Raw genomic sequence first — 72,089 nt, 5'->3', positions numbered from 1 at the left:
TGTTTTTTGTCAGTATAGTATTATGACTCTTGAGAAAGGAACCGGTGCGGTTCCGAAACGCGTTGAGTCTCCTAAATAAAACATTTTTATTCCTACTGTGCCTCGATCTCAAGTTGGACCTGTTTCCCACAATCCGTGTAGTTTGGAGTTGGAGGTTTCTGTTTCGTTGTTTCCGTGTGGATATCGGGAGTGGCTGCGGTCCTTGATCTACATGTTTAAGAGTGTTGTGCCTCCCTACTTGCACAACCATACCAGGTGAGGGTTGCTTTGCACCCCTAACCCCTTTGCATCTTGTCCTTCTGATCCTCGCTATGGAGCGCTGTCGCCCTTTGTTTTGTCTACTGCATCAGAATGTCACCTGTAATATACACCATCCCCATCCTGTTACAGACCGTATATTAACAATATACCGTCAGAAACACAGATCAATGGCACGTTGTTTAGTTCCCCCATTTAATCCCTCATTTTCTGGAGGACCCAACACCCTGTAGCACTCCATTGACAGCCAATTGATTTTGATAGGCCCCTTGCAATACTACATTTGGCCTGCGGAGGCACTGCAGGGCAATGCAACACTTCAGATCGCTGTGATCTAGAGGAGCATCTTGAAATTTGCTTATAATTGGTTACTTCTCCGGGTGCATCCATGTGTAACCGATAATATACCGTGTAGTTTAGTCCTAGCTGGCAGTAAGGAAGCGTGAGATGTAGATATTGCTCATTGCACACATATGACAGGTGCATATTATTAGCACACATCCGAATCCATGTATTCCGCCTCTTATGTAATCTGCGGTCAGAATACATAACATAGTGCGGTGTGTGGGGGTATGTGAATGTTCCTGTGTACCCAGCAGGCGAGGAGTAATTATAGATAACCAATCAAGCCTGCAGTGTTATTAAAGTCAGCTCAGCAGTGTTAATATTGTTGCAGGATTGTGTGGGAGCCACTCTGCTCTCTCTCTATTGTATTCTCACAGGTTCAGATGTTTTTCGCGCTCGCTCTAGTGAAAGGTGAAATTATAGAAAGGACAGGTCAGAACAGAGTGTGGGAGGAAGCATTTCAGTAAAGGTCGCTGGTCGCATGGCCAAAGCTTATTTCCAGGTGATGATATGCATGGCCACAATAATATGCCTTAAAGGAACTGTCCACCCTGGGAGAAGATTTAAAATTTTTAATAAAAAAAAATTAGTTAATAGCCAAATGTATATTTCTAATCCAAATTTCCTTCATAGACTTTTAATAAAGAAAAAGAACATTCTGTCTGCCTGCAGCAGCCACTAGGTGGAGCTTAGGAGCCTCATGTATACAGTCATTGTATTGAGTTGAATTTATGACAGTATGCAATAAGTGGTGGTGGCTGAAGACAGTCAAGGAGGCTACAGGTTTAGGCCTGTTGAGATGTGCGTACCTCGAGCGCGCTCGTGTTCATTCAAAAGCCCAAACTCTCGGCATTTAATTGCCAGTGGCTGAAGAAGTTGGCTGCAACCCTAGGGAGTCCTGGAAAACATGGATGCAGCCTGTATCTTGTATATAGACCCCATACCATGCCTCCATGTTTACAGTACTTAGTCCAGTCCCATTTATATATGAAGGAGGAAGTAACTTCTCAGTCTATTGAGCCTTCATAAAATATCAGTATAGCAAGGAGTCCAGAATTTCAGCACCTAGCTTTCCCTTATCCCATCAGCTATGACTTTTTCTTTTCATGGTCACGGAAACTGTGAGCTAAAAAAGACTTCCCAAACCACCGGTACATCGCCTTTGTGATTTTTATATGGATGTCCTGCAGGAAGTGGTGTATTCTTCCCAGTCTTCCCTCTCTGCTGCCACCTCTGTCCATGTCAGGAACTGTCCAGAGCAGCAGCAAATCCTCATAGAAAACCTCTCCTGCTCCTCCGACTGGAAAGAATACTTCAGATTTTTTAACAGAAGTAAATTAGAAATCAATCTAACTTTCTGGCACTAGTTAATTTGAAAGAAAAAAAATATTTGGTGAAAAACCCTTTTAAAATGCCGTGCCGTTTTTCTTTTTTTTTTTTGTGCCAGCAGCCAGGAGGTCAATGCAAGCTTATGATTTATCTTACACACATCGGGGGACATTTATTAAGTCCGGCGTTTTCTGCGACGGACCTAAAATGTCACTGCAGCTCCGACAGAACACGCGCTACAGAACTATTTTTTAGCAAAACAAATGATGAATAGAGCGGACTCTGAGTCCGCGCCCCACATTCCGCCCCCTTGTATACTGGGCGGAAAGTGGCCAAATGTAAATATTTTTTTCACAAAACGGCCATTTGTGAATAAATTTTTTTGCATTTGTCCCCTTTCTGCCGAAAAATACGCATTTTTTGCTTAATAAATGTCCCCCATGGTGTTTTTGGGGGTGGCGTTTTTCTCTCCTCTCTGGCATTTTTGAGGCTTTTTCCAAGCAGCACGCTTTGGGTATTGCAGGTTTTCTGTTTTTTTTTTGCAAACTGTGGCATTTTCCTCCCATAGAATTCAATGATATTGTTCTGATTGTTTAAAAAACACCATTGCTGTGTGTATGGTGTTTTTGTTTGTTTTTTTTCCTTATGTTTTGTTGTGGTCCAGCAACTAGGTCATATGAGTGCAGAGACAAAAAAAAAGTACAGCACACAAGAACGCATAAACCACAAAAAAAAGATCATTTACACATAAAGTAAAAAACGCAAATGCATGAAAAAATAAAATGTTACAACTGGGAGGCCATTTTGGTTTAGTGTGAACCTAATGACACCTGGTGCCCTGTATACTAATAAGGCCGTGGTCACACCAAAAAAAGAAACTACAATTAACGATCTGCAAGCTGCTCTGGCAATCCATTGGCACCTTACAATTGTGTCATGATTGGTGTGAGAGATAGCGCTCCCTTCTTCTGTAAACCACTTAGATACCATGGTTAGAATCTGGTTAACATCCATAACCTCTAAGGGACCACATGGCTGGGATCTGTGTTATCTCTAAATCCAGTGGTTGTGTGAGACAGAGGCCCAATTGTATGGTAGCTGTACAAGTGGCAGTGCCATAAATACATGGGCAGTGGTGCAAAGGGTTAAAGATGGAAGTATACATTAAAAAAAAGAGAACTTAAAAAAAGATGAAAAACCCATCAAGCTACCATTTAGCACATCTGGAACCTCATTGGATACAGCACTCTTTTTGCACCAGACCCCCCCCCCCCCCCATCTCTTACATGTCCTCCTGAGAATAGGGGACAAGTAAGTTTTAATTGGGAAACCCCTTTAATGGTAGTCTAAGAAATGGGCCAATCTGGAGATAGCTCGGGGGGGCACAATGCCCCCACCCACCTCCTACTTATCCCCCATCCTGTTTTGACAGGGAGCAAGGAAGTTTTAGTCAGAGAATCCCTTTAATAACCCTATTGATAGAATGCCAAGACATCTAAGTGCATCTATATCTGCAGGTGGTGCTCATGCATTTTCTATCATTTGCATATCATTAACTTGTCTACCAATCCTGTGATTTCCATAATTCGACCACTTTTTCTTCTTGGTGTTGCAGCATCAATGTTGACCACAAGGGCCACTTCATAGGAAGCCAATTAACCCACCAGTCTATCCTTGCAACTTCCTTGTGTTTGTAAGCCATCGGCATTGGGCAACCTGTGGCAACCCTTTCAGCATAAACCGTAGCTGAAACCGCGCAGGTCAAGTGGCCCTAAGGCTGGCCCCGCTGCCCTGGCCCCAGGCTCTATGTAATCCATAGAGTCTGATGAGCTGTTCCAGGTGAAGAGGACACGTTTCTATGAGGCCGTCCTGATCCATGAAGCTTCTTGCATTAGTTGCTGGGGCAGAAGTCAGTAAAACATTTATCAGATTTCAGCTCTTTGCGTTGTAATCCTTGCGGGATTGTTCTAGAATTGTGCTTACGGAGCAATAACTACAGACATGAGCTCCTCAAAGGTTTCATTTTGCCCTTTTAGCTTGTGACACCTCCGGTATGAATCACTACATCTCCTGCGAGTCTGATGACTTCATTCCCATGTAGGTTCTGTATTGACATCTAGTGGATGGGGAACGATCCTGGGATTCTTGTTTTATAACCTAAGAAATGTGATTATATGTTGGATAGGGCAGAGATGCTTTACGGGAAATAAACTGGGATAGGATCCAGAATTGTCCTCCATCCTTTCAACTGATATACAGATAGCAGACATGCCCACTGCAAGTGCTAAGTATAAGTCTGAGGATGGTGGACAAAGTAGTCAAGAGAATAACATTATGGATAGATAGATAGATAGATAGATAGATAGATAGATAGATAGATAGATAGATAGATAGATAGATAGACAGTATATATATATATATATATATATATATATATATATATATACAGTATATATTATCAGTGTCCGACTGGGGATATCTGGGGCCCACCAGAGGAAATGATCCTGGGGGCCCACCAATGAAGAACCAATGACAAATAACATGTCAGTCGATGTAAGTGCAGGTTCTAAAGCTGGCTGCCCACCGGAGGCTTCTCTGGTCCTCCGGTGAGCCAGTCCGAGACTGTTTATTACATCCTTATTAGGCTCTGTTCACACTTCTGCGTTTGGAGAATTCACCAACAGAACATAGACATAGGCTCCTATTTACCAATGTACATAAAGGGGGAGATTTATCAAACATGGTGTAAAGTGAAACTGGCTCAGTTGCCCCTAGCAACCAATCAGATTCCATCTTTCATTTTCCAAAGAGTCTGTGAGGAAAGAAAAATGGAATCTGATTGGTTGCTAGGGGCAACTGAGCCAGTTTCACTTTACACCATGTTTGATAAATCTCCCCCAAAGTGTCCTTTTTATACTGCTATGTACCTGTATATTGCAAAAAAGATGCATATTGAGCGTTATAGGGTTTTTCGCTATGATACTCTGTGGATGGTGAGTACCATTGTGTTCCATGTACTTTGAATGTAGCAGAGTAGAGCAGCATTGGGCAGGTATAGTCAGGACTGTGTTGTCTTAAAGGGAATCTGTCACCATAAAAATGCAACCTAAGCTATCGGCATCATGTTATAGAGCAGAAGGAGCTGAGCAGATTGATATATATCTTTACGTAAAAAGATTTAGTATGACCTGTAATTTATTGATTGAAATCTCTGATGTTTCCATGCTAAAGAGTCCAGTCCACTGAGTGACACCACCCACTGGACTCCTTAAAGGGGAACTATCAGCAGGTTAGACGAATCTAACCTGCTGATAGGCCTTTATAGCACCCGGGATGCTGAGGAGTGCGGGTCCCATGCTGTTAGTTGGAGTAATCTTCGCTCTGGTGCACTGTTAGGAGCATTGCCAATTCATCCGGCCCCCTCCGTTGAGCGGGCCGATAACGAGACAGTGTACTGGTGCAAAGATTACACCGACTAACAGCTTGGGACCGCAGCCGAAGAGGAGGGTAAAACACATACCTTCCTCCTCAGCATCCCAGCTCTATGAGAGGGTATCAGCAGGATAGATTTGTCTAACCTGCTGATAGTTTAACACAGAATGAGCAGAGATTTCAATCAGCAAATTACAAGCTATCCACAATTTTTCCCATAAAGATATATATCAATCTGCTCAGTTCTTTCTGTTCTAAAACATAATGCCAATATATTAGATAGTATTGTCTTAGTGACAGGTTCCCTTTCAGTTAAGTAAGCAGATCAGGTTACATGCTGCCCATAGAAGTCTATGGAAATGGAAAGGAAAGTTAGTTGTAGCAAAGAGAGACAGAGAAGCTGCTGAAAAATCTAGTAAGTGTTATCTCTCACAACTTACACTGCTGAGTACTGCTTTATAACGTCCCCCATGATGCTGCTGCTTCTTCTGATGGTGTGCTAGAGTGATAAAGGGGAGACATCATAGAGGCTTGTCTCCACCCATTAGCTCATGGTTGTGAAGAACCTATGGAAGTTATAGAATAGGCAGGAAGACTGCTTTTTGTTCATCTACACACAGCATGATTTTTTTCTTATTGAAAAGTAAGAAGAAAAAAAAAAAGATCTATAGGGTATTTATGCTCTCTGTTCTTGTTTTACTAGAAGGTTATTAGGCATGTTAGATGTCATAGCCGATTCTTTACAGCGGCAAAGCCTCAATGGCGCTATCTCCAGGTATCACTGACATATTCACATACTAGCCAAATAAAAATATCATACCGTGACATTTCAGATGGAAAGAAACAGTCTCTACAGACTTTCTATTCTTTTGGGTGAATGTATAAACCTATTGAGAAGTCAGCGAGATGTCGGGAGTGACAGTTCAGCCGTTCAGCTCCTAAGCAAATTAATAGAGACAGAATCTTTTTTTTTTCGGGTTGTGAAAATTTTTGGCTTGAGCAAAAAGAGCAAGTGTGAAATTGTGCATGTGACCCTATAGGAGGCGGAGTAAAGCAGGTAAATTATAATAAGTGACGCCATCATTATAGTACAGATGGCAATTTTTGTTGATGCCTTATGTAAATGCAGCTCCGGTTATAATCTGTATCTATGGAAACAAATGATTCAAAATCTCATAGGTTTTGACAATAGATTCATGAATGGGGTTATCCAGCTCGGAAAATAGAGGACCTATCCTTAATTTGGTCATTAATGGTGGGAGTGTGACGGACTTTTGGAATCCCTGTCGATTCTCGGTTCCAAATGGCCATCGTACGTGGGTGAGAGCTATGGTCTTCACATTTTCGCACCACCATCATGGTCTCTTTACGTAGTGTGAACATAGCCTAAAAGAGCATGTAAATAATAAACAGGCTGACGAAACTTGTACATGCACAAAGGTCCCTTCACACAGATGATCGGTGGGGGTGCCAAATAGAGATGATCCAACCAGGCCAAGGTTCGGGTTCGTACGAACCCGAACCATGGGTATTTGAATCCCGCTGTCTTCCCGTTCAATGGGGAAGGTGGAGACAACCCGAGTCCTGTCTGGAAGGTAGGGATACAGCCTATGATCTAGGCTGTCTCCACCTTCCCCACAAATACCAATGGTTTGGGTTCCTACGAACCAGAATCTTGGCCTGGTTTGCTCATCTCTATTGCCAAGACTTAGACCCCTCCCCATGATGCCAACTTTCTATTTTGCTGTGGTTTTCAACATGGTTTTAGTCCTATTTATCCCCATCCAGGCTGATGAATGTTGTTTAGAAATGACAATTATTACCGCTAATGATTAGTTATTATTACTAATGTTGTAAGTGGGTGCACACCCCAAAAGTTAGCAGTGGGTTGAACAAATCTAACCCAATCAGGCCTCCAATAAGGGACATTTTATTCCCATCTTGAGCACTGCTAAGATTCTGAAAAGTTTGTGCCTTGCTATCCAATAGAGGTGCAGTCATCTGGAGATGGTATATAACCTCACATATAGACACAGTGGGGCCTATTGGAACATTATAACTGAGCTGTGCAAATTAACCATTTAACAGATCTGTTTAATGGGAGGAAAAAAAAAACAGATGGAAAAACGGATGTATTTGTGTGCATCCGTTTTTCCATTAAATTCCTTTACAAAAAAAAAAATATAAAAAGCTGATCAAAACACATCTTTTTATTAGCACACACAATAATGTGGTTGGCCACGTTTTTGTGTGTGCTAAAAAAATGGATGTGTTTTGATTTTTTTTATGATGGAGAGAGAAGAGAGCACAGGCTGGAAAGAAAACATTTCCTGCAGGACATACAGCAGCTGATAAGTATGGGAAGACTTGAGATTTTTAAATAGAAGTAAATTACAAATCTATATAACTTTCGGACACCAGTTGATTTGAAGGAAAAAGATTTTCACTGGATTACCCCGCTCAAGATCCATAAACTCAAACACCTTGAAAGAGTGTAGTCCAGTATAAAGACCCAACAGAAGCAGCCTATGTTTCCAGGACCCCTGTGGGTATGACTTAGGTGTAGAAGAATGATCTGGAATAACTGCAGTAAAAACATGTTTTTTTTGAACTCTTATGGATCACATGACACTAAGGTGTTGATGTTGTGTGTTTTCTATTATACAGCAATTTAATTTTTTTGTTTCACAAATGCTAAATCTAATCCATGACAGAAGCTATAAATACCAACAAATACCCATAAATGCAATTATATTTTCTACTTACCCAAAGCCAGGGGCACAGCTATAGGGGGTGCAGAGCTAGCAGTCACACCAGGGTCTTAATGCCTGAAGGGCCCTTATAGACCCATCTCCCATATGAGAAATCACCAGGATTATGAATGGTAGAAGGTAAGTGGGGACCAGGATCCTCTCCTCTGATCCCGGCTCCGATACACTCAGGTGCCATCAGAAACAGCAAGAAAATATAGAAAATAAGGCGCAAATACCTGAATAAACTGGGGGGATTCTTGGTAAATGTGTGAATTTTTAGCAGCTATAAATTATATGCAATTATGCGTGACTATTCGCCTATTGTCAGACAATGTGTAATCCTGTTTGTCCCATAATTCACCAGGTCTATAGTGAATTCCCTCGGAAAAAAAAAACACAATTTTACACCACCAAAAGTAATATGGAGAATCACCCAATATAACTTGTAACATGGGTGATGAATTATTCCCAGCATGGGGTAAATATGGCAGCGCCCCCTGTACTGCCCCCCATTGGCCTGTATGTATCCTCTGTTGCCCATAGCAACCAACCACAGCTCCGCTTTTATTTCACCAGAGCTTATTAATATTTGACAGCTGAGCTGTGATTGGTTGTTATGGGCAACAAGGAATATTCTTAATGTAAGGTTATGTGTCTGGTAGAGTGACCCCTTCTATTAGATACAGTAGTAAGGGGTCCATGTCCATCCCCAAGATTTATACAGATATAATATGTGTTGTACATAACATTGTGTATAAATAGAGAAAACAAAAAACGCAGCATGTCAGTCACATGAACTAGCAGCATCATTAGATTTGAAAATAAACAACAACAACACGTTGCTAGGCAACAAACTTCCTGCGACAGACAGCCCCCGCTGATCTTTTGCGCGTTTTGGATAGTGATTTTTCGGACTCTGACTTTTTGGATTTTGACCTTTTTGGATTACGATTTTACGGATTTAGATTTTTTGGATTGCGATTTTTTGGCCATGGATTTTTTGGACGTACATCGCCGGAACATGGATGCCACACCGGAGGAGTACTGGAGAATGGCCGGCGCCCGCGCCTTTCTGCAGGTAAGTGAATTTATGGCTCTTACTAAGCCCCTGATGTCCCAGTATGGGGGAGGGACCCGGAAAGCAGAGGCCCCAGTACAGCTGCTAATGGGAGGAGAGCAGGAACCAGTCATAGGGAACCCCCATCATCACCAGGGCCCCAATCCCCCAGTTACTGAGCGCCATGGTGTCATTACCACCATGTATTGCCATATGTAGGGGGATAATACTGGTTTTCTTTAGATGATGGTCGCCCCCCTGCCCATAGGACCCCTATATAGCTGCACAGGTTACACATATGATACGTCCTCCCTTATTCCTGCTATAGGACAGTTTACATTCACTGTATTGTCTTCTCTTTAGAGCTTCTATCAGCGCCTCTGCATGTTTTATGGAGCCTACACCGCTGCCGGTAAGATATTTCAGGGCTGTAGCTGGGAAGGGGGAGGCTGGTGGGACATGTGCCCTGGGTACTAGGTGCCAGGATGGCATCAACAAGCCCTGTTGGCCAGGAGACTTGGTGTGTCAGGGGGGCCAGGAGCCCCTCTTCCACATGTGGCCTTGTTGTGGGGATTGCCTGTATACAGTATATTGTTGTATATTTATGACTGATCATATTATCTGCTTTCCTTCCGTGTTTAGTCGATCCCAAGCCCACGGAGGAGAACAAGACTCTGGCCTACTGTGCAAAGTTCCTGCCGTCTCCCATCTTCAACACGGACGTAAGTTACCACACTGTCTACTATGATCCGTTACAGACAAATCCATTTTATAGAAAGTTTCATAAGAATTTTTGATTCTATCACTGACTTTTTTTTGTTTGTTTTAGCGTCTGATGATGACCAACGCGGACGCCCAGAGGAAGTACAGACCAGCTCCAAAGACCGAGGAGAGGCCCCAGCCCAGAACATCTGAGAGGGCAAGACTGCTGTGCGCCTGCATGGACGAAGACATCATCATCCGTCCCTCTCCGAAGAGGTTCAGCCTGAAGAGGATCGCCAGCACTAAGGGAGAAGAAGGCACCAGCAAGAAGCGACGACAGTAGGAACACCGGGAGGAGGACCATCATCATCTGGTAATGTATAACATCTGCACCTACATCTACACTACATTACATTACACCCACCACTACACTACACTACATTACATAACACCTACATGACACCGCATAACACCCAACGGTACACAGCATACGTCACCTGCCACTACACCGCATAACACCCGCTCCTATACTACATTACATAACACCTTCCCCTACACTACATTACATTATACCCACCACTACACTACATTACATAACACCTGCCCCTACACCGCATACATCACCTGCCACTACACTACAGGACCCCTGCCCCTACATTGCATGTCACCTACCCCTACACCACATGACCCCCGCCCCTGCACTACTATCAGCCCCTACACCGCATTACACCTGCCCTTACACTACTATCAGCCCCCCAGTTAGTTACACACATTAGCAGCCTTGATCCAGGGTCCTCAGACCGATCGTCGCTATTTGGGGTCAAGAAGGAATTTTCCCCCTGTGACACAAATTGACCCCGGTGTCCAGAGGTTTTCGCCTTCTTCTGGATCAACAGCTTAGGGATCCCATAACAACAACATAAATTCAGAAATAAAATTCTATATTATAACCATATATTGTGTGTCGTCTTTTTTTTCTGATGAAACAAAAATTATTTAATTTGCAGGCACTGAGGTATTTTCTATAGAGATATGGGAATTATTAAAGGGGCAGTACAGGATTAGAAAAAATGGCTGCTTTCTCCCACCTGTCTGTATATTGTGTATTGCACCTTGGCCTCATTTACTTTAATACCGATTACAACCCATAGCCAGGGGTGGGGGTGGGGGGGGTGTTATTTCTGGAAGAAAGCCGCCATGTCTTATAATCCTGTACAGCCCCTTTAACAATTCACATTTGTGTCTATGGGATCCATTGGAGTTTCTAATATTTTTGATGGTAACATCAGCACAATGTTCGGCTCTATTCTTTCCATCAAAAATACTAAAACCCCAAATATTGGCCATGATTCTTCCTGTAGGGTGTGAGCCACTTGTTCTCTGGACCCTACTGAAATAATCCTGGATGTATATGGTGGAGCTGGGGGAAGTATCAGGTGAATGAGCGGTGACCGACATTTACATGAAGTGTGCGGCTTAAAGGGGTATTCCCATCTCAGCTTGTTGTCCTTTATCCATAGGATTGGGGATAACAAGCTGATCACTGGGGACCCCAAGAATGGGGACACAATCATCCCTGCAATGAATGGAGCGCTCCCTATGGGTTATCGAACACTTCAAAGCACTGAATTCAGAAGCGTCCAGCGCCCCTCATAGAGCATGGGTCTCCAAACTGCGGCCCTGCAGCTGTTGCAATACTACATTTCCTATCATGCCTGGACAGCCAAATCCAAAGCTTTAGCTGCCTGGACATGATGGGAATTATGGTTTTGCAACAGCTGGAGGGCCGCAGTTTGGAGAGCAATGCCATAATGAATGGAGTGCAGAGTAGTCATCAGGACGGTCCTCAGCTGCTGACTAGTCTCAGCTGCCGATCGGGCCGTATAAGTAATGTTCATAGTGATTACTTATAGTAGTATGGTAGTTGTGTGGGGGGCTGTAGTTGTGTGGGGGGCTGGGGGTGGAAGTTGTGTGAATGGCTGGGTGATGGGTGTTGTCTGGAGGGGTGGGAGGCTGAAGGAGCTTTATCTTACCTTAGGTGGGTGGGCGCCGCAAAAAAAGTTTTGCACAGGGGCGCCATTTACCCTAAGGACGGCCCTGTTACTTAAATGCCTGGACACAGTGCTCGGGGCCATATAGTAATGTAGTAATTTATAGCTGCAGGGGTCATTTTATAATGATATGTTCCCTTTAAGAATATTCTGTTGCCCATAGCAACCAATTACAGCTCCACTTTCATTTTACCAGAGCTCATAAATGTATGAAATCTGAGCTTTGATTGGCTTCTATGGGCAACACAGGACACTGACACTATAATACTGCTTATTACATTTCCCCCTGTGTCCTGCAGTCAGTGGTGGCGGCTTATTTCTCCCAAAACAAAAGAGTAAAAATTCATTGCAGCTGAACCCATAAAAGGTGTATGGGGAACTCCTGAATCTTCATTGATTAGAGATGAAGTCCAGCATGCTCCAGTCCCATCATTTAGCGTTTGACTACCAGCGGCTGAAGAAGTTGGATGCAGCCCTAGTGAGTCTGGGAAAACATGGATACATCCCTGTTTTCCAAGCAGCCTTAGGGCCACATCCAAAGTCTTCAGCCACTGGTATTCAGTATGCTCAAGTTGCGCTCCACTCTACCACAGATCATGTCAGGAGTCCCCCCATACTCCTTACACAGTTGGCTGAATCCACAGCTAGCTGACTTTAGTATTAGGCCCCGTTCCCACTGAGCAAAACTAGCGGAATTCCACGGCGGAATTGTCTGCCGTGGAATGCCGTTAGCCTCCCGCTCATAATGGGAGTCTATGGGAGGCGCGCGCTCCTGCCCTGTCCGCGCTGAAGAATGAACATGTTAATACTTCAGCGCGCACCTCCCATAGACTCCCATTATGAGTGAGAGGCTAACGGCATTCCGCTAGTTTTGCTCAGTGGGAACGGGGTCTAAGGTCTATGGGCGCCTTGAGACAAAAAACAGATACAATTTTGTCCTAAACAGATTGGGCCAGACACAGCACATCTCCTATCATCAGTTTGGATGTGGGTTTTGCAGCTCAGTTCCATTGAAGTGAATAGAGATGAATTGTAATACCACACACAATCTGAGGACAAGGGAGGCGCTGTTTTTGCAAGAAAGTAGCTCAGAAACCTGGATAAATCAATATACTATCTATTAGGCCCCATGCACATGTCAGGAAAAGTTATCCAGAATTTTTTCAGACCAGGAAATCCCAATAAATTTCATGACCCATAGGCTTGTATTGGGCACGGACATCCTTCAGGATTTTTCCGGAAGAGTGCCCGTTCCAGAAAAAAAGGCCTATAAAATTTAGGACAGGTCCTATTTTTGTCGGGAAATCCGGCACAGATGCCCCATAGAAGTCTATGGGGCATCCGGAATTCCAGACTGCTCCAGGTGTGCAACCGGGTGAAATTTCAGATGCACTGCCAGCCAGGGCCAACTTCATCACAAGGGCAAGTACCGCCAGGTGCTGCACCTGGCCTTTTAACTGTATGCACTTCTAATCAGGAGCGCATAAAGTTAAATGCGGCCCAATGCTTGACAGGGAGAGGAGCCATTGGCTCCCAGCTCTGTCAATCTCTCTTCTGGCCAGAGGCAGCATTATACCTCCAGCCACAAGACAAAGCTCTCCCATCTGCCCTCCACCCTCAGTGCTGCGGCGTACCAGTGACGTCACCCATACGCTAACAGTGCAGGAAGGGAGAAGCTGGAGGACGACATCGCTGCAGCCATTTTTTGTTGTTTCAGTTATTACTGCCAGGAAATCCTGATGGTTTCCTGAATGGAAAGAACTCTTAGTCAATGGAAAATTTGCCAGCAGTGCACACACCATATAGGATAACGTCCCTAGCCTAATAGTTACACCAAATAGTGGATTTTCAACGTGAATTCAAATAAAGAAGCGGCTACCCTGGTAGGAGACAGTAACAGAAGGTTTATATTACAATCCTCATTTAGTAATATACAGTAATAAGCTTACATAGGCAGTACATCATTGTAGGCAATTATTATAGACTTGTGAATCACCACATCACATGGGTTCTGTATCCGACCTTTGTTTCTACATAACCCACCCTGTAGTTACAGACACTACAGCAGCAATTGATTGACATTGGTACATACAGTATTTAAAAGAAAAAGCAGAAGAGGTAGACCAATAAATTATAAGCCTGCACTATAATCTCATGATAAAATCCCTATAGTAAGAAATAAATATCCTAAAAATTACTTGTAGTTACCCTACATGACCTGGCTCCTAGGACTTATCCAGAATAAGAATTAACACATCTACTTTATTGCAAGAATAGCGCCCCCCTGTCCTCAGGTTGTGTGTGGTATTGCAATTTAGCTCTATTCACTTCAATGGAATGGAGCTGTAAAACCCAACCAAGTGGTGCTGTTTCTGGAAGAAAGCGGAAATGTTTTTCTAAGCCTGGAAAACCCAGGATGAGGAATTAGGATGAGTGAACTTGCCAAATGTTTGGGTTTGGCAACGTTCATCCAAAACTTGACTCTCAGTGGGCGAAAAAGTTGGATGCTGCCCTACAGAGTCCTGAGAAACATAGACACAGCCATAGGTATCCATGTTCGCCACCAGGAAAACACCAGGAGTCAAAGCCAAGTGTTCGAATTCGGATAAACGTTGCCGAATCTGAAGGTTTGGCAAATTCACTCATTACTACTTCTGAACCTCTAATCCATCCCCGCCTCTGCTCAGTGCCAATTAATGGCAGCTTAAGTCCTTCAAACCAATAGTTAGGGATAAGGTAGTGGACAACCCATTATAGTTGCTAGGCAGCTTTTTGCATAGCAACCAGGCCTGATGTATACCTCAACCTAAACTTATAAACTAATTTGACAGTGTTTGAGAAGATGATGTCAGTTTTCTCGCCCTATCAGTCCTGAGTTCCGTACAAATTTGTTCTTTAGTTGAGTAATCAGATACAGACTTGTTACTATGGAGAAACTGTCTCTAGCAACCAGCCTGTCTCGCAATGCTGAATGCTGATTACACAATGCTAATTTGGTTTTGTGCTGATAAGGGAATGCATTAATGGAGTCAAGTCATCCAATTCCCACCTGCACTATGGAATGGCCCTCAAAAACAATGGCCATTGTATTAATTGTGTCAAACATAGTCCTTTGTTGCATTGGAAATTGCATTGAAATCAATTCACAATGGCCAGAAATAATTGATACCTTGTCTGAACGACGGCCAGTGTTTGCATTTACTTCACATTAACACATTTGACTATGAAAATAACAGCTGTTGTTTTAATTGAAAACAGTGTCTGTTCTTGTCATCAAATGTATGTTGTGTGAACATAGCCTTAATCTTTTAAAAGGGGTTAGCCAGGATTAGAAAAAACACAGCTACTTTTTTGCAAAAACAGTGCCATCCCTGTCCTCAGGATGTGTGTGGTATTACAATTCAGCTTTGTTCACTTCAATGAAACCGGGCCGCAAAACCCCCACACCCAAACCGAGGACAGTAGGGGTGCTGTTTCTGGAAGAAAGCGGCCATGTTTTTGTAACCCCTTTAAACCACTATATATATATATATATATATATATATATATATATATATATATATATACAAAGAAATAGTAAGTAGTATAAATATTCTATTCAAGGTCACCTTGGCCAAGTACAATAAAGAAGCAATGGTACCAAAGGCTTTAAAGGAGCATCACGAAAGGCTGTAGAAGGCATAAAACAACATTTTATACTGCGATCAGTAACACAGTATAATAAAAATAGCATATACTGAACTAATTACTACACCTACGATCCTCGCTCATACCATATAACCCAGGCTTTTTGGCTAAATTTACTATATCATGGCCGTCAGCGCATTTAGGCTGTACGGTGTAGATGATGGATCCACAGTACCATATAGAAATAATAAATGGGCACTGTCGTTTAGTATGTCATAGAGACATCAGAAGTTTCCATTGTTGGGGTCTGAGGGAACGGGGAGAAGGACCTTAACCGATTAAACTTTTTGATGTCCCTAGTTATACTTAAAGGATTACTTTAAATAAAAGGCAAGTTTATTAATATGTAGTACTAAAACACCTACATAATGGAGGAGATTTATCAAACATGGTGTAAAGTGAAACTGGCTCAGTTGCCCCTAGCAACCAATCAGATTCCACCTTTCATTTTCCAAAGAGTCTGTGAGGAATGTAAAGTGGAATCTGATTGGTTGCTAGGGGCAGTCTCACCAGGACAAGTTGTGCCCTATTTACAGTATACATATAATAACCTAAGTGAGTGCCCACCCGATGGGATCCCCCACAAGGGCCCAAAATGTCCGCTAAATGGAGCAGCAGGTCGGCAGCCACTCCATTTATTCTCTATAATAGCTCCATAGAGAATGAATCATGCGGTGGTGCGCATGCATGGCCCGCCACTTGGATTTCAGAGTCCCCGTTCTCAAGATTGTACGGAAACAACCCAGTAGTCAGACCTCTCGTCATCTGTTAGTTATGCGTATCCCGTGGATACTGTGGATAGGGCACGACTTGCTTAGATAAGAATACCCCTTTAAAAGGTACCTGTAAAGTTCAAGCTTGGCCTGTTTTATATTAAAGGAGAAGTCCGGCGAAAATCTTTATTTAAGTATTGTATTGCCCCCCAAAAGTTATACAAATCACCAATATACACTTATTATGGGAAATACATATAAAGTCCTTTTTTCCCTGCACTTACTACTGCATCAAAGCTTCACTTCATGGATAACATGGTGATGTCACTTCCTGGATAAAATGGTGATGTCACTTCCTGGATAAAATGGTGATGTCACGACCCGATTCCCAGAGCTGTGCGGGCTGTGGCTGCTGGAGAGGATGATGGCAGGGGGACACTGAGGGACACAGGGCACTGGAGGGACACTGAGCATCCCTCTGCCATCATCCTCTCCAGCAGCCACAGCCCGCACAGCTCTGGGAGTCAGGTCGTGACATCACCATGTTATCCAGGAAGTGACATCACCATGTTATCCAGGAAGTGACATCACCATGTTATCCAGGAAGTGACATCACCATGTTATCCAGGAAGTGAAGCCTTGATGCAATAGTAAGTGCAGGGAAAAAAGGACCTTATATGTATTTCCCGTAATAAGTGTATATTGGTGATAACTTTTGGGAGACAATACAATACTTTAATAAAAATTTTCACCGGACTTCACCTTTAAGACACAGCCAGGAACTTACTGAGTGCTGTCTGGTTGCCTCGAGAACTTGACTGCTTAATGTAGACCTGTGTCTATCTGCAACGACCTGAAGAAGAGGCAGGAGTTCAGCTTACAGGAACTCTTTAAGGCTATGTTCACACTACGTATATTTGAGGCTGTATAGCAACCAAAACAAGGAGTGGATTGAAAACACAGAAAGGATCTGTTCACATAATGTTGTAACTGAGTGGATGGCCGTCATTTAATGGCAAATATTTGCTGTTATTTTAAAACGGCTGTTGTATTGAAATAATGGCCGTTATTTACTGTTATATGGCGGCCATCCACTCAATTTCAACATTGTGTGGACAGAGCCTTACTGTGTTTTTAATCCACTCCTGGTTTTGGTTGCTATGAGGACCTGACATGAGGACCAAATACAGCCTCAAATATACATAGTGTGAACCCAGCCTAAGGGTACATGTCGTTGGCTTTTTTACTTTTCAAAAACATACTTTTTTTTTTTTTTTTTTTTCAGAAAAACAATGGCTGCAGCCTGCAAACTAAATAAAGTGCAAGAGTGCCTGCTGGACACTACTGCAGGGAAATGGTAACAGCTCTGTTTTTTCCATAGTAGCGCCAAGCTTCACAAGAGTCCATTCCCTTCTCCTAAGCAAAGTCTTATAGAGGAGCTAAAAATAAATAAAGAACATCAGGAGTACTAAAAGACGGTGAACACCTTTGCAATAATTTTCTTTTAATCTTTTATTTTTTGTTTACTTTCTAACTTTCCTACCACTTTGCTACTTTAGAGTCTGCATAACCCCTTCACTTAGGAGGCTGCCCTGCTGATTTTGACAGATTTGACAGCTCTGTTAGCTCTTCTCCTCCCTTCTCTCAGTGTTCACGATAGCAGCAGAGAGGAGAAGGGTGAAAAGCATCAATTTCTTTAGGGAAGGCAAATCACACAGACTGTAGATAGAGAGGTAAGCATATATAAGGCAGTTTTGCATGAAGTGAAGGCAGGAATCACATAGGGGTTCTACAATCGTAAAGAGAGAAGAGAGCACCCATGACAAACTGCAAGAGGAGCATCATCAGTGTCTATAAGCACAAGGGAGAGGAGATCTTACATGGCCTGTAGAAGGGTATTCAGTACAGGAATGAAGCCGATACAACGTCCTGAGCAACAGATCTCACATCCGGTATATGTTAGTAGACGGTATACCCCCACTGGAGAAAAGTCTAAAACTAGGAGCAGGTTGCAAACTACATATTGGCAGAACTGAAGATAGGGGGTGGCAATTTTTTTTTAACTCTAAGAAATCATTAACTATGGAAAATATTTTTTTCCCCATTAACAAAGGTGTCCAAAGCCTTTACATCAAACAAAAGGCAGCTCAAAAGTATAGTACAATCATCCTGCAAAAGTTTGGCCACTGATTTGTAGGCAATAAGAGAATAAAACGGCCACTACTAGTCCGGGGGCCTTGTGCCACTTGAAAATCAAAAAATTGCAAGGTTGAAAAAAAAAAAAAAATCTATATTTTCTGATGATGATGTTGAAGAGATATCGTCAGGTCTGCAGACACCTTAAATGATGTCTTCTTTATATTGTTCTTGAATCCAGTCCAGTAATGACCACTGGTATTGCACGGCGGAAAGCACCATATCCCTTATTTTATACATCGGACGGAGGCGCGCATCTTAGAAACTCCATGAAAGGACCATGATAAAAGATTTCTAAGACCTGTTCTGGAGGAACACAGATAGGATGTGCTTCAAGTGTAAAAGCCTTTCTTTTAATGATGTCATGGAGAGAATCAGCATCTGGTACGTTGGATCCAATGGTAACACGGACAAGAGCCACCAACACCAGTTAGGACCATCAGGAGATGCCTGCAAAAGAGACAAACACAACATGAAGTGTGAAAAAAAATATATATATAAACACAACTATCCTGTAAAAAAAAAAAAAAAAAATGAAGTCTTCCAGTACTAACCAGATGCTGCATGCCCAGCAGGAAATGGTGTATTCTCTCCAGTCTGACACAATGCTCTCTGCTGCCACCTCTGTCCATGTCAGGAACTGTCCTGAGTAGGTTTTCTCAAGGTTCCTTTTAGGCTATGTTCACACTACGTATATGTCCGGCCGTAGTTCGTACGTGGCCGGACATGTGCGGCTGAAACTACGGCCGTGGGAAAAATAGACATGCGGCCGGATTGCCAACATGCGGGCGAACCGCGAACATACGCCCTCAGTACAGTTATGCTTCCTAGCTTGTTTCGAAGCGATCTGAGGCAGGTCATTTACTTGGAAATCTTCGCCCAGCCCAATAAAACACACAGAGCCTTTTGGATCTAAAAATCAAGTTCAATTTGGCTGAAATAAGTACTCCGAACGGGACCGCATTGCAATCCACGGCCGTGAGTTGGAACACTTCCGGCCGCAAACAATGGTCTTGTTCATTTTTCACGGCGCCGTATACGATCCGGCTCATAGGTAGTGTGCACTGTGCGGGCGTATATCGTATACTTTCAAGTGTACGCATCAACCTCAAAACTACGGGCGTATATTTGCGGTTTGCACTACGGCCGGAAATATACGTAGTGTGAACATAGCCTTAAGATGTTTTCTATGGGGATTTGCTACTGTTCTGGACAGTTCCTGACATGGACAGAGGCAGCAGCAGAGAGCACTGTGTCAGACTGGAAAGAATACACCAATTCTTACAGGGCATACAGCAGCTGATAAGCACTGGAAGACTTGAGTTGTTTTTTTTTTTGTTTTTTTTTAAAGAAGTAATTAGAAGTAGAAGTAATAACAGAAGTAATTTACAACTTAAAATATTTTTTTCCCCTCTGGAGTATCCCTTTAAGGATTTTCTATCAACCATTTTTTTTAAACTAAACAAACCAGTCTCTATTTCATCCAATGTTACTAATCAGCTTTTTCTAAAAAAAATACATTTATCACCTCTTTAATAAAAAGAAATGCACAGGGTACCAGGTAACACCGCCAGAAAACCTTGACCGACCCAATATACAATGTAGATCAGAAGCACCATCAAAAAGCAATAAAATAACAGAAAATAAAGATGACTGTCTGGATCATGTTCCAGCCCGTGAGCCTACGCTCCACTTTGTCATATCTATTCCCGATTCCAGAATATTGAGTAAAGTAAAAAAAAGACACTAAAACAGTCATTTATAATCCCGTTCGGGTGGAAGGGTCTGTGTGGTCACATGACAGCAGTGGGGGAAGAGGGGGGCGATCAGCCTGGACCAATCAGGAAGTCAGAATCAGAGCTGTGCAGGAGGACAGTGACAGAAACTTTTCTATACAGCAGTGTGTATAGCTGAAAGTGAGTGCAGTAATATTATAGCAGCAGTGTATAGCAGAGTGTGAGTACAGACATATTATAGCAGCAGTGTGTAAAGCTGAGTTTGAGTGCAGGCACATTATAGCAGTGTGTAAAGCTGAGTGTGAGTGCAGGCACATTAAAGTAGCAGCATGTATATACAATGTAGCTCAGAAGCACCATCAAAAAGCAAATAAATAACAGAAACTAAAGATGACTGTCTGGATCATGCTCCAGCTGTCTACGCTCTACTTTGGCATGTCTATTCCGATTCCAGAATATTGAGGAAATGAAAGTAAAGAGAAGACAATAAAACAGTCATTTATAATCCCCTGTTTGGGTGAAAGGGTCTGTGTGGTCACATGACAGCAGTGGGGAAAGAGGGGGGCGATCAGCCTGGACCAATCAGGAAGTGAGAATCAGAGCTGTGCAGGAGGACAGTGACAGAAACTTTTCTATACAGCAGTGTGTATAGCTGAGTGTAAGTGCAGGCACATTACAGCAGCAGTGTGTATAGCCGAGTGTGAGTGCCAGCACATTATAGCAGCAGTGTGTATAGCCGAGTGTGAGTGCCAGCACATTATAGCAGCAGTGTGTATAGCTGAGTGTGAGTGTAGGCACATTATAGCAGCAGTATGTATAGCTGAGTGTGAGTGCAGGCATATTATAGCAGCAGTGTGTATAGCTGAGTGTATGTGCAGGCACATTATAGCAGCAGTGTGTATAGTAGAGTGTCAGTGCCGGCACATTATAGCAGCAGTATGTATAGCTGAGTGTGAGTGTAGGCATATTATAGCAGCAGTGTGTATATACAATGTAGATCAGAAGCACCATCAAAAAGCAATAAAATAACAGAAAATAAAGATGACTGTCTGGATCGAGCTCCAGCCCGTGAGCCTAGCCTCTACTTTGGCATGTCTATTCTGATTCCAGAATATTGAGGAAATGAAAGTAAAGAGAAGACACTAAAACAGTCATTTATAATCCCCTGTTTGGGTGGAAGGGTCCCCTCGGAGTCTTTAAGTATGCTATTTTGGTTTGGAGAACATTTTCCAGTCATTTGCTTGCAAGCACCTGGCGGCTTTTTAATGGACAGCAGCATCAATCTCGCTTTCAGAAGCAGACAGTGTGGGCAAGGAGAAGGACTGCAGGGTGCGAGCAGGGGGAACAACTCTACACTGAGTCCGCTAACGTCTGTCTTTAACCTATTCCAAGCCACCTTATAGAGTGTATGATAATACTTAATAGGTCCATGTAATCATATTACAGTAGTGCCTTGGATTACGAGCATAATTCGTTCCGGGACTGTGCTTGTAATCCAAATCCACTCTTAAACCAAAGCAAATTTTCCCACAAGATATCACTAATATGCAGACAATTGGTTTCAGACCCTAAAAATAATCATGTTAAACGATAAAACAATGAGAAACAGCTGAATATGTGATATTATACGTTACTGTACAGTATAGCAATCATCATGTGGTGTATAATGTATAGTAACTGCATAAACCTGATAACACAGCAGCAGTTTGTAGATACAGGATGGACCTGCAGATCCCTATAATGCAGTAGCGTAGTACAACAGGCTAGAATAGAGAAGCAGGGCTGCTGTCAGAGGTCTGTATGGTCACATGACAACAATGGGGAAGGGGTGTGTGTTCAGCCTGGCCCAATCAGGAAGTGAGAATCAGAGCTATGCAGGAGGACAGTGACAGAAACTTTTCTATACAGCAGTGTGTATAGCTGAGTGTAAGTGCAGGCACATTATAGCAGCAGTGTGTATAGCCGAGTGTAAGTGCCGACACATTATAGCAGCAGTGTGTATAGCTGAGTTTAAGTGCAGGCACATTATAGCAGCAGTGTGTATAGCTGAGTGTGAGTGCAGGCACATTATAGCAGTGTGTAAAGCTGAGTGTGAGTGCAGGCACATTAAAGTAGCAGTGTGTATAGCTGAGTGTAAGTGCAGGCACATTATAGCAAGAATGGAGAGGATGGGAAACACAAGGGCTGACAGAGAATGCAGGGAGCATGAAGGAATGAGCAGGGCAGATGTGGGCACATCAATGCAGCACTCTCTTCCCAGGGAGACTATGAAGAGATTACCTCCACAGTCCTGTCCTCTGATGTAAGCCCCAGCCTGAAGTGGATCTGCTATGATTTGGAAGGTGAGGGAGACTTCCTGGGTCAGAGTACAGGGCTGTAGACCACCCTATGCAGACCATGCCCCTCCCCCTCCCACCCAGTACAGGGAGCTCTTAAACCAAACCAATGTTCTTAAACCAAGTCACAATTTTGAAAAACTGCGAGTTACTCTTAAACCAAGGTACCACTGTATTTCCATTTTTCAAGGGCAGCGCCACCTGAAGAAGAACTTCATACTTTGATATTGTACCTCTAGCTTTTATATACAGGGGTTCATGATGTGTTCACCAGTTGATCATATATGGTACCGCAAGTCCCTAGGGAGGACTCCTGGTTGAATAGCCCTTTGTCCGGGATTATCACAGGTTCATTGGTAGCTTAGTGATGGCTGCGGGGACTTGTCTTTGTCTCTGATGTCTGTATAGTAGTGAGTGTGTTCTTGTGGATAGGGTAAAATGTGTCAAGATAGGAAAACCCAATAAAAAGGTACTCCGTCAAAAATCTTTTCCTTTCAAATTAAATGGTTTTAAGAAATTATATAGATTTGTAATTTACTTCTATCTTTTCAGTCTGACACAGTGCTCTCTACTGCCACCCCTGTCCAAGACAGGAACTGTCCAGAGCAGTAGTAAATCCCTATAGAAAACCTCTCCTGCTCTGGACCGTTCCTGTCTCGGACAGAGATGGCAGTAGAGAGCACTGTGTCAGATTGGAAAGAATACACCACTTCCTGCAGGACATTCTGATAGGTACTGGAAGACTTGGGATTTTTAAATAGAAGTAAATTACAAATCTATATAACTTTCTGAAACCAACTGAATTGAAATAATTTTTTACCCCTTTAAATGAACCACTCACCACCCCTTTTCCTGCAGTGTTTTCTGTTTCATCCCTGCTCAGCTGTATCTACACATTTCATTACTGCAGCTGGGTCATGTGACCTCTTCTTATCATCCACCCTCTTGACTTGTACTCTGTATCTGTATCATCCACCCTCTTGACTTGTACTCTGTATCATCCACCCTCTTGGCTTGATTTCAAACTGTATTCTCTCCCTTTCAAATCTGCTAGCAACCCCATGATGCATCAGCACAGAATCACGTGGACAACTAGAGACAGTACCATCTCTGTCTGCTGGGAGGACATTCAGCCCTTACTATGATTATAAGTCTATAGTAAGGAATGCATAATGAATAAAAGGAGTCTTCTCTAAGGGCCCTATTACAGGGAAAGATTATCGTGCGAAAAATCGTTATATTGTTTGAATGTAAAGTGTCACTGTCGGTTTTTTTTTTTTTTTTTTTTTGCAGAAATCAATAGTCCAGGCGATTTTAAGAAACTTTGTAATTGGGTTTATTAGGCAAATATGCCATTATCTGCATTCAATAAGACTTTTCCCAGGCCCCCCCCCTCTCTCTCATTCACTGCTCATTATCAGGAAATCCCGACTATTTTACATCAGACGAGCCCTGTGTAACCTATAGAGAGGAGAGGGGGGAGGAGGGAGATTAGTCGGTAGTAGAGAGCAGAGAACAAAAGGATTACACAGCTGGAGCTGTGTAAAAGCCGGTATTCAGAGGTCAAAGAGGTCAGTGCTGACTTCAGAGGAGATAGCCCGGTGATGTAGCTGTAAATTAACTCTTTGTTGTCCTGTTTTGGTGCCTCATCTCCCTCAACCCCTCTCCTTTCCATAAGAGAACTATGAAGACAGGGGGGAGAGCTTCAAACTGCCTTTTCATGATAAAAAATGTATTTTTCGGCTAATAATCCCAATTACAAAGTTTCTTAAAATCACCTGTACTATTGATTGCTGAAAAAAAAAAAAAATTAAACGACAGAGAGACTTTAAGCAATAATCTTTTCACATGTATGCAGGCAATGATCAAAGGACTAACGAAAAATTGCATCTGACCATGACATCATCACCATCGTAAATATGGTGAACAATCGTAAATCGGAGAAAAAGAGAAAGCGCTTGGTCTAATAGGCCCCTTAGTGGAGCCAGTTTAATACAGAAGTATACACACACTATAATACTGACATATCCACGTACAGTGACATGTCCCGTTGCAGAATTTTTAATGATATTGCCTTCCGTGGATTATTTACAGGTCACACCATCACAGTGGTAAAATGACAAATTAAGGTAAAGTGATATATTTCCTCTATGTAACCCCTTGGCTTGGCTTGTTAAAACAACCGTATATCAAAGCACAGAGAGCAATTATCTGACCGCGTGACTGTGTCTTTCCTGAGGAGATAGGTAATCTGCCAGCTTTGTATCATGTTCAGAGCAGATATGGAGATAAAATAAAGGATATCTGTCTCTTATGGCTGTTTGCATAATTATAAAATCATGTTTTCCTCCTAAGAATAAGAATTATAGCGGTCGACTGAGCTGCAGCATGCACACCACCTCTCTACCCTGCCCCTTCCTGTCCTGCATGATTGATATAAAAGGTTCAGGCCTGGAAACAAAACCCCTAACTTCAATCATGGAAGAGATGAATGCTGCTGCTCAGCTGGCCTCTATTACTATCGTGCTTAGAAGGAAAACATGATTTTATACCCTTGTAAGCAGTCATGAGCTAAGAGACGGATATCATTTGTTTTATTTTCCTATTTCCATGCACAGCCACTGCAAAATGTATGGTGCTGTGACTGGTAATAAAGAGACTGCAGCACCTCCCCTTAAAGGGGTTATTTAGCATTACAAAGACATGACCCCTTTCTCCCAGAGACAGCACCACTCCTGTCTCCAGTTTGGGTGCAGGTTTTGTAACTCAGTTCTATTAAAGTGAATGGAGCTTAATTGTAAGAGTGGTGATGTCTCTGGAAGAAAGTGGCCATGTTTTTGTATTGCTGGATAACCCCTTTAAAGGGTTCATCCGGACCTAGATAAAAATGTCTGCTTTCTTCCAGAAACAGCGCCACTCTACTCCCTATTTTGGTTGTGGTTTTGCAGTTCCGTTGAAGTGAATGGGGCTAATCCCGGATAACCCCTTTAAATCAGTTGTTTCAGGAGTAAGACTAGGCCATTAATCTCAGATTGGGGTCTAAGTCCTGGAAACCCCCTTTAGATACATATTGGGGGGAGATCAAACATGGTGTATAGTGAAACTGGCTCAGTTGCCCCTAGCAACCAATCAGATTCCACCTTTCATTTTCCAAAGAGCCTGTGAGAAATGAAAGGTGGAATCTGATTGGTTGCTAGGGGCAACTGAGCCAGTTTCACTTTGCACCAGGTTTAATAAATCTCCCCCATTATTCCTAACACTTTAGGAACTACTCTAAGCATAAGGGTTCAGTGATTTTTTTTTTCTGGAATGTTCTTGTAAGCTAGCCATAGGATACTAAAAGAGTTGTCTTTACTTCTCCAAAGAAATGTGTGGCAGCTAGCTGCAGTGTAGCTGAAATCTCAGGCGATCATCTGGTATCTCTAAAGGAAACTACTGGAGGCCACTAGAGGTGGTATGTGGTATTACATGATGACAATTCGGCGTAAATCTTTTTCTATCAGATCAACTGGTGTCAGAAAGTTATATAAATTTATTTACTTCTATTTAAAAACCTCAAGTCTTCTAGTACTTATCAGCTGCTGTATGTCCTGCAGGAAGTGGTGTATTATTTCCAGTCTGACACAGTGCTCTCTGCTGCCACCTCTGTCCATGTCAGGAACTGTCCAAATCAGTAGCAAATCCCCATAGAACGCCTCTCCTGCTCTGGACAGAGGTGGCAGCAGAGAGCATAGTGTCAGACTGGAAAGAATACACCACTTCCTACAGGACATACAGCAGCTGATAAGTACTGGACGACCAGAGATTTTTAAATAGAAGTAAATAACAAATCTGTAAGACTTTCTGACACCGATCACAGGAGTACCCCTTTAAATTGTTTTACAGAAGCCCTGGCTAAAAGAGAGGGGGGTAGTCTCTCCTGCACAAGTCCCACCTCTATGACAGTGAAATATACAAGGGGTTACAGCCAATCGGACCAATGGCCAGCGTGGTCACTCACGTCCCATCGTGACTAATATGTATAAGCAGCTCCAGTATTCATTGTACAGTGCGATGGCTCTGACGTGATGACAATCCCATTACGGCCTCTGCTCATTACCATTGTAATTTAATAAGATCAGTCTGTAGCAATATTGACACCGCTCACAACGACTGTGTGTTTTCTGCTTGCGAGGAGCTCAATTCCAGAATAAATGAGGCTTGTATTTTTTGGAAAGTGACAAGAATTGTATTTTTTTTTTTACAGCCGCTACAGCGGGACAAGATTAAGGCGCAGTGGCGATGCTGCGTGCGGCTTAACGCTCATTGCCGTTACCTGCGGAGAACATGTGGGGCGGTAATAAAAATGTGGGGTGAGAACAGTGTGTGATTAACAAAGGCTGAGAGAAAAGCGGGATGAGGGAACGCGAATGTGTATGCGGCGGCATGAGGCGGCAGCGGGTCGGATTCCACCAGGTCTCATCCAATTTTATATGGAGTCAGAATATGACTGTTACTGTATGAAGAGGAGTGGGAAGGAAAGAAGCTTATTTATGGTAGCACAGGCAACGTTAAGTAGAACTCCGGGCTGGGGTGATGGAGGGGGAGGATGAAAGAAGTAACATGCTCTCTTCTCCCCCGCTCCAGCGATGGTGCCGGTATCCCGCAGCTCCGGTCCACAGCGGGGTCCCGCCTCGGCCACTGACTTACTGAGCAGGTCTAAGGGTACTATTACACGGGCCGATGGGGGCCCGAAAATAACTGTAAACGAGCGCTGATCTGCTAGATCGGTGCTCGTTTATTGGGCCTCTTACACGGCCCGATAATCGTTTAACAAGGGCTGCATAGACATCATTACCGATGTCTTCACAGCCCTTGCTTAAACTCTATACATTACCTATCCATGCTGCAGGGCTCCTCTTGCGCTCTGCTACTCCCCGGGTCCCACACGCTGCAGCTCAAGAGCGGCTTGTCTGAGCTGACAGGCCGCTCAGCCAATGACTGGCTGCGGCGGTCCCGGCCTGTGATTGGCTGAGCGGCCTGTCAGCTGAGACAGGCCGCTCTGAAGCTGGAGCGCGCGGGACCCGGGAAGAAGCAGAGCGCAAGAGGAGCCCTGCAGCATGGATAGGTAATGTATAGAGTTTAGAAATCGTCAGCCGTCCGCCGCACATCGCTATTACACGTAGCAATGCACGGTCGGCGCCCAACAATTATAGGTCCAAACCTATATCAACAATATATATCGTTGTGTTTATTACACGGAGCAATAATCGGCCGGATAGGGCCGATACGGCCGATTATCGTTCTCTGTAACAGGGTCCTAACACGTCACGTCCCAGGTCTCCACTCAGACCTTGAAGCTGCGGGATACCGGCACCAGCATGTTACTTTTTCATCCTTCCCAGCACTCTGCTAAAATCACCCCAGCCTGGAGTTTTCCTCCATTCCATTTCCAAATAATTTTCCATTTTTATATCTATATATTAAAATAATCCTGGGATCTTGCAGTTCTCAATCACACCACTGGGGCTAAAACTAAGCTGAGACTTCCTGTTGTGTCCGTGGTGATAAGAGGAGGCAGCTGTAAAGTCATCTGTACAGCATTACAGCGTCAGGTGACGCCAGTAGACAGAGGAGACAATAGCAGCTCCCTGTGGGATGACCTCTTCAAAGGTCACAGAGTAATGTTTCACATTCATATCAAGAAGACAGAGTTTGTTTATTGTTGTCTATGTCCATGAGGCTTGCTGTAAATCATAGAACTAAATGCTGTTACAAAAAAAGGCAGGGTGGCAGCCTCCATAACAATGTACAAAAAGTCAAATTCCAAAAAAAAAAAAAAAGCCAGAAAACAGAAACAGATTAGGAAGAACAACTCTTAGTATCTGACTCAGTAAAAAAAATCTAGGTGATAAATTCCCTTTAAAGTGTCATTGTCACTTAAAAAATATTTGACATGTTAACAGTTTTGATTGGTCAGGGTCTGGCTATTCAGCATGCTAGAAGGATAGGGGAAGTGCATAGCAAGGCCCTTCTCTCCCTGTCTCTCTGAACGCTTCAGGTGAGCAGTAAACCTCTGCAGCCCAATATTTGCAGTGAGATGGGGAGAGAAGCGCTTAGCCGAACTCTTCTCCTGCCTTGTTCTAGCAAGACACCCAGACCCTGACTAATTAAAACTGTTGATGTGTCAAGTTTTTTAAAGTGACAGTGACACTTTAAAGGAGTTTTCTGGAAAAATCCAGTGACATTTACCCACAAACTACTAATAAAGTTAAGAAAACTTTGTATTATTCTCACCTAAGAAATCAAGCTCTGATCATCCACCATTCTGGAGTTTAAGGATCACCATCCTCAAGTCATCTTACTGCAGCAACCATTCGCTGACTTTTTAGCAATAAAAACATGAGGTTCAGAGGCAGTGAGGCTGTCGTGGTCACGTGACAGAGGTGGTGTCTCCATCTTAGCTTGGTATACCCGAACCATAGGATAAGGGATAGCTAAATGATTGTTGGGGGTCCACCCGGACCCTCAAAAGTTCCAGAGATTTGTAATTTACTTCAATTAAAAAATCTTCCAGTACTTATCAGCTGCTATATGTCCTGCAGGAAGTGGTGTATTCTCTCTAGTCTGACACAGTGCTCTCTGCTGCCACTTCTGTCCATGTTAGGAACTGTCCAGATCAGTAGCAAATCCCCATAGAAAACCTCTTCTGCTCTCTAGACTGGAAAGAATACACCACTTCCTGCAGGACATACAGCAGTTGATAAGTACTGGAAGACTTGAGATTTTTTTTTTTTATAGTAAATAAGTAAATTACAAATTTTTGCCACTTTCTGCCACCAGTTGATTTCAAATAATTTTATTTGGGTGAACTACTTCTTTTAAGATGAGAGCAGATGAAACCTGTTTAAGGGTATGTTCACACGTACCAGATCCGCAGCGGATTTCACGCTGCGAGTTAGCAGCACTGATTGGCTGATGGGGAGTGAGGGGAGCCGGAAGCTTCACTGCAGCTGCGGTGCTAATCAGGTAATGTATGCTCCGGGCCGGGGCAGCGGGCGGCAGGGGGGGTTAAAGGGGCCAGGTCCCATACAGGCAGCGAATCCGCTACAGGATCTGCAGCAGATTTCGTTGCTAACTCGCAGAGTGAAATCCGCTGCGGATCCGGTACGTGTTAACGTGCCCTAAAAGGGAAATTCCATCTATAAAAATCAGTACAAAATGAGACTTGTTGAAGTCTGTGATCTCACGCCTCCATAGCTTTACAGAGTATTATAACACTGCATTATAGCGTTTTCTATAGTATCAGGGCTGCCTACCATACTTTCTCTCCCGCCATCACTGACCTGTATGTCGTCCTCCTTGGGGGGTGGGCTGGTATGATGCATGAAGATACGTCGGGATAGGCTCCCTCTGTGCTGGGTGAAGCAATCCTCCAGCTGCTGATACACCGCGTCGTGTAGTCTCTGGACTTCCTGCAATTCCTCCTCCTCCAGCCTCTTGTCCACCAGGTATTCTATCTCCGCTATGTGGTAGCCGTCCAACAAGCCCCTCTGAAGTACCCGGAAACGTCTTCTACCCATCGTTTCCACCAGTGACCGACCGTCCGGGAGATAGTCCAAATGCTGGATCTCCAGCATACACCCGTAGTCTGCAAAGCTGCGCAAATCAACAATCATAGAGGTGTAAGCGTTAAGAGTGATAGAGACAGACATGGGGGTGGGGGAGATTTATCAAACATAGTGTAAGGTGAACCTGGCTCAGTTACCCCTAGCAACCAATCAGATTCCACTTTTCATTCCTCACAGACGCTTTGGAAAATGAAAGGTGGAATCTGATTGGTTGCTAGGGGCAACTCAGCCAGTTTCACTTTACACCATGTTTGATAAATCTCCCCCATGGTCTGTATAATGGGTTGTGACTAAAAGGACTAAAAAACGGACTAAATCTAACTCCAGATGAGGTCAGCTCAACCCTTTCCCTAAACTTTGACAACCCCTTTTAAAAGGTACACTATGCTTTGAAAAATCCTTCGGGTCCTATTACACGGCCCGATCAATCTGCTAGATCAGCGCTTGTTTACTGTTTATTAGACAGCCTGATAATCGAGCAGTAAGGACTGCATGGACTTCATTAGTGAAGTCCATGCAGCCCTTGCCCGAACACTTAATACCTTACCTCTACCCGCTCCTGGTCTTCTCTCCAGCTTCCTGGCACTGGCGGCAGCAGCAGCTTCTGAACGGCCTGTCAGCTGACAAGCCACTCAACCAATCACAGGCCGTGCCGGGACCGGGAAGCTGTGGAGCACAGGAGAGAAGACCGGGAGCGGGGAGAGGTAAGGTATTAGATGTTTGGAAATCCTCAGCCGTCGCCCGTGTATTACTATTACACATAGCGATGCACGGTCGGCACCTGACGATTTTAGGTCCAAACCTAAAGCAACGATCAGCTGAGGATCGTTTTATTGCCTGATTGTTGTCTCGATTATTGGCCAAGTAGGCCAGATTCGGCCGATTACCGCTCCGAGAAATAGGGCCCTTACTTAAGGGTATAACAAGATCACAAGGTGTCCCCCTGCTGGGATGGGCAATGATCAGCTGTATTCTATGGGGAAACCTGCAAGTAACTGTTCAATTTCCTTATGGCGCCACCACAGGAGACATTAGGCATTGCATAGTCTCAATTAAAATCTGTGGGTCATCAGTGTAATGTAGGACAAGAAAGGTCCTCCAAAAAAAGAGACACTCTTTGTAACTGCTCTCCACTCCGGACAAGGGGTGAAAACTGGGACCCTGACTGATCAAATTTTTTTTTAAAGAGACAGTGCCCAATATTAGAGAATATTTGGCCTAATTACTATACTACGTTCACTGTGACTCTAGCAGACCTCAGAGTAGAACATCACGCACCACCCTACTTGTTCTATGCCAATTGTCTATAAGTCTGTTTTTTTTTTCATCCGTTTTTGCATTGACTTTCATTATAAAAAAAGGATCAAAACAAATCCTTTTTTTTAACGTACACAAAAATAAGGTCAAGTACGTTTTTTTCTGTACATAAAAAAAACTGATGCATTTTGATCCTTTTTTTAATAATCGAAATCAATGGAAAAAGGATCAAAATGGATGCACTCAAATGTATCAGTTTTTTCATCTGTTTTTTGCAAAAACGGATGAAAAAAAAACAAAACAAGATTGCAAAAACGTAGTGTGAACCCAGCCTTAGGCTGAATTCACACTACGTTTTTGCAATCTGTTTTTTATTTTTACATTTTGTATTTTTTATTTTATTTATATTATTATTTTATATATATTAATTATGTATTTCTTTTGTATTTTTTACAGTCCTAGTTATTTGCTGTAAGGCTGGGTTCACACTATGATTTTGTAATCGGTTTTTTATTCACCCGTTTTTCAATAGATTTCCAATATTAAAAAAAAAAAAAAACACAAACGGATCAAAACGCAACCATTTTTTTAATGTACACAAAAACATAGTTGACAGAATTTTGGGCGATTTTGATCCTTTTTTTAATAAAAGAAGTCAAGGGAAAAACGGATCAAAGTGAATGCACACAAATGTATCAGTTTTTTGTAAAAACAGATAAAAAAAACGGATTGCAAAAACTTTGCCTTACAGCAAATAACTAGGACTGTTCTATTGGAAGTTCTTCGGAATAAACAAGATGGGAAGGGGCACCAAATGTACTATAAAAGACTATAAAGAAGAGCCATGTGATCAGTACCTCTTGCCGCTCTCGTATAAACACATCCCAAAGCTCTTGGTTCCAGTTTCAAGGCAGCGACGCATCATGAGACGGTAACGTGGCTCAAACACGTGGAGAGGACAGGCCACTCCGGGGAAGGCCACCGTGCACACAAAGATTGGCACATTTCTTATCAGGCTGGAAAAAAAAAGTGTAATGTTAAGAGCTCAGTCACTTTTACATAGCGTTTGACATAGGAGACATCTACCTTGATAAACTAAGATGGCTCATCATTCATGTCACTCACTCATGTTAGTCATCCAATAGACACTCTTTGTCGCATCTTTTTACACCCAGATTACTGTAATGCGATTTTAGATCGGTGCTCTGCTAGTAGAGTCTGCCATGGACAGACTGTACCAGCAGAGCAGTCAAGGCAGACACCAAGGACCAGCAACTGGTCAGCATCCATGATCCATAGTGAGGATGCTGTTTGGGTCACTGTGCCGCCAATGTCACCTGTCAAAACTGTTTAGATGCCGTGATCACTACTGATCAGAGTGATCGCCTATGTCAATCATTACAGATGGGGGGGTCGGCTGTAGGTAGTGAGATGGGTCGTATTACAGGGGGGCGATTATCAGGCAGAATCGGGCTCATATCACCCCGTGTAACGAAGACAACGATCAGCCGAGGGGCCGATCATTGACTAACCGTTGTCTTTTAGCACGTTAAAAATCGCTCTGTGTAACAGGTGTGCGGTTTGCAGCTGATGAGTATATAGAAAAAATTAAGATGTATACTTACCTGTTCACGCTCTCCAGCCACTGAAGCTACTACACTGGTCTCTGAAGTGACAGGCCACTCAGCCAAACACTGGCCACAGTATCGGTAAGAGATTGGTTGAGTGGCCTGTAATTTCAGAGACCAGTGTAGAAGCTTCAGAGGTGGCTCCAGTCAGCATGGAACTGTCAGGAGGACACCAGGGAGCGTGGAGAGGTAGGTATAAAACTTTATTTTCTATAAAAACCAAAGGCTGAACAGACATTGTAAATGATGCAGCCCTTGCCGCACAATAATCGGGCCTTATAATAGGCTCTGTAAGCCAGCGCCAATCTAGCAATTTGGCCCTCGCTTACCTGCCACATCGGACCATCTAATACGGACCGTACTCCCTCACATATGATGTAAATGTACCTTCTAGATCAGGAAGGGATTAAATCTTAGTCCTCCTGAGAGCTGTGTAACGTCTCCACAGATCCCATATCACACACTATGGCCTATAACCCACCCCCATGATGAACAAGCTGAGTCAGCTTCCAGTCCATCAATACCCCCTGCTGAAAACGCCCTCTAAGACCTCAAGCTTACTGACACTTCTCGAATGGCCAGGCCTCGGGCCTAACAGTTTAAAAAGCCAATGCTAGGTACCTGACATCCTACAGAGACTACAGTTCCTCCCTGTTGTTCCTATAAGCCCTTAAGAGCGTCACAATGCATGCACCCACATCCATATCTTCTTGGGCGCCCCATCCAAGAACCCGCCATTCTCACTGGCAGCTACCATGATGGCATGGCAGCAGCACTGTATACCACGGCCTGTGACAGCAGTAAAGAGATTAAGTTTCTTGCTAGGGATCGACTTAAAGGGGTTAGAAAAACATGACCGCTTTCCGCCAGCAACACCACCCACTAGTTTTGCAGCACAGTTGCATTGAAGTGAATGGAGCTGAACTGTAATACCCCACACAACCTGAAGACAGGGGTGGCGCTGTTTTTACAACAAAGTAATTGTGCTTTTTCTAATCCTTTAAATGCAGATTCTAGAAGACAACACTGTCCTATTGCTGATGATTAGCCTCTCATAGACTCCAGTTTACATCAATCACCTTGCCCTGGAGAGAGATAGATGTATATTCTTCATAGGTTGCAGCGATGGTAAATCATTCCTAGTCTGCAGCTGCAGCATGGTATAGATCTGCGAGCATGTGATTAGACCAAATAGCAGACATCAGAGCAAAGTCAATTACATACAGGTATACAGATTCTCATTTTCAGGCCCAGAAGTCGGCAGAAGGTCAGGACAGGCACATTAATTATGGCAGAATTTCTAAGGGCAAATTTGTAATTCCACCTGCTGCGGTTCCTTATCAGCGGAGTCATTACTGAGGGGCCACAATTAGTGATCTCTGTTCTCCCGCTCGCCGCCTCGCGCTACAGTAATTATCTCTTCTTCGCTATGAACGTCTTGAGCCCATTGCATTCATTCTACAGGAGGGAGGTGCTTTACATTCAGCCGCTATAGATTCTAAATTCTGCACATTTATAGTGTCACTGCCGTTTAAATTTTTTGCAAAAATCAATAGTACAGGCGATTTTACGAAACTTTGTAAATGGGTTTATTAGCCAAAAAATGCATTTTTATCATGAAAAAGCAGTTTAAAGCTTTCCCCCCTGTCTTCATGGTTTTCTATGGAGAGGGGAGGTGTGGAGGGAGATGAGGCACCAAACAGGACAACAAAGAGTTAATTTACAGATATATCACTGGGCTATCTCCTCTGAAGTCAGCACTGACCTCTGAATAGCAGCTTTCACAGAGGTCCCGCTGTGTAATCCTTTGTTTTCTGCTCTCTGCTGGCGACTAATCTCCCTCCTCCCCCCTCCTCTCTCCATAGGTTAGACAGGGCTCACTGATGTAAAAGAGTCGAGATTTCCTGATAATGAGCAGTGAAGGAGAGAGGGGGGGACATGGGGAAAAGCTTTATGAATGCAGATAATGGCATATTTGCCTAATAAACCCAATTACAAAGTTTCTTAAAATTGTCTGTACTATTGATTTCTGCAAAAAAAACACAACAGTGACACTTAAAAAACATATATTCTTGTATATTTCAGATAGACTCTGGTTTACAGTAATAATCTAAAAACTTGACCGATTTTATAGACTAAGGTGCAGTGTTTTATCTTGAGGAGATCACCAGCTGGCATGGGTCTCTGGGAGAAAAGGTATGCAAATTATCTCTACTCCACAGAGGTTTTCTACTGCCACCTATTGGAGTCATTATGCCTGATCATGTTTTAAAGGCGTAGTTCACAAAAAAAAAAAATTCTTTCAAAAAACAACTGGTGCGAGAAAATGCCAGAGATTTGTAATTTACCTCTTCCATTACTTATCAGCTGCTGTATGTCCTGCAGGAAGAGGTGTATTCTTTCCAGTCTGACACAGTCATCTCTGCTGCCTTCTCTGTCCAAGACAGGAATTGTCCAGAGAAGTAGCAAATCCCCATTGAAAACCTTTGCTGCTCTGGACAGTTTCTGACATGGACAGAGGTGGCAGCAGAGAGCACTGTGTCAGACTGGAAAGAAAACAACACTTCCTGCAGGACATACAGCAGCTGATAAGCACTGGTCGACTTTAGATTTTTAAACGTAAGTAATTTACCATATCTGATAACCTTCTGACATCAGTACGGTTGCAGCACCTGCTGCATTTACTCCCTGTCTGCTCTTTCTGAAGAATCATTCGGCACAAGGAACACTCCTCACTCTCATAAAATGTCCTGATAAAGACATCACACTGGGGGTTGGGCTACAGCTGAGAGACAACAACCAGCCAAGCCTCCTGTAAAACCATAAGATAATGTGTTGTCTCGGGAGAAAGGGAGGAGCTGGAGACAATACACCCTTTGTAGTTTTTCTTCTTTTTATTTCCATTTAGGGGTGAAGCATGTAAAACCACGCTGAAGACAAAACTATTAGTGAAAATGGTAAGGAACTAAGGAAAGTTGTAGAAGGTTTTGGAAGATGGAAACGTTCATGAGCTATTGACTTACTTGGACATCTCAGCAATTTCAGTAAGATGGACCTGCTTTCTGTCCGCCATCTCCGAAGGAAATATGGTCACCATGAGATCCTGCACTACGGCAGTGATGGCATAAGACCCCACCCTCAGGTACTGAAAGGAGAGGACCATGAAAGCATTAGCTGGTAGTATAATGTGGACGGGACATACTGAACATTGCGGTGATTGTCCAGGTTACCTCTCGTAAGCACTGCTTGCATAGTGGGCAGTACGGCTGGTGGTCCATACAACGTTCCAGGCATTCCCTGCAGAAGGTGTGTCCACACGGGGTGGTGATCGGATCCAAAAACATTCTGTATTGTCAAGATGAAGAAGCAATAAAAAAAATATATATATATTTATTAAATTTATAAAAAAAAATATTTAAAGTGTCACTGTCGTGAAAATTTTTTTTGCAGAAATCAATAGTCCAGGCGATTTTAAGAAACTTTGTAATTGGGTTTATTATCCGAAAAATGCATTTTTATCATGAAAAAGCAGTTTGAAGCTCTCCCCCCTGTCTTCATTGTTCTCCTATGGAGAGAGCTAAAGAGAAGACCAAAACAGGACAACAAAGAGTTAATCTACAAATCCTTCACCCGTTATCTGTTCTGACCATCACCAGTGACCTGTCTGAGCTCGGATTACAGCTGTCACCCAGCTCCGTGCCTGTAATCCTCTGTTATCTGCTTTCTGCTGCCGGCTAACTCCCTCCTTCCTCCTCCCCCCTCCCCCCTCCCTAGAGCAGACAGGGGACGTCTCCTGCAACAAGTCACAATTTTCAGATTTTTCAGAGTGGATGAAAAAGAGGAAGGAGGGGGGGACCTGGGAAAAGGCTTTTTACATGCAGATAATGGCAGATTTGGCTAATAAACCCAATTACAAAGTTTCTTAAAATCGCCTGGACTATTGATTTCTGCAAAAAAAAAAAATACGACAGTGACTCTTTAAAAGATTTCCCTTTGACCCATGTTGATAGCCCACTCACTAGCCAGCCAACACCCTGCTCTGCACCGAAGAGGGGCAACAACCCGAAACAGCTGTCTGCAGATGGAAAGTCTTTCCTTTTGGAGAGATTGTTTGGCTAGGCATATATCCCCAATACACCAATGTTCTAAGACTCCTGGATAGAGTGAAATACAGACTTGAAGGAGCACTACTTTGCCTAAGTGGTGTACAAGCTATCTGTCAGAATTCCCAGTGGAGCAGGAATGGCCTTTAAGTCTCCACACGTCTTCAGGCTGGACTCTACTTAAAGGGGTAGTGCGGCGCTAAGCAATTATTCGCAAAATAACACACATTATACAACTTTGTAATGTGTGTTATGTATGTGAATGACCCCCTTCCCCGTGTTTCCCCCCACCCAAGCCAGACCCGGAAGTGTGGTGCATTATACTCACCTGATTCGTGTCGACCCCCGTCCGCCATCTTGCGACAATGATGTAATCTTCGGGAGGCCAGCCGAACCGCTGCAGCCGTCCCTCATGCCGCCCCCCCTCTGCCGCGTCATCAGCTGCTCAGCCGCGATTGGCTGAGCATAACTAAGGTCAGCCAATCGCGGCTGAGCAGCTAATGACGCGGCAGAGGGGGGCCGGCATGAGGGACGCGTCATCAGCTGCTCAACCGCGATTGGCTGAGCTTAGTTATGCTCAGCCATTGGCGGCTGAGCAGCTAATGATGTGGCAGAGGGGGTCGGCAAGAAGGAGGGCTGGTGCTGTCCGGCGGCCTTCTGAAGACAACGTCATTATCCCCAAGATGGCGTCCGGCGTCGTCACGAATCAGGTATGTATAGTGCACTACACTTCCAGGGGTGGGGGGAACAAGGAGAAGGGGGGCATTCACTAACATAACATACATTACAAAGTTGTATAACCCTTTTAAGGAGAACTAGTATCCCTTTGACCCACGACTTCCTATAGAGTCATACAATGTCTATGCAACCCCACCATGCCCTTGGATACACAGCTCTCAATCACTTGTCAAGTGACAAGATTACTAGAACCTTCAGGGCAGTATATGCTGTATACTGATCCCTAATCCTCACTAGAGGCTTTAGTGCTGTATACTGATCCCTAATCCTCACTAGAGGCTTCAGTGCTGTATACTGATCCCTAATCCTCACTAGAGGCTTCAGTGCTTTATACTGATCCCTAATCCTCACTAGAGGCTTCAGGACAGTATATTCTATATACTGATCCCTAATCCTCACTAGAGGCTTCAGTGCTCTATATGCTGTATACTGATCCCTAATCCTCACTAGAGGCTTCAGGGCTGTATAAGCTGTATACTGATCCCTAATCCTCACTAGGGGCTTCAGGGCTGTATACTGATCCCTAATCCTCACTAGGGGCTTCAGGGCTGTATACTGATCCCTAATCCTCACTAGAGGCTTCAGGGCTGTATAAGCTGTATACTGATCCCTAATCCTCACTAGGGGCTTCAGGGCTGTATACTGATCCCTAATCCTCACTAGGGGCTTCAGGGCTGTATACTGATCCCTAATCCTCACTAGAGGCTTCAGGGCTGTATAAGCTGTATACTGATCCCTAATCCTCACTAGGGGCTTCAGGGCTGTATACTGATACCTAATCCTCACTAGAGGCTTCAGTGCTGTATATGCTGTATACTGATCCCTAATCCTCACTAGGGGCTTCAGGGCCGTATACTGATCCCTAATCCTCACTAGAGGCTTCAGTGCTGTATACTGATCCCTAATCCTCACTAGAGGCTTCAGTGCTGTATACTGATCCCTAATCCTCACTAGAGGCTTCAGTGCTGTATACTGATCCCTAACCCTCACTAGAGGCTTCAGGACAGTATATTCTATATACTGATCCCTAATCCTCACTAGAGGCTTCAGTGCTATATATGCTGTATACTGATCCCTAATCCTCACTAGGGGCTTCAGGGCTGCATAAGCTGTATACTGATCCCTAATCCTCACTAGAGGCTTCAGTGCTCTATATGCTGTATACTGATCCCTAATCCTCACTAGAGGCTTTAGTGCTGTATACTGATCCCTAATCCTCACTAGAGGCTTCAGTGCTGTATACTGATCCCTAATCCTCACTAGAGGCTTCAGTGCTTTATACTGATCCCTAATCCTCACTAGAGGCTTCAGGACAGTATATTCTATATACTGATCCCTAATCCTAACTAGAGGCTTCAGTGCTATATATGCTGTATACTGATCCCTAATCCTCACTAGGGGCTTCAGGGCTGTATAAGCTGTATACTGATCCTTAATCCTCACTAGGGGCTTCCGGGCTGTATAAGCTGTATACTGATCCCTAATCCTCACTAGAGGCTTCAGTGCTCTATATGCTGTATACTGATCCCTAATCCTCACTAGAGGCTTCAGGGCTGTATAAGCTGTATACTGATCCCTAATCCTCACTAGGGGCTTCAGGGCTGTATACTGATCCCTAATCCTCACTAGAGGCTTCAGGGCTGTATAAGCTGTATACTGATCCCTAATCCTCACTAGGGGCTTCAGGGCTGTATACTGATCCCTAATCCTCACTAGGGGCTTCAGGGCTGTATACTGATCCCTAATCCTCACTAGAGGCTTCAGGGCTGTATAAACTGTATACTGATCCCTAATCCTCACTAGGGGCTTCAGGGCTGTATACTGATCCCTAATCCTCACTAGGGGCTTCAGGGCTGTATACTGATCCCTAATCCTCACTAGAGGCTTCAGGGCTGTATAAGCTGTATACTGATCTCTAATCCTCACTAGGGGCTTCAGGGCTGTATACTGATACCTAATCCTCACTAGAGGCTTCAGTGCTGTATATGCTGTATACTGATCCCTAATCCTCACTAGGGGCTTCAGGGCTGTATACTGATCCCTAATCCTCACTAGAGGCTTCAGTGCTGTATATGCTGTATACTGATCCCTAATCCTCACTAGGGGCTTTAGGGTTGCAGAGCATCTTATAAACGATACTATTATAAGTTCCTATAAGCGAATGAAATGTTCCCGGTGACACACCTTCAGCATTGTATTGTAGAATCCATCTGTGACATGTATCCCCCATAGTACCCGCTGTACCCTATGTGCACAAGGCTCCTGCCAGAGGAGACAGACATCTCTCCGGTGCATTAGCCGTTCCGCCCGCTCCATTCTACAAGGACACGGTCTCTGCGGTTTTGGCTTTTTGCATTGATTCCAGCTGTGTTTTTTGCAACAATGAAACTCCTTTCTGCATACAGTTTCCAGGGAAACATGCCAGCCTCTCCAAATCCCTCTAAATGCGCCTCTAAATAGACTGGAGGACTGTCATGCTGCTCTGTAGAGACGGCAGAGAACATCGTGTAGAGGTGACGGGAAGGAACTTAAAGGGGTAGTGCACCAAAAATGTTTTTCTTTCAAATCAACTGCTGCCATGAAGTGCCAGAGATTTGTAATTTACTTCTATTAAAAAATGTCAAGCCTTCCAGTACTTATCAGCTGCTGTATGCCCAGCAGGAAGTGGTATTATTTCCAGTCTGGAGAGCAGGAGAGGTTTTCTATGGGGATTTGCTCCTTCTCTGGACAGTTCCTGACATGGACAGAGGAGGCAACAGAGAGCACTGTGTCAGACAGGAAAGAAACACCACTTCCTGCTGGGCATACAACAGCTGATAAGTACTGGAAGGCTTGAGATTTTTTAATAGAAGTAAATTACAAATCTCTGGCACTTCATGGCAGCAGTTGATTTGAAAGAAATTTTTTTTGGGTGCACTACCCCTTTAAAGATTTCACTCCATTAACCATAGATACCCTCATTTATTTGCCACTGGTTATATAGCGGCGCTGTACAAAATCCTAATCGCTCACATCAGCCCTTGTTTCCGCATTAGGGGGTCAATATCTAAGGGCCTGTACCCATCTTGTTTTTACCCTATATTTGGTGTATACAAAGGGTAACATACATTAGCTCCCACCAAGTTGGGGTCACATGAAGATTCAATTACCCCATTACTAAGTTTAGGGGGGGGCAGAAGAAAACCATGCAAGTAGAGGGAGATGTGACCCCACAAAGTATGTAATAGAACTTGGTGAATATACAAACCTATTGTGGTGCTTTCACATGGGTCAGATGTAATTTACAACATTTAAAGGGATCTGAGAATGAATAGAGCAGCAGTGCTGACCCGCTGCTGCATTAGGAGTCGGGAAGCCGTTCTAAAGATTCCCTAGGGGCCCAGAGGTCACCGAAATCTCTTACTTTACCCATATGGTGTGAAGAGGGGACAAGTAAAACTAACTTACTCCCTTTAAGCCATTTTAATTTATTTTTTTTTTCAATGTACTTTATTAGTTACATTGGTCCCCTTATGTGTGACAAATTGCTCTAAACTGGTGCCCCTCCCCCCACCCACTTCCGAATCCCTAAACTGTAGTTGTTATTTTCTGTCTGTACATAGTACCTATATGGGGGCAGTAGTTGTTTCGTGTGCTCCCTGCTCCCAGGGCTCCTCCTCTATATCACTTTACCTGATGCAAGAGGCAGCATAGAGTCAACCAGGAACAGTCTGCTACTGCCCGCACTCAGCTGTGTACCTAGGGGAGCAGGCAATGGCAGAGTCGCACCTGCACTGCGCACTCCTGCACAGCTTTTCTGGGCGCTGTCTATCTCTTAACAGCGTTACCTGATGCTGTACCCAGTGCTCTCTTTCTCTACAATCAGAGATAGTGAGCATGGAAAGTGCAGCTCTGCTACTGTATATGGAGAAGGTCTAGCAATGACAGATTAGAAATGGGGGGGGGGGGGGGGGGCAGTTTAACACTAACTTTCACACACAATGGAGGAGATTTATCAAACATGGTGTAAAGTGAAACTGTCTCAGTTGCCCCTAGCAACCAATCAGATTCCACCTTTCATTATCCAAGGAGTCTGTGAGGAATGAGAAGTGGAATCTGATTGGTTGCTAGGGGCAACTGAGCCAGTTTCACTTTACACCATGTTTGATAAATCTCCTCCAATGTGACTAATAAAGTATATTGGAAGAAATTATTTAATAGTTTCTTTTTATTTATTAAAAATACAATGAAAAATGCCACTTAGCCACGTCCACATAGCCAATGTTGGCCCCTCCCCTCCGTGACATCATAAACGTCAGCCCTTTTCAATGGCCGTCGAGGGGGCGGGACTTAGACTGCAATGATGTAACAGAGGGGTGGGGCCTACGGCACCAATGTAGGCTGGTCCAAGCAGCGATGCGGACATGAAGCCCCGCCCAAGTGGCACAAATCACCAACGATAAAAAGCATTTTTCACTGGACCATGCACCAAGAAATCCACAGTAAAGTAAGGTATGAAAACTGCAGAATTTTAGGCTTTACAGCTGCATAGAGAAGTTCTCACACAGAAACAGGGTGACAGTGTCACTTAAAAATCTCAAGTCCTCCAGTACTTATCAGCTGCTGTATGTCCAGCAGGAAGTGGTGTATTCTTTCCAGTCTGACACCGTGCTGTCTGCTGCCACCTCTGTCCATGGCAGGAACTGTCCAGTGCAGTAACAAAACCCCATAGAAAGCTTCTCCTGCTTTGCACAGTTCCTGACACGGACAGAAGTGGCAGCAGAGAGCACGGTCTCAGACTGGAAAGAATCCACCACTTCCTGCAGGACATGCAGCAGCTAATCTGCATCTGTGTGAAAGTACAATACAACCCATATATAAATCATATATACATTTGTGACTTCCACAGTCTATGGGGATAAGATTTTTATGATTTTTCTAGAACACCACATAGGACTTTCTTTCATCACTTTGCTCTCTCTCTGTAACTCACCGAATACACAGGGAACATTCTACATCCGAGAGGCTTAAGATATCTTTTAGCGACAGATCAGGCGGGAGACAATCCTTGTGATTCTCCTCGTCTTCCCGAGAGTCTGCAAAACATATTAGAGGACGTGACATCTTCTATATTTATCGGTGCTCTCTCATTTGCAGGGTTAGAACTGCGGCACTAGTATAAAGGGGAGACATCCTTTACTAAGCTGTGAAGATCAGGATACGTGATGCCACTTCTGGGTGTCAGAAAATAAATACGGGGACATCAAAAGTTGTAAAAAAAAAAGTCTTTTAAGTTGAAATAAAACTAATGGGGTGATGTTTCTCCTTGAGGAGAGCACAAAAAAAGGAGGCGGCTTATAGGCCATTTGTGCTCCACTGGGAATCCTGGGAAGAAGAATATGCAAATTAGCTCCCTGGTGCCACCTTAATAGAGAAAGTCACCGATTAAAATTTTAATTAAAATAACCTGGAGTTGTGAGGGTGTTGTGAATGACTCTGTTATGGGGGCACTGTCAGGCTGTAATGTGAATGACTCTGTTATGGGGCACTGTGGCAGGCTGTGATTTGGGAGAATAACCTATAGCAGTACTGTATTAGGCTGTGATATGAATGACTTTGTTTTGGGGCACTGTACTAGGCTGCGATGTGAATGACTCTGTTATGAAGGCACTGTATTAGGCTGTGTTGTAAATGACTGTTATGGGGGCACTGTACTAGGCTGTGATGTGAATGACTCTGTTATGAAGGCACTGTATTAGGCTGTGTTGTAAATGACTGTTATGGGGGCACTGTACTAGGCTGTGATGTGAATGACGTATGAAGGTACTGTGAAAGGCTGTGATGTGGTAGAATAACCTAAAGCAGTACTGTGGCAGGCTGCAATGTGAATGACTTATGTAGGGTACTGTGTCTGGCTTTAATGGGTAGTCTTGTGAATAACCCTTATGGGGGCACTATGGCATGGTGTGTTGTGGAGTGTTCTGAATAAATTATGGTACAATATAGGGGCACTGTGGTTAGCACTGTAATGACAAGCCACTTAAGTAAGCTGCTCATTTTAGGGGGGGGGGTATCTATCCTTATAATAAGCCATCAATATCAGATTGATGGTTGTCTGGCTCCTTCAATGATCTGCTGTACTGTGTCCACTTCAGTGTTTACCAGGCACAGTGCCATACCTTTAGTAGTGGCTGCACTTGGTACTGCAGCTCAATGCCTTTCAAGTAAATTAGACATTGCTGCACATCCATTACAGAATGTACAGACCTTTGCCTAATACATAAAAATAGACCCTGTACCCTTCAATCGGGTGGTTAGTGGCGGTCCAAAAGTCAGATCATCACCAATGTAATATTAAAGGGGTCATCCAGCACTTTAAAAACATGGCCACTTTTTTCCAGAGACTCTTGTCTCCAGTTTGGATTCAGGTTTTGCAACTTAGTCCCATTGAAGTAAATAGAGCTTAATTGTAAACCACACCTGAACTGGAGACAAAAGTAATGTTGTCTCTGAGAGAAAGTGGCCATGTTTTTGCAGTGCTGGATAACCCCTTTAAGTGCTAGTAGGCCCCTTTAATACTCAATTTATCAATGTAAAAACAAATTATAAAATACTGCAGTTTCTACAATGCCCACTAGATGTCAGTACATACAAATTAAAAACAAACAAAAGTCTTGTTTTACAGCCTACCGTAAAATAAAATTCTATTTTCTCAGTAACACTAGAGAATGAGAGAAAGACATGGCCTATTGCAGGGATATCCATAGTGGTAGAGATCAGACCACTGCAATGCCTGCCATTTGCTCAAAGCAGGGCTGTGGAGTCGGAGTCGTGGAGTCAGAGTCGGTGCTAGTTTTGGCTGGAGTCGGAGTCAGAGTTGGAGTCGGAGCTAGTTTTGGCTGGAGTCGGAGTTGGACTTGGAGCCGGGAAAAAAAACTACCGACTCCAACTCCAGTTTTAAAAAAATCTTTAAACAATTTAGAATTGAGTTTTGATTTGAATTTTATAAGTTTTGCTCATCAATATATTTTATGAGCAACATTCTAATAGATCACTGGCTCTATTACATAAGGGTGGTCGGGGAAAAGTTGTAAGCCACTATTTGGCAGTTTGTTTCTGAGCTGGAAGAATCCATTGTGTGGGGGAAGATCTGTGCTTTTCTCTTCCTGGATGGTGGATGATTGTATTTCAGCAGTAGTGTAATATGAAGATATCCTGTGTAATATAGAGGAGGAGGAGGAGAAGGCATAAGTAGTGTAGCAGTAACCTCAGTCCTCAGTGTGGTGTTTTCTCTCTGGTAGAAAATTGTGTGGTTTTCTTCAGTGTTCTATGACAGCAGCTGTCTGTGTGTGTGTGCGCTATGGCTGCAGCAGGCTGTGTGTGTGGGTGGGTGGGTGTGTTTGTGTGTATGTGCATATGTATGTATGTATGTATGTGTGCTATGGCTGCAGCATGCTGTGTGTGTGTGTATTTGCTATGGCTGCAGCAGGCTGTGTGTGTGCGTGCTATGGCTGCAGCAGGCTGTATGTGTGTGTGTGCGCTATGGCTGCAGCTGTGTGTGTGTGCTATGGCTGCAGCAGGCTGTGTGTGTGTGCTATGGCTGCAGCAGGCTGTGTGTGTGTGTGCTATGGCTGCAGCAGGCTGTGTGTGTGTGTGTGCTATGGCTGCAGCAGGCTCTGTGTGTGTGTGCTATGGCTGCAGCAGGCTCTGTGTGTGTGCTATGGCTGCAGAAGGCTGTGTGTGTGTGTGTGTGTGCGCGCGCGCGCGCGCTATTGCTTGCCCCCACAGTGACCCTCAACATCACTATGTGTGACTCTATCAGTATGGCTGACCCCTCTGTATCACAGGGATTTGGCAGTGTTAGCAGTGTTTCTCTGTGTATGGTGAATATTAGTTAGAAACATCGACGATTGTCAGCAGGAAAAACCACCTGCTCCATCTAGTCTAGTTCTGAGTTGTTCAGGACATGGAGGCTGGAGACTGGCTGCATCCGCTGCACATACAGGAGAAGCTGCTTTATATACAGTATTCCTTTATTCACTCAGAAGTTACACCAGGATCATGTAGGACATTAGGGAGAAGCTGCTCAACCAGTGTGATAAATAACTCCTTTGGTATCTGACCGGCCATTTATGAAGGAGCAGGAGTCGGAGTCGGGAGTCGGAGTCAGTCCTGATAAAATTCAGGAGTCGGAGTCGGAGTTGGAGTCGGAGCTGCGGCTTACCGACTCCACAGCCCTGGCTCAAAGAGCATCTTCCTGCTTTCCCTACTGTATGAGCAGACGCATATACAGCAATCGACAATAATGGCCAAAAGTGAAGATGACAAAGTGACGTGGGGTTTCCCAACGCCCCTGCCCTAGCATCAGCTGATAGTACATTACATACAATTTAGCTTCCTACTATAAGTTTATTAGTCGGAGTGCAATAGGGGCCGAATTAGGAACCAAAGAATCACTCAGAACATTAAATGAGGCCATGAAATGGGATACGGAGGAGAGCGGCGTGTACACAGTGGCAGATAGCACTGAGCTTTTCATCCGTTTAATGGCCTGGAGACAATGGGAGCGGACGCAGAACCTCTGTGAGTCATCTCTGTACAGACGGGGAATGGGAGACACTACATAAGAGGCGGGCGCTAATAGGATTTCAAGACGGGAAGATTTATGATGGCGCACGGCAGAGAGGGAATGACGTGCCACTGTCCATTATAATACCCAATCTTACTCTGTTAGTTATATATTGTTACGGCAATGGCATCAGAGATGCTTAGTATGAAGGGTAGGGGTGAATTTAAAGGGGTCCTGACTGGTCCTATAAGTCTTGAAACTAGTAAGGAATGGATAAGCAAACCCTATCACACCATTATATAACTTATTATTATTATACCGTAAATATGATGTATTACAACAAGAACAGGAGAAGCTGTGTGAATTCTCGCCATATGGTACTTGGTATCACACTTTATTACAGAAATATACTCCACGAGAAGTAACGCTTCTAGAGAACAACAACATAATATGGCAGCAATGGAATAGAATAAAAAAAAACAAAAAAACAACAACTCTATGGGGGAGATTTATCAAACTGGTGTAAAGTAGAGTAGGCCCAGTTGCCCCTAGCAACCAATCAGATTCCATTTTTAATTTTCCAAAGAGTCTGTGAGGAAGGAAAAGTGGAATCTGATTGGTTGCTAGGGGCAACTGAGCCAGTTTCACTTTACACCATGTTTGATAAATCTCACCCATAGGTCTTTGCATGAAAGTGGAGACTCAGGGTACAAACCCACACATACGCAGCAGACACACAGCAGATTAGATCTAAATAACTGAACACAGCATCAAATCTGCACCATCAAATCTGCTGCAGATCTGCTGCGTATACGGTGTGTGTGTGTTTGTACCCTTAGGGGGAGATTTATCAAACTTGGTGTAAAGTGAAACTGGCTCAGTTGCCCCTAGCAACCAATCAGATTCCACCTTTCACTTTCCAAAGAGTCTGAGGAATGAAAGGTGAAATCTGATTGGTTGCTAGGGGCAACTGAGCCAGTTTCACTTTACACCCCTTAGGGTTTTGTTGCACTGAGCGATAATAGGCCGATTATCGCTCTGTCTAATAGAGAGATCGATCAGTCACCGAAACGATCATCGGCTGATTGTTTCTTTAGGTCCTGACCTAAAATCATCAGACGTCGGGCGCACATCGTTACGTGTAATAGCGATGCGCGCCCGTCACCTGATGATTGTAGTATAAAATAATAAAGTATTAACTTACATTACCACGTTCCCAGGTGTCCTCGGGCCTTACCGGTGTCTGCAGCTTTGCCTTTTGCTCCGGTCTCTGCACTGACAGGCCGCGGCCTCTCAGTTAATCAATAGACGAGACAGGCCTTGTCCAGTGATCGCCTGAGAGGCCATGGCCTGTCAGTACAGAGACCGGAGCAGAAGGCCTTTGAGGACACAAGGGAAGGCCCAAGAACAGCAGGGAACGTAGTAAGGTGAGTTAATACTTAATTATATTACACTAAAGGCAAGGGCTGCATGGTCATCTGTAATGATGTCTGTGCAGCCCCTGCTGTCCGATAGTCAGCCCATGTAATTGCTCACTGCTCATTTACAGTTTATGATCGGGCTGTGTAATAGAACCCTTATAAAGGAACGGTAAGGGGGAGGGGTACGTTTTCTTACAGTGCTTCCTGGTAAAAGTAGTTCTGAGTCCTGAGGCCCCATGCACACATAAGAAATCTGGATAACTTTTCCTTATCAGGAAATCTGGATGGATTTCCTGACCTATAGGGTTCAATTAGGCACAAACACCTTTCAGGATTTTTCCTGATCTGGAAAGGTCCTATAATTGTCTGGAATTCTGGACAGCTCCGCATGCACATTCAGTTACCATCTTAAATTCTGGATGAACTGCCAGCCAGCCTCGGACAGCGTCAGCAATCAGACAAGTGCTGCCGGGTGCTGACACTGGCCCTTTAACTGTATGTGCTCCTAATCCGGAGCACATACAGTTAAATGCAGCGCTGCGTTTGACAGGGTCAGGAGCTATTGGCTCCTGGCCCTGTCAATAACTCTTCTGGCAGAGGCAGCATTATGTCTCTTATGGCTCTCTTTCCCCTGCAGCGTTTCAGCGCACAAGTGATGTCACTCATGCACTCACAGAGAAAACAGACAGAGGGATGGCGGATTGGAGCACAGCTGCCCCTGATGGTTTCCTGAACCTTCCTGAAAGGCTTCCTGATCAGTGTTTCCGGACCGTAAAAAGACCAAGGACGTGTGAAGGAGGCCTAAGGCTGTAAATCTTAAGGAAACACAACACACACTTGAAGCCAATTAAAACCCTGTTCACACTGCCATTTGGGAGTCACTAAGAATTGCACCTCATGCAAAATAAAAAAAATAAAAAAATAAATAAAAAAACACCACCACCCCATTATAAATTAATGGTGTTTGCCGGCACGATTTGGCTCGATCAAACAACAGATCCGGCTACGGATTGTGGTTTCTATAATTAACTTAATGGTCACTATGATCCTAGACTCATTTCCATCTACAGTACTGACCTGTCAATCTTAAATGCTTACTTAGTCTCTCTTTGTCTGGTGGGGCCGACTCGTCCATCTCCTTCCTCTTCCTTCGCTCTTGGTGTAAAGCATTGGGCGTCCCATCAGAAGGCTGGACCAACGGAGGACTCTTCTTATCTCCCTCAGGCTGAAGAGAAGTTAGGAAGAGACGTCTCAATAAAATAATATGCAATGTATAAGCTGTTCCATACATAGAGTAATTTACGATAGTGATTTACTTTAAATATTTTTAGCTATATACAAGGAATTTTGTTGGCCGTTTTCCAACAGGAGACCCAAAAGTAGCATCACATCAACGCCTGTACAGGTCCATCGCAATGTTATATACACATTTTCTATAACTATCTGAAAATTCTGAAAACCTAATAATTCTGAGTTTAAGGTCCATGATATCTAAGATTCTCCACTGTCCGGACATGGTAGATCTTGCGGCACATCAATGATCATCTATACCAGATTAACCCAGCTCCTATTGAAGTGAACGGGGGCTGAGGTGCAGTAACTCAGCATGGCCACTACACATTGTATGGAGCTGTCTGCTTCAGTCTCTGTATAAGGGCAATGAGGTTCTGGCAAACAGCTGACCTCCACCTATGAGATATTATTGGCCTATCTAGAGAATAGGCAAAAAATAAAAAATAAACCTTTTAACCTATAAGGGACATATATGTAGTAAGGCCTGGATGCTGCTACCTCAAAATTACACAGGGGTATATCCTGATATAGTAGTTAAGATAGTTTAGAGGGAACTATCATCAGGTAGAGGGGCAGAGCTGCACATTCCCAGGTACCTATCAGCAGGGTTGTAAGTATGAAGTTCCCCTTTAATATTGAGATTTTTGTGCATGTTCTATCATCAGGGTGCTGGCCTAGGAGGTGGAGCCTAAGCTGGGGGTGGTCTGACAGATTACACAACCTGACATCTGCTAGATTGGCGCTCGCTTACTAAGCCTATTACACCAGGATTGTGAAGCAAGGGCTATATATATATATATATATATATATATATATATATATATATATATATATATATATATTTATATATTGTTAGCAATATCCGTGCAGCCCTTGCTATATATAATAAATAATAAAGTATATACTTTACCTCTCCGTCCTCCCCCAGTGTCCCTCTAGATCATGGGTCTCCAAACTGCGGCCCTCCAACTGTTGCAAAACTACATTTTCCATCATGTCTGGACAGCCAAATCCAAAGCTTTAGCTGTCCAGGCATGATGGGAGTTGTGGTTTCGCAACAGCGGGAGAGCCGCAGTTTGGAGACCCATGCTCTAGATTCTGCTGAAGCTGTATCTTAGGTGACAGGACGCTCAGCCAATCTCTGGCAGAGACAGGACAGCACCGCCGCCAGTGATTGGCTGAGCGGCCTGTCACTGGATAGATGTATTTAGCAGTGCCAGTGGCGGCTGCAGGGAACACACAGAGAAGCTGGAGAGACACTGGGGGAGGACAGAGAGGTAAAGTATATATTATTTTACTGTACACATTCCTTAGCCATCGGCCGCGCATCACTATTACAAATAGCAAAGCAAAGCGCCAGATGATTTTATGGGCATGTTAAAGAGATCCAATACCCCCGGAAACAGTATATGCAAAGCTCAAAGGTGTCGGTCACACATTTGGAAGCAGTGCAGGGGGCTTCATTACACCGTACATACGGCTTCATGGGAATTTTTAAAATGGTTGGTTCCCTTTAAAAGATAACGATCAGCCGAAGATGGTTTCAGTGGGGGAGATTTGTCAAACATGGTATAAAGTAAAACTGGCTCAGTTGCCCCTAGCAACCAATCAGATTCCACCTTTCATTTTCCAAAGAGGCTGTGAGGAATGAAAGGAGGAATCTGATTGGTTGCTAGGGGCAACTGAGCCAGTTTCACTTTACATCATGTTTGATAAATCTCCCCCATTGTCTTTATTACACGGAGCGATATCTGCCCAAATCGGCCTAATTGGGCACATTATCGCTCCCTTAGGGCCCGATTATTGTGCGGAAAATCGTAAGATCGTTCGAATTTAAACAATAATCGTTCCGTGTAATTGCAGGCAACGATGTCATTTCACATTCGTTTACTAATCGTTCAGTGTAATTCCAAATTGTTCCTTCTTTTGCTGGGATCAGCAAGTGATTGGCTGATTGTAGTAACGATGGTAACTAACGACCATCGTTCTGTATAATACGGTGAATGATTTCAGGTTAACAATAAACAATCTCACTTGTGATCGCTTATCGTTAATCGATAATCATTAAAAATCACTTTGTCTAATAGGACCCTGGACTGATCCCTATGAGTGGTCCCGCTGCTCCTGTGTCCTGCTGCCGCTGCCACCAAGCTAGGTCTACATGAGTGCACATTATGCTGCGTTTACAAGGAGCGATAATTAATTTTTAATAACGATCAGCCTTTAGACGGAACGATATATCACACGGAAAAATCGTTTTGCTTAAGCCTATCTTGCACATAGGTAAAATCGGTGAACGACTGTTTACACGGAACGATCTGCAAATTTTTTTGCGAACAACCAACGACGGTTTGAGAACATGTTCAAAGATCAAAATGAACAATTTCTCGCTCGTCGCTTGATCGTTCGCTGCGTTTACACGATTATTTCGTTATCGTGCAAATTCGCACGATAATCGTTCCGTGTAAACGCAGCCTAACCCTGACCCTTCTCTCTGCCCCAAACCGCAAGGCCGCAACCTAACAGAGAGTGAAGACTTTCCATAAGCCTCGTATATCCTATTTCCCATCACATTCATGCAATAAATAAAAAAAAATTGCCCCAATGAAGTTGATGTGTGAAGACTTGTGCTGTCGAAGGAGGTCACAACCTTTCTGATTCTCATGAACTGCGCAAGTTTCGATAAATCTCCTCCGCCGAGTCCCACTTCTGTCTAGGTCAAGGTTCCGTACATATCCATGAGGATCTAGAAGCCGCAAACACTGGGCAGATATGTGACTACTCCTCTAACCTCCCTCTGTATTTACTTTGTAAAGTGACGTGAACCTCCGCGGCTCAGCACTAAGCAGGCACAGGAGTAGCCTAATTTATACACTAGGGGGCTCTGTAATCAACGATTTACTTACAAGACACCCTCCGTCTGCCATGGGACTGGAAATTTCCATTTAGTTAATAGTAAAAAAAAAATCAGCTGATAAGTACTGGAAGACTGGAGATTTTGAAATAGAAGTAAATTACAAATCTATGTAACTTTTTGAGACCAGTTGATTTGAAAGATTTTTTTTTCCCCACCGGAGTACCCCTTTAAAGAATAGCTTACCCATATGTCGACAAGCTGTCTACAGTGATGTCACCACAGACATGTGACATTAGCATACAATAGCTACTATAGAATCCCCTTCCTCTTTTAGATGCAGAAGGAGGCCCAAACACAAAATCTACTGCAGGACCCCCTACATGACCTTCAAAAACTGTTCTCTTTGACATTACATGGATTACAGTTAATTATGACAACAGTACAACAGTATAAAGACATCATTCACAATAGCTGAAGCTCAGCGCTCAGCCTTCCCCTCCCTGTAGGATGATTTCTACATTAAAACTTTTTTAATTCTAATGAACAGGGTTTGCTGTAAAAAATATCTGTTAAAAACAACAGGTGCCCTTTAAAGGGTGACAACACCACTCTTGTTTCCAGTTGAGGTGCAGTTTGCAATGAAGCTCTATTCACTTGGAACTTGCAAAACCTGCACCCAAACTGGAGACAAGAGTGGTGCTGTCTCTGGAAGAAAGTGGCCATGTTTTTCTAATGCTGGATAACCCCTTTAAAGGGTGGAGGATCCAGTTTCTGGCAACCAGCGCCTGAGGCCAACCTTCCAGCGATCCGACGCTTGTCAGCTGATCGCATCTTTTATGTAGACATGAAAATCATTTATGTCAATATGTAAATAGGGACAAACAATGAGGTCTATGGGAGCGCAGATTAGAATGGAGGATCGCAAGAACGATCATTCACTCAAACCCCTGTAAACATGAATGTGAACAAGTGCCGATCGGATTCTTATATCTTATTCACATCTCATTCTACAAGTGTATAGAACTATTTTCAATGTCTCCGATGTTACCTTATTGCTGATACCGCAGTCCTGGGATCCAATGGTTGCAGCTTCAAAAGGAGCTATAAGGGCGGACGTGTCTACCACGGTCCGTTCCGACATGCGAGACGCCTCATCCATTAAATCCTCCAGAGATGAAGGCACGGAACAACTCAGGTCCTTCAGGATCTAAGGGGAATAATGGTACCGTAAGGCTTGGTACAGATTCTGAACAAAGTCTATATCGAGGCTTAGAAAAACATGGCCGCTTTCTTCCAGAAACGGCAACACTCATGTCCTAAGCTTGGGTGTAGGTTTAGCATCTAAGGTCCATTGACATTAATTGTAATACTACACACAACCTCAGGACAGGGGTGGCACTGTTCTTGCAAGAAAGTAGCTGTGCTTTTTCTAGTTATGGATATCCCCTAAACATGCGGAGCAGAGATGAGTAAACTTGCCGAAAGTTTGGGTCTGAACAAACCTGAACGATTGACATTTAAAGGAGAAGTTCGGTCAAAAGTATTTTTTTAATATGTTATTACTTATGGAAATTTAGACAAATTCTAATTTACATTAATTATGGGAAATGCACATATAGGGCTATTTCCCTTAATTTAGTAGATCATGGAATCTTCAAATTCTCTCAAAAACTGTGACGTCACAAATCAGTTGTAGTTCCTATGGAGTGTCCAGCAGGGGGTGCACTATATATAGAAGTCAATGAGTACCATTGACTTCTATATATATATATATATATATATATATATATATATATATATATATATATATATATATATATATAGATCTATAGTGCGCCCCCTGCTGGACACTTTATGGATTCAATGGATGTCTACGTAACACGTCTATGTATACACACATATACACTGTACTACTCCCCCATCATAGAGTGGGAGTAGTACCAGGGCCATCCCCATCACATGCACATGCCTGCGGCCACTGCCGATGCCGCGCTGTTGGGTGACACTTTAGGAAACGAGTCGGCAGGAGGCTGGGGCGGTGAGCTCTGCAGTCAGTCCCCGGCAGGGCATGTGAGTGCATCAGCAGCGGCATCGGCAGGGATGTTTTCCAGGCAGTCTTCAGGTTGCATCCACCTTCTACAGACAGCAGGACTGAGATGTTGTGCGTACCCAAACTTTAGGCAACTTTGCTCATCTCTAATGTGGGAGCTAATGGCTCCCATTGGCAACTACATTGGACACATGCATCCAGTTTGTACTCCACAGCTGTAATCCTCAGCTCAGTTTTCAGATAGTTTGTAGTTAAATCCATATGCTAATGAGGCAGTTCTAATGAGTATTCATCCGGTGCTCAGCAATGATGAGTGTCAGAGTGACGTTACTGCAGAGCAACCCCCAATATTCCGAAGAAGGAGCGGGCCGGCAGGGGTGAATCGGTGCATTGAGGGTAGTAGTCCCACCCCCAGTGCACCAAACTGCCTCATTAGCATATGGATTAAACTACACAGTGCATGAAAACAACGCCAAGGATGAAGGTAAGACACTTACCCACATCCTCAGCTCCTGTGCACTATAGGGACCTATCGTTTCCCATTAAATATGCTATGTTTAACTATGAGGGACAAATAATCACCAGGCCTCATGCGACGCAACATACAAAGAATACTTTACCTGCTCAATCTCATGGCGGGCCGGAGTAAAATGTGGATTTAAGGCTAGGCATCGCTGAAATTCCTTAAGAGCCTCTTCCTTCTTTTCCATGTGAAGGAGAGCCATTCCCTTTCTATAGTATCCCTGGTGTGGAACAAGGAAAAACAACAATTACATACAGAACTTAGGTTTTCTAAAAGTAGTTTTATGTTAAACATATTTTTCAAGAATTTTTTATTTTAATTTATTTCTAATTTTCCTATTTTACTATCTATAGTATAAAATAATCCTGATTTTTTTGTTGCAGTTTCCATTCTGGCCACTAGACCCAAAAAATAAGCTGAGACTTCCTGTTCTGTACAGATTATTTTCCATCGGACAGGTGGCAGCAGTATATAAATAAAACAGACAAGAGTACAGTGAGAGGTGACAGCTGTATATAGATAACACAGACAAGAGTACAGTGAGAGGTGACAGCTGTATATAGATAACAGAGGTACACACGTATCTAAGGGCCCTATTCCACGGGACAATTATCGTTCGCATAATCGTTAACAATAAACGATCCAAACAACCGCTTTTGTAAAAGTCCTGAAATCGCTCACCCATATACATGGAACGATAATCGTTACTTATGATCGTTCTTGCGGTCGATCTCTGCTTGCTGACTGTGAATGAAAACATTCTAGTTCCATCCAGACTCTAAGAACATCTATAACACAATATACAGAGCTGTGACACAAAGACAGGTACATATGCCTGCATTGACTGACAGCAAACAGGGATAGAACTATAAAGCTTCGTATTACAGAAACCTAGGCTCAGGGACACATGTATGTCTATGGAAGCAGCACAGGTGCATGGAGATGATGCAGATAATGTCTCCTGTCCTGGGGGTCAAGTTACCAAGTCAATAGACAGCTAACCCAGCTGTCAGAGAGGAGATTATATGTCCTGTGACTATAAAGGGAGGGGGGAAGAGGGAGCTGAGCGAGGTCAGAGTGGACCCAAAGTAGAGGATTTTATACATCAAGAGTGGATAAGATTTAAAAAAAAAAAACAGGGAAAGAGTGCAAGATAGGTTATACATGTATAATAGACATAGGGTGGTATTGGGAAGGGGGATTGTTTAGAATATTGTTTTTGTTACCCGGATAAGGAAGACATTAATATTTCCAGACCGTCGCGGTAGCGTGTTGTGCTTTCAGATACGGATGGCTTCCCAGATCTCTGTACCCCATTCATTAGCCTATCCACCTCTGCTCAGCATTGAGCTTCCACACCGATCCAGACTCATAAATCATATAAGAAAGGTCACAAAGTCTTAACTTCAGTATACAAGGAGCAGCCAGAAGCCAAGAAAGGATTCTACAATAAGACTCAAAGGCGTGAATCACTGCTGAAGCTTCGGTAAACAGAAGCAACTTATCCATACCGGATAAGACAGCGTAGTTTTTACTAGACTCTAATACAGTCCATAAGCCTACGTTTCAGAAATTATGGCTCCAAACAAGAGCAAATTCATGCTATATAGTCTATAGTCACCGATGACTGTATGCAATGCCTCCATATAGTGCACTGTATAGTAGTGGTACCCCTTCAAATACCTGCCTATTGCCTAATAAATTTGTTGAATATTATGTAATACCTCACATGTCCTCTGGAGGAGGTGTAGGGAAATTGAGCAGTTGCTGCTGTGCTCTTTTGCAGTTTACAGCAGTATATAACTGGTTGTGCTATTAAATCAGTCATACTGTACTAGGGCTGGGCGATTAATCAAATTAATTTGATTGATTCCCCCTTAGGAGGGATCACAATGTTTTTGATTCGAGTTTCAAAAAGAAAAATTAAAAATGTGCAGGACAAAACACATACATGTAGCATCCCACTCTTTAACCCTTTCTGTGCTGCAGTATGGCTCCCTATCAATTACAGAAAGAGCAGGCATTACCTTTATCTCATCGTTCCTGTACAGCACCACCCCTGTCCACAGTTTGTGTGTGGTATTACAATTTGGCTCCATTCACTTTAATAAAACTGAGCAGAAACTCCCACACCCAAACTAAGGACAGGAACAGCGCAGTTTTTGAAAGAAAGCCGCTATGTTTTTCTACGCCTGAACAACCCTTTTAAGCTTTGTATCAGTTAAATGCTGCAGCACAGAAGGGGTAAAGGAGCAAGCATTATATTTGTCTCATTGGCTCCTGTACTGACGATCTTCGACCTCAGGCTGCCCGCAAGCAAGAAAATGTGCAGGACTCCGGTGCGAAGGTCTTCAGTGCAGGAGCAAATGAGACAAATCTAATGCCTGCTCTTTAACCCTTTCTTTACTGCACCATGTAAGTGATACAAAGGTTAATTACTTATACTGCAGCACAGAAAGGGTTAGCGTATGTTCACACTGACTAAACTAGGCGGAATTTCCGCAGCTGAACCCTCTGTTCCGCCACGGTATCCTGTCTGCCTCAGTGTGCCGTAGCCTGTGTATGGGAGGGCTTGCGCACCTCCGCTGCTCTCCACTTAAAGAAGTGACATGCCAATTCTTCGAGCGGAGAGCGGCGGCAGCTGAGGTGGCCATAGATAAGCTATGGCACACTGAGGTAGGTGGGATTCCGCGGCGGAACGGAATTCCACCTGATTTACTCAGTGTGAACATACTGCAAGCGCCTCCAGCCACAAGAGACCACTCTCTCTTCCTCAGCTCCCCGACACAAGAGTGACGTCACTTGAGCTGGAAGGGTTTGAAGGAAAAGGAAAAGTTGTGGGTCTATACAGTAGCCGGGTGAGTATATGTGTTTTTTTTTTTTGTTTTGTTTTTTTCCAAAACAAAAAAGGGGGATGACTATATGGAAAGATTCCCTAAAGAAGGGGGATTACCTATAGGTGGGTAGGAATTACTTACAATAGGTAATAGGGAGGATTACCTACAGGAGGGAATGCCTACAGAGGGCTGGGGTTACTACAGGGGGTATTGCCCATGGGGGAGGGGGTTACTACAAATTTACTGGGTGGGGGGAGGGGGGGACACTACTTAAATGTATGCACAGAGAGGCCCAACTGCTATATGGATGCACAGAGAATACCTCCTATACTATAGGGTGGCACAGAGGAGGGCTGTTTACTATATGGGGAATGGCCTGAATACTATTTGGAGGCACATATTGGGCATAACTACTTATATGGGGGCACAGAGGGGGCGCTGTTACTGCTTTAAGCAATACAGTTTCTCTAGAGTAGCATCACATACTGTTAAGCTGATGTATACTCACCTCCGGGTTTTGCGGCTGCAGATCACAGATCACCTCCGCTTCCCGCAACGATTCTGGAAACTGCTTTAGAAGCAGATACACCCGGGAGCGCAGTATCCTCAAGGGGACATCCTCCGGAGCTGAAATATATATTTCCACGGTAAGAATGTGAGAATACTTACACACTACAGTATATAAGGAATGGCTAACCTGCTGCATATGTGTGGCCGGATGTAGCACAACCTCCCCGTAACCCTGGCGCTACAGAGCGCAAAACTTTACAATATGACGATCTGAGAATCAGAGTTTTAGTCATCTAGACATATCTACAAGAGCAAGCACTATATGGTGTATAATCTGGTTTATTCCTGTTCTTCTTAAAGGGGTCCTCCTTTTCTGATACCCCCTACTTGCTAAAAGCGCTTGTTTTTTGGCTGATCACGATTCATTAAAGGGGTACTTTTTCTTTCAAATCAACCGTTTTCAGAAAGTTATATAGATATGTAAGTTACTTCTATTTAAAAATCTCCGATCTTCCCGTACTTATCAGCTGCTGTATGTCCTGCAGGAAGTGGTGTATTGTTTCCAGTTTGACACAGCGCTCTCTGCTGCCACCTCTGTCCAGAGCAGGAGGGGTTTTCTATGGGGATTTGCTGCTGCTCTGGACAGTTCCTGATATGGACAGAGGGGGCAGCAGAGAGTGCTGTGTCAGACTGGAAACAATACACCACTTCCTGCAGGACATACAGTATCTGATAAGTATGGGAAGAATCGAGATTTTTAAATAGAAGTAAATTACAAATCTATATAACTTTCTGAAACCAGTTGATTTGAGAAAAAAAAAAAGACCTTTACCGGAGTACCCCTTTAAGACTCACTGATTGGAACTCGTTTTCTGCCTACCATCGGGCCGTGTACTGTTCAGTTTCCCCAGCAGCGCCACCAAAGGGAAAACAAAGTATTACACAGTGGTCCTTTAAATGAACGGGATGTCTCTATATACTGCTGTGGAGGACCTGTGCTCTTTTTAGGTAACCAATTCTGCCAGCTTACAATGACGTCCAGCTCTCCTTTCAGCCAGACAGCCACAGAGCAGGACATCAACAGAAGCCATTCCAACATGAACACAGCCAAGACTGGGAGATCACACAGCAGGGGCAGCGGGAGGAGTGAGGCAGGGTAAGTATGGCTCCTTTAGTATACACTGCTTAAAGGGGTTGACCACTTTATAGTAAAATTGTTCGGTGTACAATATTAGTGTACTCACTGTATATACTGACAGCAGCGCCCTGTGTACATCATAGAGCAAAAATTAGACTTCCTTCCCACAGACTGCGCTCTTCTGCTCTGTGGTGTTTCTGTCCATAAAATGGCCGACAGGAGGAGCATGTGACCATGCCCCGCCCCCAGTGTCCCCCATAGGCATATACAGGCTCAGTGGTGGACACTGGGGGGCGGGGCTTGGTCACATGCTCCTCCATGTCAGCCATCTTATGGACAGACTCACCACAGAGCAGGGCACCACAACCTGGAGGAGGGGTGTGTGATTTCAGCTCTATGAGGTACCCAGGGAGCTGCTGTCAGTATATACAGTGAGTACAGTTACTAGTATCGTATACTGAACTATTTTACTATAAAGTGGCCAACCCCTTTAAGTTTTATCTCTATAGAACTAGCTGGACGCCCTATGTTATACAATATGTAAATGTTCACCTGCACGATGTATAGGCCATATGAACGCATACACAAACCTGTGATACTCCACGTCACTCTGCTGCAAGTAAACAAGCAGTTATGTAAAGCGCTGTCACCTGATCCTCACATCTATATCAGCGAAGGGAAAGGAATATTCACACTTACTTCCTCGTATTCTCACTTTACACATTGCTAAGCGACAGCGCCAAATCTTACATAACAAGGATGATAAAGCGGAACCGTCTATAAGAGGAGACGGTAGATCAGCAGATTACCACGGCTAAGTGTAATTTATGACTAAAGTGAACCAGTTCCCCTTGGGCGAGACATGTGAGCCTGTGGACCTCGATGGAAAACAGGACAGCAATGAAAGGTCCTTTTGAGCCGACAGATTTGTCGGCAGTGAGGGCGCAAACGATCGCTGTTTTGGCGCACATTTACAGGGCCTTTCCATTGCAACACAAATCAACGGCCCGGGCGGCACAAATGATCCTTGACAGGGAAACTTTCCAGATCACAAGCAGCAGTGTATACTTACATCCACGCTGCTTGTTCTCCGGCATCCAGGTCTCCTGTCTTCTGCATCATTAGGCCCCGCCTCCTCCGGCTGTCAATCAGGGCCTGAGGATACACTGGAGACCTGGATGCCGCATCACAAGCGGCGCTGCTTGTATGGATGCCACAATGGAAAAAAAGCCATTTTTTTCTACTGTACCGCCCTGTGAATGCTGTTATCTTTTTAAGTATATGTAAGTATACACTATGGGGGCCACCAAACATGGCTGACCGCTGCTTGATTATGATCATTATCACTGAGAACTAATAAGTTGCAGGCCACGCACGCCATTCATTCCGGTAACTATTTTGTTTTAGGCTGGGTTCAGACTATGTTTTTGCAATTCGTTTTTTCATCCGTTTTTTGCAAAACGGATGCGTGTGTGTGCATCCGTTTTGATCCGTTTTTCCATTGAATTCTATTATAAAAAAAAAGACGGATCCATTTTTTTTAACACACCCAAAAATGAGGTTGACTACGTTTTTCTGTACGTTAAAAAAAAAAACGGATCTGTTTTCATTCTTTTTTTTATGGAATTCAATGGTAAAACGGATCAAAACGGTTGCACACAATTGCAAAAAAAAATAATTGTAATGGTTTACTATTAGAATTGTCCTCAGTCCTACACTGCCGCTTGCCTCCGGTTCATGTCAGGCCTCAGTATACACGAGACCTTAGTGATACCCACAATGATGTGACATGGCACGGCCGTATCATCCCACTGCTGCAGGCCTCAGCAATACCGCTTCTATAGTGATATGTCCTCACAGTACCATGACATCTAATCACCGCCACGGGATGCTCAGGACTGCGCTAAAGCCTGGAGAGGAGTAATTCAACAAGAAGGATTCTTTTATGTTATGTTTTTTTATATTTCCCAAAAAAATCCTTATGCATCTCTTCATTATGTAAGTTATACAGTATAGAATTGTAATTTACATCTATTTAAAAATCTCAAGTCTCCCAGTACTTATCAGCTGCTGTATGTCCTGCAGAAAGTGTTTTTGTTTTTATTTCAGTCTGACACAGTGCTCTCTGCTGCCACCTCTGTCCATGTCAGGAACTGTCCAGAGCAGGAGAGGTTTTCTATAGGGATTTGCTACAGGGATCTGACATGGACAGAGGTGGCAGCAGAGAGCACTGTGTCAGACTTAAAACACCATTTCTTGCAGGACATACAGCAGCTGATGAGTACTGGAATACTTGAGATTTTTTTTTAAATAAAAGTAAATTACAAATCTACATAACTTTGTGAAACCAGTTGATTTAAAAGGAAAAGATTTTCCCCGGAGTACCCCTTTAACATGTGGTAATAATACAATGTGTGAACAGGTAAAAATAATGGCCGTACTTTGCAAAAGCAGGTAATAAATAATGAGCATTTCCATTATTTGGACGGTGGTAATCAATAACGGACATTATTCTCTATTGGGTTCACTGCCGTCTAATTTCCTATTGACTTTAATGGAGCGTATTGTTAGAGTAAAAATACGTCAGTATTTTATCTTTATTTTACAGTGAAAATAGCCTAAAACAAACTTTTTTTAACAGGTTTCAGGAAGGTACTAGTTCTCCTTGGGGAGATCCAGCTAGTAGGCAATGCTCCATGGGAAAAAATATGCAAAATAGCTCTCCTCCAGAAGAATAAAGAGTCTCTCTAGTGACACCTATAGGTAGCCACTCCATACGTCAATGTCCAATCCAACAGAATACCATGCAGGTGAACACATCAGTAAGTGAACTATGGCATGGAATCCCATAGAAGATAATGGGCCATAAATTACTTTTCAGCCGAATGACAGCTCCCCTGCCCCCTCCCTATACACATGCATCCTGAATCAGACAAGCGTATATGTATTCTGAGGTATATAGCCTACAGCTGGAAGCTAATTTATCTCCTACCGTGAGAATACAGCATCAGACATGTTGATATCCACCATGCCCAAAGCGTTATTCCTCCAACATCAGTCAGGACACCCCCATCAACAGGTACAGGTTCATATAGAAAGCAAAGGCGTACCACCCGTCCCACATTCCACCTATGGTTAGGTATCACAAGTTCACGTCTGTAAATCATAGAAGTTGTCTTATCACCCCCAGGCTATTTTCTTTAGCACAGCTTGCTAAAACCGCGAAGACTAAAATAGTGAAGGGAATCTACAAGTCATATCGGTGATGTAACCTCCCGAGGTAGGCAAAGCCAAGTGTATGGAGCAAACCACCTATATGCAACATACAGAGACCCTATGCAGAAGCAGAGTCCAGAGAACCCTACAAAAAAACAGAGTCCAGAGAACCCGAGTCCTGAGAACCCTACACAGAATTCAAGTCCAGAGAACCCTACACAGAACCCGAGTACAGAGAACCCTACACAGAACCCGAGTCCAGAGAACCCTACACAGAACCAGAGTCCAGAGAACCCTACACAAAACCTCCCGAGATAGGGAAAGCCAAGTGTATGGAGCAAACAATCTATATGCGACATACAGAAACCCTACGCAGAAGCCGAGTCCAGAGAACCCTCCAAAAACCCGAGTCAAGACAACCCTACAGGAAACCCGAGTCCAGAGAACCCTACACAGAACCAGAGTCCAGAGAACCCTACACAGAACCCGAGTCCAGAGAACCCTACAAAAAACCTTCCGAGATAGGGAAAGCCAAGTGTATGAAGCAAACCCCCTATATGCGACATACAGAAACCCTACGCAGAAGCTGAGTCCAGAGAACCCTACAAAAAAAACTGAGTCCAGAGAACCCAACACAAAACCCGAGTCCAAAGAACCCTACACAAAACCCGAGTCCAGAGAACCCTACACAAAACCCGAGTCCAGAGAACCCTACACAAAACCCGAGTCCAGACAACCCTACACAGAGTCCTGCACAGAGGGTCTATGATCGAGAAATGGACCGAATGTAGTCATTATTAGTCAACATTCGGCCTATTCTACTCTACAGGCATATCCCTTCTTGACATTTTGCCAACTTCCAGCCCAAATAGGCCATGAAACATAATCTAGTGTAGCCTAATGTGTATATAGGTCACCCAGCCGATGGCAAATGTTGGGGAAAGAGAAGTATTGGACATGGTGGACTTCAACATGCCCGATCCCTTGATCCTATAGGAGATAGATTGATCTTTCACCAATAGTTGCATAATGTTTATGTAATGTAATGAAAATATGCAAATGAGTTTAGAAAGCTTTCTCTCTAGTCCTTTAGACCAATGTTTGACCAATAAAAAAAAATCTTATGGAATTTACCCATCTCAGTCTCTTCGGTCACCTACCCTGTTTCCCCTAAAAAATAAGACCTAGTAGAGGTTTTGTTGAGTTGCTAAACATAAGGCCTCCTCTGAAAGTAGCAACGTTTTTGTTTAAAGGAATACCACCAAAAAGAGCACCAGGGCATACAGCTGTGATTCTTTTTAGTCGCCATTGTCTTCTACCTTCACCGACTGTTGTAGAGCAGCTGCATACAGGATATGAAGATCATCACCTGCCACAAACCCCGAAGTTCCCCTCGGCGGCAGTCACTTGTACATGTGCAGGCAAGGCATCAAGAGGCCAGATGTAGAGTTTCACACAGCCTGCCGTTAACCCGTCACCTGACGCCATACCATACGCTGTCCCTGCTGTGCTGTACATGTGTGCTGTGGTAAGCTCCCCCTGGTGGCCAGAGTTCGCCATACCATACACTGTCCCTGCTGTGCAAGTGTGCTGTGGTGAGCGCCCCCTGGTGGCCGGAAGCCGCCATACCATATGCTGTCTCTGCTGTGCTGTACAAGTGTGCTGTTGTGAGCTCCCCCTGGTGGTCGGAAGCCACCATACTAAACGCTCTGTCCCTGCTGTGCATGTTACATGTGAATTCTTCTTCATGGGAGCAAAAATTAATATACAGACACTAGGGAGATTTCTTCCTTTTGGATAAGACTTAATTTGCATAAAACAGTACCTGAAGTGATAAAACACCTTCTCGGGTTAAAGATCACACTAATCTCAGTGGTTGGAAAAGACTTGAAGATGTTTTATAACTACACAGATCACACTGATTAACATAAGCGCCAATGGCTATTTTTTACCATCTGTATACAGGGATGATAGGAACTCCCAAACCTGGAGACTGATCGCTGGATTAGCGTTCATAGTCATAAATAGAGAACCTTTATCAGTCTATAAAAAGCAGCAGGTAGACTGGCGGCTGCTGATTGTCCTCATGGCAAGATAAGTGACGTCACTAGTGTCTGGCGGCCGATAATCCCAGCCGCCGCCCCCCACCCCCCCAGGCGCAACAACCTCATGTAAATGACATGCTATCTACTAGTATGACTTTTATGGGAGTAAAAAATAAATGGTGCCAGGCCGTTTATGTAACTCCTATTAACATCAATGAAGAGTTAGATAAGTACGGCTCAGCTGTTTTCACTTTCCCAACCACCGCCATGACTGCCACCAGGCAGAGGAGGGGTTTGCCCTCGAGGGCCCATACACTTACACTGCAAATAACAGATTTGAGAGTGCTTGGTATTAAGGATTTACTTATTACTTATACTTTTTCCTTCAAATCATCTGGTTTCATAAAGTTATATAGATTTGTATTTTACTTCTATTTAAAAATCTCAAGTCTTCCAGTACCTATCAGCTGCTGTATGCCCTGCAGGAAGTGGTGTATTCTTTACAGTCTGACACAGTGTTCTCTGCTGCCACCTCTGTCCATGTCAGGAACTGTCCAGAGCAGTAGCAAATCCCCATAGAAAACCTCTTCTGCTCATGGACAGAGATGGCAGCACTGGAAAGAATACACCACTTCCTGCAGGGCATACAGCAGCTGATAAGTACCCCTTTAAACTCCGATGAGATCTGTCAACAGCAGATGTCCTGCTTGTCTCGAGTTAGCAGCATGGACTGTAAATATAATTATTGCTGATTTTACAGAAAAAGGATGTTTTTATGACACCAAGGGGGAGATTTATCAAACATGGTGTAAAGTGAAACTGGCTCAGTTGCCCCTAGCAACCAATCAGATTCCACCTTTCATTCCTCACAGTGTCTTAGAAAAATAAAAGGTGGAATCTGATTGGTTGCTAGGGGCAACTGAGCCAGTTTCACTTTACACCATGTTTGATAAATCTCCCCCTTGAAATTCAAGTATTTACCTTTAGACAACTTTGGCTTTACTTATGTCTCAGGACAGGGATGGGGAACCTTCGGCCCCCAGCTGTTGCAAAACTACAATTCCCATCATGCCTGGAGAGCCAAATGCTGGAGAGCCAAAGGGTCCCCATCCCTGCCTTAGGACTCATTCGCCTCTGTGGCACGTATGTCGGCAATCAGTTAAAAGTTGAGGCATACAAGCACAGGACCCATCTACTTCAATGGTCCAAATGTAGTCAGCTAGTGACTATACTGAGGTCATTTGCCATATGTATATGTGCTTGAACTTGGACTAGAAGACCTTGGCCGCAATAGAGTTAAATGGCACGACATACACCTCAATGCTGCCATGATGCCAGTGTATCCTGGCACTAGGTGGCATCTATGATGATCAGCTGGGCTTCAATTTGCATCTGGTTCAGAAAATGACAACTTTGTAAGAAAGTCATCGGTATTTCCCTTTCGACAAACAGTGGATCAATGCCTGTGGCATGCTGGGAGTTGTAGTTTTTAAATAGCCTTAGGTAGGGACACAAGTGAAGGAACTAGATGAGGTCATATGATGGATCTGTGCATGCTGGGAGTTGTAGTGTTTAAAAAGGCATAGGTAGGGGAACAGGTGAAGGAACCAGATGAGGTTATATGATGGATCAGTACCTATTGTGTCAGTTCATGATGGGAGTTGTCGTGTTTAAAACACCTTAGGTAGGGGAACATGTCTAGGAACTAGAAGACGTCATACGATGGATCAGTACCTATTGCGGTCAGCGCGTGCTGGGAGTTGTAGTGTTTAAAAAGCCATAGGTAAGGGAACAGCCGAACAGGTCAAGGAACCAGAAGACGTCATATGATGGATCAGTAGCTGTTGTGTCAGTGCATGATGGGAGTTGTAGTTTTTAAAAGTCATAGGTAGGGAAACAGGTTTAGGAACCAGAGTAGGTCAAAAGATGGATCAGTACCTATTTCTGTCAGTGCATGATGTGAGTTGTAGTGTTAAAAAAGCCATAGGTAGGGGAACAGGTTTAGGAACCAGAGGAGGTCATACAATGGATCAGTACGTATTGCTGTCAGTTCATGATGGGAGTAGTAGTGTTTCAAAAGACATAGGTAAGAGAACAGGTCAAGGAACCAGAAGACGTCATATAATGGATCAGTAGCTGTTGTGTCAGTGCATGATGGGAGTTGTAGTTTTTAAAAGGCCATAGGAAGTGGAACAGGTCAAGGAACCAGTCGATGGGTCAGCACTTATTGCTGTCAGCGCATCCTGGGAGTTGTAGTGTTTCAAAAGACATACGTAAGGAAACAGGTCAAGGAACCAGAAGATGTCATATGGTGGATCAGTAGCTGTTTCAGTGCATGATGGGAGTTGTAGTTTTTAAAAGCCATAGGTAGGGGAACAGGTCAAGGAACCAGAGGAGGTCATACAATGGATCAGTAACTATTTCTGTCAGTGCATGATGGGAGTTGTAGTGTTTAAAAAGCCATAAGTAGGGGAACAGGTCTAGGAACCATAAAATGGATCAGTGCCTATTGTGTCAGTGCATGATGGGAGTTGTAGTTTTGCAATAACTAGAGCAAGGACAGGGTCTTCTCCAGCTGTTGCAAACTACACTTCCCATCATGCACTGACAGCCGTAGGTGCCCATCCATTATATAAACTCACCCGTCGCCTTGACTTGTTCTACTCTAGGCCCTCTAGTTCAGGGATGGGGAACCTTCAGCCTCCAGCTGTTACAAAACTACAACTCCCATCATGCACTGACAGCGTAGGTGCCCATCCATTATATAAACTCACCTGTCGCCTTGACTTGTTCTACTCTAGGCCCTCTAGTTCAGGGATGGGGAACCTTCAGCCCTCCAGCTGTTGCAAAACTACAACTCCCATCATGCATGATGGGAGTTGTAGTTTTGCAACAGCTGGAGAGGCCAAAGGTTCCCCACCCTGAACTAGAGGGTCTAGAGTCGGCGACGGGTGAGTTTATATAATGGATGGGCACCTACGGCTGTTAGTGCATGATGGGAGTTGTAGTTTTGCAACAGCTGGATGGGCCAAAGGTTCCCCACCCTAAACTAGAGGGCCTAGAGTAGAACAAGTCAAGGCGACAGGTGAGTTTATATAATGGATGGGCACCTACGGCTGTCAGTGCATGATGGGAGTTGTAGTTTTGCAACAGCTGGAGGACTGAAGGTTCCCCACCCTAAACTAGAGGGCCTAGAGTAGAACAAGTCAAGGCGACAGGTGAGTTTATATAATGGATGGGCACCTACGGCTGTCAGTGCATGATGGGAAGTGTAGTTTGCAAGAGTTGGAGAAGACTGGCCTAGAGGAACTTTCAAACTTAGCTAGACCAGTGTTCACCAAAGCAGAACTCCCAGCATGCCTTGCCAGCCTGCACGCTGAGAGTTGTAGTTGGAAAGAACAGGTGTCAAACTGCAAAACTACAATTCCCATCAAGACTGGGAGTTGTAGTTCTGCAATGTAAATGTCAATGTAAGGACGCAGCGACGTTATAAGGGCTCTTGTACCTATAAGGGAAGGTTCACACCTTGCAGTTTTTTTTTTGTCATTCTCCAGGTGTGATTGTATCTTTTAACCCCTTCCTGCTCCTTACCCATGACTACTCCTCTGCAGGCCACCTTGGCAGCCTCCTCATAGCTGTGGCTGGAGATCAGCTGGTCCAGGTCCCTTGTGATCCTCCTGACTTTGGTGTCCAGGTCCAGGCACTTGTCCAGCAGGTTGGAGAGCAGGGTATTGCCCCTCAGCTCGTGCCCACCTCTGCCCCCCTTCAGCCTCTGCTTGCAGACCTGGCATCTGGTGGCAGCTTTCAGGCATCTCCTGCAGAAGGTGTGGCCGCAGGGTAAGGTGACAGGCTCCCACAGGGTAGACTGGCAGGATGGGCAGCTGAACAGCTCCATGGTACTGCTGGGCTCCTGGGTGGCACTCCTCTGCCCTGGCATGCTAGATGAAGAACAGCTCCTGGGAGGCAGCAGTCACAGCTTGCAGTGTACAGGTGGTGGCATACATCAGCAGTGCCCCTGCCAGGGTATATACACAACCAGGCTCCCGTACACACAAAGCGAAGGCAGCCTGATATAACGTGCGGCCGCTGCATTACATAAAGGGCGCGGTCACGTGACGCCTCTCCGCCGCCTCCCATTGGCTGCGGCGGGGACTCCCTGCCCTTGTTGTGAAACAGCCCTCAGCCTGTGTTTCATAATGGTCACATAACCGGGAGGAGGGGGTTGTCGTGATAGTCACGGTATACAGGGCTAGTACAGGGCCTCTCAGTGTTTTACTATGACTATGGTGTATATAGGGTGGTGTCAGTGCTGAACTCCTAATAGATAATATCACTTTAGCCAGTAGGAGGCTGTGTTCACACATTGCGGTTTCATTGCGGTACTGCAGTCGTTTCTGTGAAGGTAACTGCAACGTGTGAACACATCTTATACTGGGAAAGCTGGGTTACTTACAATATGGCCGCTATAAGGGTTGGAATGGTTAAAACTCAGCTTTCCTAGGGACTGATAGACAGAAGTGGCGTTATAATAAAGTGCAGGTGACTTCATGTAAGTCTATGTAATTGCTAAGGGGACCCTCAGTCTTTTTGGGGTTCTATAATGGGTATCAACCATGGCGGCCCCTCCAGCTGTTGCAGAACTACAATTCCCATCATGCCTGGACAGCCCCTAAGCTAAAGCATGATGGGAATTGTAGTTTTGCAATGGTAGAGGGGCCGCCAGTTTGACACCTGTGGTCCATGAGGACGCGGCGCCATGTTCCGTTCCTTTGTGTCGTTTCGGCTTTAAAGGGATCATAGAGGCCATATTGGTTTACGTCTTTCTTTACGTTTTTTTGTACTTTTTATTGGCACCCAAAGTATATATATATATATATATATATATATATATATATATATATATAAAAAATACGAAATATATATATATATATATATATATATATATAAATTTGGGGTGAAATTGAATAGAAAATATTTCTGTTGCTCTGTACTATAAATAGACATGTTATTCCGTGGGTCAATAAGATTATAACAATAACACATTTAGGCTATGTTCACATAAGGTACGGACAACGGCCGGGGTGTTCCGCACAGAACACGGACGTGGAATGCCTTTAACTGACTTCTCCCCCCGCCCGGGCAGCATCTGTGATAAGATGCTGGGAGCGGGGGAACTGTACAGATATGCGCCATGCTGTAATAACAGAGCCACGTGCGGTGTGCGGAACACGGAACGTGTGAATGCAGCCTTAGAAGTAGTGGAGCTGCAGGTTAGCGCGGGAGACGAGAGAGATCGCATCAGGACACCAGGGGAGCACAGAGAGAGAAGCATAACATGTTCATGTTTACCAACAGCCTAGAAATCTAATAGCTCACTTATTTGTCTTCTTGTCTAGTGCAAGGATCTTGTCCAGTGGCTGGGCAGGCAATCACATGTCTACAGATCCCCCCCCAGCTATACCATTCCTGTGACATGTACATGGTTTACAGATACCTGACATACCTTTATACTATGTCCTGCAATAGGGGAGATAGGAAGTGTATACTTAGGTTACATTCAAACGTTCCTTTTTTTTTTTTTACGGACCATATATTATGGCGGCAGCTTTGAGTCCATGATCCGCAAAATTGCATCTGTAATGCAACAGTGTTCATCCGTATTTTTTGCAAGTCTGTAAAATTAAAAAAAAAAGTAGGAATTGTTAAAATGATGACACTATCTATAGATCCATATTTTTTGTGTGGACGTTACAGACCCATAGAGTTGCATTAAACAATGACACCTTTCAAGATTTTTCCTGAAAGGTGTCCATTCAGGAAAATAGGTTAGGAAATTATAGAACCTGTCCTATTTTCATCAGGATTTCCTGAGCAGGTGCCCCCATAGAAGTCTATGGGAGCTCAGGAAATCCTGATACTTTCCTGATGCGCATCAGGAAATCCTGAAGACACTACTGATGGTTTCCTGAACATAGAAACTGATTACTGTCAGGAAATCCTGATGGTTTCCTGAAGCATTTTAAGGCCTCCTGATAAGGATTTCCTGACAGGAAAAAAACTGACGTGTGAATGGGGCCTTACATTGTAGGACCATTTGCATAACTCCTCCCTGTTTCTGGAAACATCTATATAACATTCTATAGCAGTAGTAATCTAGGACAGTCAGTAGGTGGCACTGTTGCCTATGCAGTGAAATGTTGTGTGAAAGTAGATATGATTTTTTTTGTATGTTTTCCTTCAAACCATTTTATCATAGGTTTTTTTTTTGTTTGTTTTTTCGATTTGAGAAATCCAGTATGTATTTGTAGACAGTCACCTGTCCACATAGTGTCACTCTCACCATTATTAGTGTGTGGAGCCAGCAGGTGCTGTTCCAGAACGTAGAGCGAGTTACCATTGAATAAAATGCTCAATATGTTTTAGTGTCCTTCACCAGCAGACTTGGCAGGAATCCGCCTCCTGATCTCCAGACAGAACATTAGATGATCGATTCATCTTGATTGTTTCAGGGACAGTGACAGCGACTGTGACAGTGACAAATAGCTGAGTGCTCTCCGCTCAGCCGCTGCACATTCAGCACTTACAGGAAATCAGAGGGGAAAAATTGCTGCATCTGATTAATTTAAAGGGGAACTATCAGCAGGTTAGACAAATTTAACCTGCTGATATGTCCCTACTGCACAGAAGACGCCATGGAGGAAGGTACGTGTCTTACCTTTCACCTCACCTCTGTTTTGTTCCTCGTGGTCCGGTGAGACCGTTAGAAGCACCGGGGCACCTCCTAGGAACACTGCCCACGCCCATAACGCCGATCCAGCCTGTCTCCGGCTCCATTCATTATCATTAGATTGGGGCAGATTGGCACTATAGGAGCGGGCAGTGATCCTAACAGTCTCACCCGACTGTGGAGCAAAATACTAACTGCAATGGAACAGCACCAAGGAGAAAGATGAGAACATACCCTCCTCCTCGGCATCACCTGTACAATAGGGACGTATGAGCAGATTAGATTTGTCTAACCTGCTGATAGTTCCCCTTTAATGATGACACAGATCTGACTTTGTTCAAAGGTGGCGTACGTAACCACCTACTGTATGTGGAAGGTATATTTAAAAAAAAAAAAAATGCTGAGGTGGTCTGTGTTTTATTTATTTTCTTTTTGTATAAATTTTAAGGGGTATGAACAAGCTGAATTCAAGAGGTACTCCAGTCCGGGGTCATTTTTATTGTACGGCCGGGGAGGGGGTGGATATAGAAGCCACCGGTCACTCACCTCCCCGGGTCCAGAGCCGGGTCCCGGAGCGCGCCACCCCGTTCCCTCGTCTGGCTACCGCTTCCTGGTCTGAGCTGCAGCTTGAGACGTGACGTCTCAAGCCAGCTCAGCATTTTAGTGCCCGAGGTGGGACTCCGCTAAGACTGCTAAATGGCTGAGTCACGTCTGAAGCCACAGCTCAGACCAGGAAGCGGCATGGGGAAGGGAGAACGGGGCGGCGCGATCCGGGACCCGGCACTGGAATCAGGGAGGTAGGTGGCCGGCGGCCTCTATATCCACAACCTTCCCAGTCGTGCACTGAAAATGACCCCACCCCGGAGTACCCCTTTAAGTGTAGATGTATTGACTTTGGTATGTTTAGTATTCTGGATTTGTGTCACCAAATATAGCTGGTTTGCATTGCAGGACCCAAAAGACTGCAGAAACCATTTCTCACTTTCCTTCACC

The 72,089-nt window shown here is 44.0% G+C and overlaps 1 protein-coding gene and 1 long non-coding RNA gene across 3 annotated transcripts; one reads left to right on the top strand and one right to left on the bottom strand.

Moving 5' to 3' along the window:
- Positions 1-17,597: 17,597 nt before the first annotated feature.
- Positions 17,598-68,278, bottom strand: LOC138790163 (LON peptidase N-terminal domain and RING finger protein 1-like). Of its 2 annotated transcripts, none has more exons than XM_069969095.1 (11): positions 67,961-68,278; positions 57,969-58,087; positions 54,721-54,843; positions 53,099-53,257; positions 48,978-49,125; positions 42,904-43,006; positions 36,321-36,435; positions 36,114-36,235; positions 32,320-32,478; positions 29,921-30,233; positions 17,598-18,973 (listed from the first exon to the last, which is right to left on the bottom strand). In XM_069969095.1, the coding sequence occupies exons 1-11, from the start codon at positions 68,262-68,264 to the stop codon at positions 18,818-18,820; spliced, it is 1,821 nt and encodes a 606-aa protein (XP_069825196.1). In that variant the 5' UTR covers positions 68,265-68,278; the 3' UTR covers positions 17,598-18,817. The 2 variants fall into 2 exon arrangements, with proteins under 2 accessions (XP_069825196.1, XP_069825197.1); XM_069969096.1 differs by having other exon boundaries at positions 48,999-49,125.
- On the top strand, positions 30,479-36,405 carry LOC138790189 (uncharacterized). Its single transcript, XR_011362874.1, has 3 exons — positions 30,479-30,537; positions 34,101-34,218; positions 35,999-36,405. It is a non-coding gene; the product is annotated as an uncharacterized lncRNA (long non-coding RNA).
- Positions 68,279-72,089: the final 3,811 nt, after the last annotated feature.

The sequence above is a fragment of the Dendropsophus ebraccatus genome, chromosome 1 (genome assembly GCF_027789765.1).
Source record: "Dendropsophus ebraccatus isolate aDenEbr1 chromosome 1, aDenEbr1.pat, whole genome shotgun sequence".
Classification (NCBI taxonomy): domain Eukaryota; kingdom Metazoa; phylum Chordata; class Amphibia; order Anura; family Hylidae; genus Dendropsophus; species Dendropsophus ebraccatus.
This window is presented reverse-complemented; position numbering and strand designations above follow the sequence as displayed.

Excerpts from the sequence above, each read along its gene's own strand:
- LOC138790163 (XM_069969095.1), bottom strand. The coding sequence starts at position 68,264 with ATGGAGCTGTTCAGCTGCCCATCCTGCCAGTCTACCCTGTGGGAGCCT. Across the intron at positions 49,126-53,098 it reads ACTGCGGTATCAGCAATAAG|CCTGAGGGAGATAAGAAGAG; the intron begins GTAACATCGGAG and ends ACTTCTCTTCAG. Across the intron at positions 43,007-48,977 it reads TAAGCATTTAAGATTGACAG|ACTCTCGGGAAGACGAGGAG; the intron begins GTCAGTACTGTA and ends TATGTTTTGCAG.